Source organism: Calonectris borealis, chromosome 5 (genome assembly GCF_964195595.1).
Source record: "Calonectris borealis chromosome 5, bCalBor7.hap1.2, whole genome shotgun sequence".
NCBI classification, from domain to species: Eukaryota; Metazoa; Chordata; class Aves; order Procellariiformes; family Procellariidae; genus Calonectris; species Calonectris borealis.
Genome location: NC_134316.1, coordinates 19,527,004 through 19,587,951, shown reverse-complemented (window position 1 = coordinate 19,587,951; position 60,948 = coordinate 19,527,004). Strand labels below are relative to the sequence as shown.

General features: G+C 39.0%; 2 protein-coding genes across 10 annotated transcripts; one reads left to right on the top strand and one right to left on the bottom strand.

The window, feature by feature from the left end:
• The first annotated feature begins 658 nt into the window (after window positions 1-658).
• PSMC1 (proteasome 26S subunit, ATPase 1) lies at window positions 659-10,401 on the top strand. 5 transcript variants are annotated; one of them, XM_075151295.1, is made up of 11 exons: window positions 659-940; window positions 1,755-1,808; window positions 2,669-2,765; window positions 3,183-3,307; window positions 3,821-4,006; window positions 4,200-4,328; window positions 5,297-5,393; window positions 5,579-5,768; window positions 7,162-7,313; window positions 9,125-9,279; window positions 10,094-10,401. In XM_075151295.1, exons 1-11 carry the CDS (start codon window positions 938-940, stop codon window positions 10,226-10,228), a joined length of 1,323 nt encoding a protein of 440 aa, XP_075007396.1. In that variant the 5' UTR covers window positions 659-937; the 3' UTR covers window positions 10,229-10,401. The 5 variants fall into 5 exon arrangements, with proteins under 5 accessions (XP_075007396.1, XP_075007397.1, XP_075007400.1 ...); XM_075151299.1 differs by lacking the exon at window positions 659-940 and adding an exon at window positions 1,149-1,246; XM_075151297.1 differs by lacking the exon at window positions 659-940 and adding an exon at window positions 1,172-1,402.
• A 548-nt stretch (window positions 10,402-10,949) lies between these two features.
• NRDE2 (NRDE-2, necessary for RNA interference, domain containing) lies at window positions 10,950-51,105 on the bottom strand. 5 transcript variants are annotated; one of them, XM_075151291.1, is made up of 15 exons: window positions 47,656-47,877; window positions 45,196-45,253; window positions 40,598-40,706; window positions 38,352-38,579; window positions 36,093-36,242; window positions 34,132-34,594; window positions 33,528-33,930; window positions 29,767-29,900; window positions 28,111-28,231; window positions 25,961-26,136; window positions 24,883-25,269; window positions 22,900-23,828; window positions 20,462-20,600; window positions 14,881-14,952; window positions 10,950-14,209 (listed from the first exon to the last, which is right to left on the bottom strand). In XM_075151291.1, exons 1-15 carry the CDS (start codon window positions 47,860-47,862, stop codon window positions 14,084-14,086), a joined length of 3,702 nt encoding a protein of 1,233 aa, XP_075007392.1. In that variant the 5' UTR covers window positions 47,863-47,877; the 3' UTR covers window positions 10,950-14,083. The 5 variants fall into 5 exon arrangements, 4 of the variants coding, with proteins under 4 accessions (XP_075007392.1, XP_075007393.1, XP_075007395.1 ...); XM_075151292.1 differs by having other exon boundaries at window positions 38,352-38,576; XR_012673829.1 differs by lacking the exon at window positions 10,950-14,209 and adding an exon at window positions 19,621-19,931.
• Between the last annotated feature and the right edge of the window lie 9,843 nt (window positions 51,106-60,948).

Here is a 60,948-nt window from a genome sequence, read left to right as displayed (position 1 = left end):
GTGGTTAAGTAGTCGTGCTTAAGGGAGGTAACTTGAACTACCAGGATTAAGGCATACCTTCCCAGCATATTCAGAGGTTTTATATAATTTTTTATGGATATTAACATTGTGGCAGATATGTATTATGAGCTTTAATACATATTATGAGCTGCTTCTTCTGATGTGAACTAAAGTGTAAAAATACCTGAGAAGTATCTCATGGGGAAAGAACTCTGCTTTCTTCCAGGTTTCTACGGCGGAGAAAGCAGTTTCACAGTTTTGAAGCAAAAGCTGCTGTTAGCAGACCGTTGAAAATGTCTTCTCCACCTAGCCACTACTTTCACTGGTAAGGTTGCACAGGAAACAACCACCTATAACCCAGAGGTCCGATGAATTACGGGCGTTTCAAAGCAACATCAAAACCCCCGCGGCCGACGAGCACCTGCGGGGGACGGTGCCCGCCGAGGCGGCTGCGGCTCCCGCTCTATCCCGGCGGCCAGCTGCAGTGGCACGGAGCCCTCTGCTGCTCGGTGCCGGTGTGACAGCCCAAACGCCCGCCTCAACGCCCCCTGCGCCACCCGGGCGGCACACGCCGCGCCGCGCCCGGGCGGCTACGCGGCAGGAAATGGGCAGGGCCCGAGCCCGGGGTGGGCGGCCCGGCCCGGCCGGCAGGCGAGGGGGCAGCGGCCGGCCCGCAGCGGCTGGCTGGCCCCGCGCCCCCGCAGGGCGGGGAGGAAGGCGCGCAGGCCGGCTCAGGGGACGTGCGACCACCAACGGCCGCCGCGCGCAGCGGAGTCACATGACCCGCTGTCTCGCGCCGCTCAGCCGGGCGCTGTACGCCTTTGCCCCGCCCACGCCGCCTATCGGGTTTGGCCCTTGCCGTACCCCGTAGTGACGCCACCGCCGTCCCTCGGCGGGCACCGTCGGGGCGGTATTTCCGGTGCGGCGCCGAGGCAAGATGGTGAGGCAGCGGTCCGCTCCCCGGGCCCGGCCTAGGGCGCCGAGAGCAGCGCGGCCGAGCGGTGGCGGGGGGCGGCCGTGCCCGCGGCGCGGAGCGGAGCGGGGGGGCCCGGGCCTCCTCAGGCATCCCGCCGCCATCGCCCGGGGTTTTGCGGAGTCACCGCCGGCGCTGGGCCTCTAGGCCGCTTCCGGCGGGGCACCAGCGGGTGGAGCGCAGCGGGGGCAGCGCGGCCGGTTACGCTGAGGCCGGGCAGGGCTGTGAGGCGGGGCTCGCTCCCGCGGGAGGCTCGCCTCGTTGCTTGCTGCGGTGAGAGAAAAGGGGTTTTGTAGCCGTGGGTCTGCGGGGCCCCGCCTGCCGGGAGCGCGGGCATCGCCCCGGAGAGGTCAGGCTTCCTGCGGGGAGCGACAGCGGGTCTCTGCCGACAGCAATACTGGTTTGTTCCGCTTGCGGGAGAAGGGGCAGGTAAATTAGCTGATAGCAGAGTGAGGGAGCACTTTTTGTGGTACGCGTTACATAGTGGTGCTCGTTAATTTACAGTAGCAAGGAATGAGCTAAAACTATGATGTAGCAAGACAATGCAGTGCTGTATGAGTCAAAAACACACCAATAAACATGTCCTTCCCTGCTTCGTAAGTGCATACTGACTTATTCGCTGACTTTTGACAATTAATTGGAATGTATTACTACTTTGTTTAGATAGGAGAAATCTAATTATGGCATTTGTTTACATGAAACTGTCCATAGGTTTCAAGATTCATAGTAGTGTAGTTATATTTGGCTGTTGTTTTGTTTTTGTTTTTTAATTTTTACTTAGGGTCAAAGTCAGAGTGGTGGACACGGTCCTGGTGGAGGCAAGAAGGATGACAAGGTAACTAAAAACAAATGCTTTTACTTACAGGATGAACTACAGGTGTGCTACTACGGAGGCTGGCTGCAGTAGACTTTATTTTGCTTTTTTGTTTTGTTTTGTTCTTGTACTCGGAACTGCATAAAATTATGCTCTTGCTAGTTTTGATGAAATGTCTTATCTCTTCTGGGTGCATATTGGAGAAAACAAGTTGCTGTTTAAAAATAGAAAAGGGGGCTTAACTGTAAAGGAAAGCTGAAATTATTTGGCAGTAGTAATTTATTTTTAAAAAGAATAAAACTATAAATCTGTCTGGATTAGGAAAGACTAGTTGACTTCAAGCTGTCACTTAGGTAACTGGTTTTGGTTTGAAAATGACATCATACTGTCACCTGCATGAGGTCTGTACTTCATGTTGTGGAACCTTAGAGGCCTTTCCAGTTTCCTTTGGAGATGCAAATATAATGTACGTGTCAAGCCATGCCTAAGCTGCCAAACTGAATGCATGTTACCTGTTGGTTAAAATGCAACAGAAATGTTCAGAGTCAATATTTTCCTCATCCTTTCACATGAGTGTTGTTTGTGATTTACTTCAGGCTTCAGTCTTTTATGTTCTATATTCACTGAAAATTGGCAGAAATCTAAATTAAAAAAAGGGATGTAAAATAAGCAGCAGAAGAAATTTTTGAACTTTCTTGAAAAATAAGAATAATACTGCTTTTGGGTTTCTCGCTATATATCATAAAAGAGACAATTTTGCTAGGTAGCCATTCAGCTTAAATTGAGCCCTCTCTCAGTCTGTGCACCTAACATCTGTGTGTATTTTTTCATTGTTAATATCCTGATTTTTTTTTTTTAATGGAATTCTTTTTATGAATAAGGATAAGAAGAAGAAATATGAACCTCCAGTTCCAACCAGAGTGGGGAAAAAGAAGAAGAAAACAAAGGGACCAGATGCGGCCAGCAAACTCCCCCTGGGTAAGCATTCTGCCTGCCCCAGCAGTCCTGTGGACTGTCTGCTCTTCAAGAAGTGCAGAGCTGTCCTCTCCCCTAGATCTGGCTGTACGTAGGTTGCAAAGGATTAAACAGAAGGCCAAATGTAATATTATTTCTAATTAACGTAAAAACACAAAATAAGGTTATTGTTATGCAAGATGCAGCCCATGAATTCCCAGGTAAGAGAGAGAGAAATTGAGATGAGGAGAAATGCAGGGGAAACATTATCTTTAAAAATGTTTTTTACCTAGAATTACAGTGGGACAAGTGTAATAGTGACTGCTGCTCGTATAGAAGTTATTGTCAGAAAATAAAGCAGAATTTCTGATAAGGAATTAGCGAATAGTTGGTACCACGTCAAACTTGGTCTACAATATTGTGATTCTACTTTGATTACAGTGACTCCTCACACACAGTGCAGGCTCAAATTGTTGAAATTGGAGAGAATTAAAGATTACCTCTTAATGGAGGAAGAATTTATTAGGAATCAAGAACAGATGAAACCTTTGGAAGAAAAACAAGAGGTGAGGTTTGAGTGGACTGTTACTTCTGATATTACAATAAGTGCTCTAAGTAAACTACTTCATACAAAAGCAATGGAAATAAAGTGCCGTGAATGTGTAAGTCAATACAAACATATTATGTATATTACAATTCTTCATTAAATCTCAATTACTGTCCAGAAAACAGGATTTTTTCTAGTGGTTTAATGTTTTAGTCCAAGCATGGGTTACTACAGGTGAGGCCACAGTGTTTTTTTGTTTCTTAGTGGTCTGTCAAAGTGCAGCTCCCAGATATCCATCAATAGAGAAAGAAAGACTGTTTTAGCTATGTACATCCATATAGTAGTGTCTATAGGATAGGACTAAAATAATAGTGGATTTTGTTACTGGCCTATGCTTTTATGGCTTTTGGGGCAGCAAAACAATAACAAAGACTGGTTCTGTTATGTTTGGTGTGAACTGTTGAACCAGTGTTGTACAAGAATGTTTTTGCCTGTGTTCTTGAGTTGTTTCTTGGATTCTTCTTGGCAACAGGAAGAAAGGTCAAAGGTGGATGATCTGAGGGGAACACCGATGTCTGTGGGTACCTTGGAGGAGATCATTGATGACAACCATGCTATCGTGTCCACATCAGTAGGATCGGAACACTACGTCAGTATTCTGTCTTTTGTGGATAAGGATCTGCTAGAGCCGGGCTGCTCTGTTTTGCTAAATCATAAGGTGAGTTGTTTTTATAAAATGAAGCACAAGTTATTGTGCTGTTTTTAACTGGCCTCTTTTTCTGAAAATAATAGGGTCTGAGAACTAATGCTATTTATTTCACGCACCTAAATAGATGGGCATTGGGTTTAGGCTTGAACTTGTATTAATAATGCTGTTTGCTTTCTTTGACAACTCTTACTACTTGAATTAGGTTCATGCTGTGATAGGAGTCCTAATGGATGACACAGACCCGTTAGTTACTGTGATGAAAGTGGAGAAAGCTCCTCAAGAAACATATGCTGACATCGGTGGCCTTGACAACCAGATTCAAGAAATCAAGGTATTCAGTTGTACTAATTTACACTGTTAAGTAAGCTAGTAACGTAGCTGTTGTGCTGGGAGCTTGAAAGCGTAACAGCAGGACCAGCTGCTGTGCATGTAGTGTTCTTTTGTGTCTTGCTAGTGCATTTCTTCATTTGAATTTGCTAGGCAGACTCTTGGACCTAAATCTCTTAAGTGGGTAGCATACCCATTCACAAACTGTACGCACAGAAACCTTTGACAGTTGCTGTGGAATCTGTAGAGCCCTGAGCTCCTAAAATCTGTGCAATAACTTATTATTTTGCAACATGTGAAGTTATTGATTGTTGCAAGATGAGAGTTAAATTGTAAAAAGTGCAGAGGTTGGTTTGAGTGTCTGATGCTGTGCAATCTAAAGATTTGGCGGGTAGGGTTTTTTTGGCTTGTTTTGTTTTTGCTTGGCTTATTTGTTGTTTGGTTGGGGGGTTTTTGTGTGTGTGTTTGTTTGGTGGTTTGCTTTTTTTTTCCCCCCCTACCAGCAGAGCTCTATCTGAACCCTGGTAAAACTCAACCTTTTTGCTTAAGGTGGGCGTCCAAAATCACAAATGCTCTTAAAATACTGATCTTTAGTATCTGGTAACTCATGGTGGAAGGCGTTCTTTCATAAAGAGTCCCCCCACCCCAAGGCCTCTGTGAGTGTTTGGGAGCCAGGAACTCCCAGGTTCTAAACTGAGCATGGTGCATTTAGGTTGGAGGACGGGGAACACTCACTACTTCTCTTCCACATGTCAAGTGGAAATAATAGGAAGACCTATTCAGATAGAGTAGCTGTCTGCCCTAGAATTGGAGGCAGCAGAGACACGTATTTTTCAAGGTCTGTCTTGAAATTAGTTAAGTTCGTTTTGCTGTCATTACTTTTACTAATGCTGTTCTTGAGATCCTCATAGAACTTCTGTGGAGAGCGCTCTCTCTTTATAAAAACTCAGGTTTGTTTTTCTTGTGCTGCAGGAGTCTGTGGAGCTTCCTCTCACCCATCCTGAATATTATGAAGAGATGGGTATAAAGCCACCCAAAGGAGTCATTCTGTATGGCCCACCTGGCACAGGTATCTTACAGTACAGTAACAACTGTGCTGAGCTAACATAAGTAAAATAAATTCTGCCTGCTTAGTATTAAAGCGTTGCCAAGTCTGCCACAAATTTCATATGACTGTTTTGTTAAAAGCATTTCCTGCTCCCCCCCCCACCTCCCCCCAAACTAATCACAGTATTTCTTTCCAACTAAAAATAGGTAAAACTTTACTAGCCAAAGCAGTGGCCAACCAAACCTCAGCAACCTTCCTGAGAGTGGTTGGTTCAGAACTTATACAGAAATACTTGGGTGACGGTCCAAAGCTCGTGCGTGAGCTGTTCCGTGTGGCTGAAGAGCATGCTCCGTCGATTGTCTTCATTGATGAGATTGACGCCATTGGCACAAAGAGGTACAGTATTCTAGCTCCCGCTTCGCACACAAGTATTGCCAGGGACAATAAAAGGTTTACTAGAAACACTTCTTTTGCAACCATATTGATATTCAGTTTCTTAGCTCTGCTACCATTTTCATAATATTCTTTTTGATGTAAGCATTTTTAACAAGTAAAACTTCAAATAACTTCTTTGAAACTAAAATATATCACAACCTTTTCATATTAAATAGGTATGACTGGAGACTTAACCTCTGTTCTCTTCCTATCTGGTAGCATCTCTATGATGAGTGTCTTAAACAGAAAGAGATGCTGTGTATAAGTTCATATGGCATCCTCTAAGTGCAAATCCAAATATACACTAATTGGCTTTAGTGATTCAACAGTAAAGCAGCGTACTTAATACAGAATATATCCATTTATTGTTTGCCTCTCCAGATAGGTGGCTAAATACTTATGTTCTCAGAATATTATATGGTAAGTTACAGAGTGTGATGTTACGGGGAAGCATTGCTTGTGCCACACTAAACTATTGTTCAGCCGCCAAGTTGTATTACTCTGAAAGTTCTGTAGTTTGGTTGGAACTGTCCAATACAACTAGTCTTTAAAGCAGTCAGATATCTTTTAAATAAATAAAAAGGTGCTCATACATACTACTACACAGCTGCTAGCCTGAAGCTCCGGTGTAAGGCAGCTTCTGCCCCATATATTTCAGCATATGTAGAAAGGATTGGACTGATGGTGAAGTGCGTAACATTTATGAAGAATTCCGTGTGTTATGTTGCTTCAGACTGTTCCTAAACACAGGTGAGCTGTTTTGGATGTAGATTATCTAGTCTGATATTAGCAAAATGAAATAGCTAAGCTACAAAGCAGAGAAATACGGCCACTGGTACCTGTGTTTCAGGAAGAGCAGAGTTAAACCAGGATCCGTATTAGTAAGGCTAAAGGGCGTACAGTTGTAACTGCGTGCATAAGGGAAAACTCTGACATGGAAAAATGAGCGACAAGCTGTATTTTCTATGAAGTGGATGCATGTGCTTTTAAGAATTAGGGTTTTTTCCTTTTCTATGTTAATTTGTTAATTTTGTTAGGGAAAAAAAGAGATTTCCAAATACATAACAAACGTGGAAAAAGGACAGATTTCCTTCACATGACTGCTGTTACTTTCCCCAGCTACAAGAATAGTTCAGTGTCTCTTTACTTACCTATATGTCATGATATGATTCTGAAAACCTGCTTTTTGTTTTCTATGGGTGAGCATTAAATTAAAAAAAAAATGTGTTATGGGTGTTAAAAAAAAAAAAAAACAAAACCAATGTACTGTTTTGTTTATACGTTTGTGGCAGTTATGTGAAGTGTGTTCTTAAATTTGCATAGTGCTTCTTCTGACTATATTGTTTTCTTAAAGGTATGACTCAAATTCAGGTGGTGAGAGAGAGATCCAGCGTACGATGCTGGAGCTGCTGAACCAACTGGATGGGTTTGACTCTCGGGGGGATGTTAAAGTTATCATGGCTACAAACAGAATAGAAACGCTGGACCCAGCTTTAATCAGGCCAGGTAAGAGACTTCCCGCTGTGTATGCTGAAGTTGCTTTTCTTGTGAAAGGACTTGTCGTAACTTGTCAAACATGGGCTGGTAAAAAGAATGCAAGTTACTGAGACAAACCAGTCTCATCTCATCTATGTTGGTGTATCTGTTAAAATCGGAACCCATTCACAAGTTTCCAAATGGGAGAAAAACCTGTGGAAGAGAAGAAATGTGTTCATTCCTCTTACGTATACATAAACAATTTGAATATTCTTCCTTTGTATTAAGATTGCACAGCTATCTTAAGTAATTGTGAAGGCAAGCTGTAGTGCAGCAGCAGCATTTCGTTAACATCTTCAGCAGCTGGGGAAGGCAGGGCAGTACCATTTGTGCTTCATAGATGAGAACTCAAGCCTTAACAATGAGAGCCTGGATTTTGATGCAAGGAAACCAGTCTGCTTCCTTACTGACCTGGCATACTACTGTTGTTTGGGGGATGAGTGAGGCAGAACTAATATCTTATTTGGACATATGTATTACACGTTGAGCCAAGAACTTGAACAGGCACAAGTGGTTTTGTTAAACGGCCACTAAAAATGTACCGAAACATAGTATGTCTGTGGGGTCTGTTAAAAATCAGAAGGTATAAAGCAACACAGAGATCAAAGGAATAAGCTAAGCCTCCTGTTAGTGTCCTCAAGTAAATCCTAAGTATTGAAGAGGTTGTAAAGATATTCCTTCTAAAGTAGTAGAGGTAAGATAGAGAGCAAAGATAATTTAAGATGGAATTGTCAAAACTACTCTGAACAGTCACTAGCCTGCATGGACCCGAGGAGTTTAGGGAAAAAAAAACCTCCACAGTATGAAGTTGCTGAGGTGTGTTTATGTATTTTCAAAAAAGTCTGGTTTTGTCACTGCCTTAGCCTTACCTCCTCCAAATCAAAAACAGTGCTGTCAGAGTACAGAGGAGACAATACTGTACCAGTATGAAAAGACAAGCTAAGATGATCTAAAATTCGTTGGAAGGAAACTTCTTACACCTATCGAGTATTTAAATTATAACCATTGCTTGAACAACCAGGGCACTTCTAGCAGCTCAGTAGACTGATCTACCATTCGTATGTGGTGCCATCAACCCTTTTTAGAAAAGATTCTGCAAAACTAAAGAAAAACAGGAGTGATCTGGCGATGGAAAAAAATCTTTAAAAAGATTGCTTATTAAAGTTGGAACAATGACTACCAGAGCATCCAAAGTTCCTACTGACATAAAGGAAACATCTGGTGTAGGGACTTGCAACAGAACTATTTATGCAAAACCTTCCTTCTTCAGTTAGGGTGGGTTTTTTGGGGGGTGTTTTGTTTTTGTTTTTGGTTTTTTTTTTTAGGAGGTTGGTTATATAGAGAGGAATAGTTCTTCGAATTGCTACAGTAATTTATTTTGTGTGTGTGTATGTGGAAGAAAATTAAACTTCAGAGCTAAATGTAATCTCAGAATAGAATAAAATTTATTACAAGAACATAAGCACTTGATTAATACTTTTCTGTGCTATGACACATTGGGCTTTTTATATTTATGTGTGACTCAAGGAAGGTTTTTCATGTTTCCCAGGTGAGGTGTGTCCTACCTGCAATGACACAGGCTTTTTCAGCAGCATGGTGTCTTTCAGCTCCAGTAGCTTCCTGCTCATTGCAAATAGTCTGATCTCACTTTCTACTCTAAGACATGACTGGTTGTGGTGTGAAGAAACAGTTACTGTCAGTCTAACTTTGAAACGTTCTTCCTGCTCCATTTCCAACAGCTGCATGCAAAAAACCTAAGACTGAACTTTCCTTTTGCACAGGACGTATTGATAGGAAAATAGAGTTCCCTCTACCTGATGAAAAGACGAAGAAACGAATCTTTCAGATTCACACAAGTAGGATGACGTTGGCAGATGATGTGACTTTGGATGAGCTGATTATGGCAAAAGATGATCTCAGTGGTGCAGATATTAAGGTCGGTGTACATCACCATTCTTATACTTCAAAACACAAATCAAATCTCACTTTTACTGCATCCACAAACATTGTCTGTTGAAACTGTCCTCTAATTACCTGTGGTTACATCACTGAGGGACAGTTGGATGGCTTTAAAATAGCTTTTATGAGTGAGTGCCACGTACTGAGCTTTACAAATGGGAAATTTATCAAAATCGTAATTACGAGGTAGCTTGTATTGATAAGAGTACGTACCTGTGTTACATGACTATGAAATTTTAAAAGTGGCAAAATGGAAGTCAGAAGGGGAATGTGGAATCTTGCACAAACATGGAAGATACCTTAAACATCACTTAAGATAGTGCAGGATAAGAAGCATCTTTAGAGACACTGTTGCAAGCAGATAAAAATGCAACTGTAGATTAGGAAGCTTGAGACATACATAGTCTGCTTTTCTAAAGTAGATAGAGCCCTTGCTAGAGTTACCACACTAATGAGCTTAACCAAACATGACATTATTTCGCTCTATCACCTCATTGCAGAGGGATAACAGAGCTGGGTACATCTGTTCCTCGCAGGAGGGAAATACTGTTGCTACGAAGCTGCCCTTCTGTCATGGTATTACTCTGACTACAGAAGGACATACTCGTCTAGCTTTATCCAGATTGTTTTACATGCTTCAGTGCTACTGAACAGTATCAAACCTAACACCATTTATGTTCTTAATGCTCTTTGCGTCAGTCGGAGCAGCGTGAAGATGCTGCTGTCTTCTGAGGTGTGGCTTGAAGGGGTTGCACAGAAGCAGTAACTGATTCTTGCTTTCTCTGTTGCAGGCAATTTGTACAGAAGCTGGATTGATGGCTTTGAGGGAACGGCGAATGAAAGTAACAAATGAAGACTTCAAAAAGTCTAAAGAGAACGTTCTCTATAAGAAGCAGGAGGGAACCCCTGAAGGACTGTATCTTTAAGTCATCTGTCTCTTTGGGGACTATCAGGAACTCTTTGTCATCAACAGAGAGTCTTGTGTAAAACCACATAGTCTAGCTCATTTTCATTCTTGAAGAGGTTAAATCCTGGTGGGGTGTGGTTTTTCAGCCAGTGTAACACTTCATTTCCCAATAAAACATTTATTTGGACTGTTTTGGTGGCAGAGACCTGCTATTTACATGGAACCGTCTGTTGCTCGAGTCAGACTTGCTTTCAAGAAGTGGTGCTAGTGACACGAGCGCTTGTCTTGGTGATCCAAACCACACGGCTGACACACCGCAGGGTGCAGTGCGGAGCGCATCAGCAGGTTCCTCACCTGTCAGTTATGCATTAGGCGTGGCAGTCTTTTACAATTACTGTATAACTGCTGCTGTTCTTAAAGTCATTACTTTTCTCTCTCTCTCTTTTTAGGGGCTAACTAACTAGGACAAAAGTCACTTTCGAGTAACCTCAGTGTCCAAAGTAAGTCATATATACATAAAAATTAATGAAAAACATATACGACCTTAAGTAACATTCAGATACACTTCAACAGTACCCATCTCTATCTAGCTTTTGTGCTTGCAGGAAAGCAAGGTGGACACTCATTAGTATTCTTAGTTTAAAGATCTAAACATGTTTGGGTAAGGTACTTGTAACATTAAAGAGTTTATAAACTTGGTTTTCCCAAGAGAGTTACAGTTCGTTATATAACATGCTTTCTTTACTCTGAGTTAGAGAACGTCTTTGAAGGGAATGGGGACAGCAGGAGGTTCTGCAGCCCTGTGCTGCCCCAGGCAGGATGTATGTGCTGCGCAGGCGCAGGCCAGCCCCGGTGCTAGAGGTGCGGGGTTTGTCATGCTGCAGACATGCAGAGAGAAATTCAAACTACAAGTCACATGCTCGGTGTTCTGCAGCATAATCTTAAAATGAATTCCTCCTCTCTAAACAAATCCGTTGCCTGCAGCTCCACCCCCATAGGAGTTAGATTTATATCTTGCCAAGTTGCAGTGATGCATATACTGCTTATTAAGTATTCTGCATAGTGTACTTCTGTGAAGCGCTTGTTAAGTTCCAAGTAATTAATTTCCAAATGTTGTACATGTGATTTTTAAGGTTTATATAAAGTTCCAGACAGACCACAGCTAAGCAATGTGCAGTCTTTGTCCTGGAAACTTTCTGTGGGAGCAAATGCTGGCCAGTAACAGACACTGGAGATACTCACAAAGCAATCCCTTTGGTAACTGCCAGTGCTGTAACAACAATGGTAGCAGCAAGGCCAAGAGATTTCTGTTTTCTATGTAAAAATTATGTGGTTCATTGTTAAAAACAAACCCTACAGATGAATGGAGATCTGGATGCCAGGAACCCTGAAATAGAGTTGTTTTTCATCTGGAGTTAGAAAAGAACAAGTGAAGTTTTATTACCCATTCTTATAAACCTTATGACATCTGTCTCCTTGGAAAGGTCATAAAAAGCCAGTGATTTTTTAGCACTTTCTAATCATGGCAGTTGATCTCATCATCACTTGAGGGGCTGAAGAGCTCTATGACGTGTGGCGAGCAAGGCTTTTTTTATTTGGGACATGGCTGTTAATGCTGGCTAGAAGCAACAACCACAAAGAGGTCGGTGCAACTGACTGAAGGAAAGCTGCAACGTATTAAGCTAAACCAAGAACTGGGTTCTGGTACACTGTCTGCCACAACAGTAACTGAAAAAGAAACTTACTTGAAAATTAAATTCTTACCTTTTGCAGCAGAATGTTAAATTCTGCCACTTTCTCCAACACTTCTGAACTTGAGTCACGAAGACCAAGACGAAAGCAATAAAGATCAGGAGAAAGTGAACAGCGAGTATATTCCCCATGACAGAAAAAGCTACTGGGGTCTGAATTAACCGGCAGGACTTACTCCAGGAGCTCCAGTAAGCAAGCAGCCTCTGACCACCCCAAGTGAAGGGAGTGGCATGAGTGCTGCAAGGGGAGAAGCCGTACAAAGGAAAGGGCCCTGGGACGAGAAGTACGGAAGAGAAAAGTGACTGAAACAAGACTCATCACTGCCATCACTGGCGGTTTTCAAGATGCGATTGGACAGGGTGCTAGATAATATCACCTAGGCTCCCTGTCCCACAAAAGGTTGGACCAGATGATCTTTCGAGGTCCCTCCCAACCTGGGCTGCTCTGCGATTCTATGACTCTGAAGAGAAACACAAGCAGGAGCACAATCAAGCTTCCCCCCTCTCCCTGTCCCTGACAGGTCTTTAAAGGAAATGGCGTTCTGCTTTGATGGGAGAGCAAAACCAAACACACACACACACAATTTATGATGTTACTGGTTCAGTGCACAGAGTAACTCCTACCTCCAATTCAGGAGCTCTGTCATTTCTGAAAGAAGCAAGGATTTTAAAAATAAAACACGTATTTTTTACAAAGACTGATCAATTACTTTTATAGCAAAACCAGCATCACTTGCAACCACAGCAATATTATAAGGCTTTTAAGAAGTGCTGTAATGCCATTTAAAATTCTGCACATTCCCTGTAATATTTAAAATAATTTTAGAAAGGAATAAATGAAGTGCAGCCTAAACTAAAATGTATTACATCTTGTATTGTGGTGCTGCAGGCAAAACCGAGCCATGGGTTATAAGGCTTTGTCCAGCCGTAGTTCTCCATGTAATCAGATCTCACCAGCTGGATGACCCCGATTGTTTTAGTGCTGTTAGTGACAGTCTTCTCCTGAAAAACCTCTGGAACAGTTTTGGGCATTCAGTGGCTGCAGGTACCCTCTTTTCAGATGAAGATCCAGTTTCTGAGTACTTGGGTCTCAAGAGTAGGGATACTAAACAGTCTTTTACATATTTCAGCATATTCTGTCTTATAAAATAAATATATAACATAACTATATCTTTAACTTGTCACCATATTTCATACTACTTCTCTAGGAGCTTGCCAGAAGACTCTTGGAATAGAAGCTACTAATTAAACAGTCATGTTTTGACTAATCTGCCTTCTTTGGTGAGGATTAAATACAGACCAGAACTCTACTTTTCTTACCATGATTGCCTGTATTCGGGTCAAAAGCAAGTAATCAATTACAAAAACTTGTTTAAAAGTGAACTGCTTAGAGATGCGTTGTGGATACATTTTCATTTTTAACACACAGTTAAATTAAGAAATAAAAAATAATTCAAGTTCCTTTTGAATTTTCAAATATTCAGATATATTTTTCATAAATATTCATATTAAAATGGTCATCTGTCAAAACATACAAATACAAGTCCAAAATAGGTGCCTGCTCAAGCAAAGATTTAGCTTTTACTAACAGTATATGTACAGATGTAACGGCTGTTTGGCTTGGTAGCTATATACACAGACGCACGCATACCAAGCTGAAGGAAATTACTGAAGTCTGCCAACCGGAGGACAGTGGAGCATCCATTTGGCAGATGTTTATTTCCCGTGCTGCTCACCAAACCACAGCTGGCACGTGTACTGAACCTCTGCTGAATTCTAGGGAATGTGATTTCAAACAATAGAATAAGAAATGTGGGCAACGTTCAACAGGAGGCTATTTATAAGAGGGTATCCTTCTGTGGGAGCCAGCAATACTTCAGAGAAATGGATGCAGTTTTGTGAGCAAAATGCAGTACTTGATTCCAGAATACTTGCAGCTAGTGGAACTCCATTTTGATAGTAATTTATATAAAAGCTTAAAAAAAAAACCAAACACTTAAAAAAAAAAAAAAGTACATAGTACCCAAGTCCCAACAGAGTCTCCAGAGTTTGAAAAGAGACAGGTCTAACTGTTAGGTTTGGAACTAGCTTCTGTACTTTCTCCACTCATCTACAGCCGCCTTTTAAACCTCTAATAGTAGATCCAGCTCTTCCATAGGTACCCGCACTCTCAATTCTTTTTCAGTCATTAGATCAAGCGTCTCTTGCAGGTCATCAGGGAAGTACTCTACTGCATCCATATAGAGTACCTAGAAAGACAATGAGAACATTTTCTGTGCCATCTTTCTATCATAGCAAGAAACATAGCATAAAGTAGTATGTTGATACGCGAACAATTCTGTAGCAAGAACATAAGAAATATCGTACATTTCTTTAAAATAATACAAACAGAATTAGTACTTCTACAGTGATAGCAATGTAGATGTTTAATAAAGTCTTTTCCAACTCTTACTAAATAATTTTATTCAAAAACATAAAACATAGGGTCAAGAGGTGCTGCAGCATTTGCAGCATATACAGACATTACCTGAGGAGTTGCAGGTGCTCCTGAATAATTTCTTACACTATTAACTAAATACATTTTTATTTGCCTATATATTTCTGCTACTACCATGCTCATGATAAAACATGGTCTGAAAGACACGATCACTTCTAGATCACACAGAGAGGAATTTATTATCTCCTTGCCTCATGCAATGCAACACCTTCTGTTCTGAAATGCAAACAGCACTGACCACTATGTTTGTTTCCATTTCAGATGCATCTCTTCTTTGCAGAAAATCTTCTCCTTCAGAAATCTCTCCCTTCATTTGCATATAACTCATTACAACAACTACTAAAGTCTAACTTTTTTTTTTTTCAAATACAGAACTTCAAAAATTAGAGTATGATGACAGGTTTGTATTTCTTCTATGCTTACCTTTGCCCAAGGACAGTTTTGAAGGGCTTTATAAAACAATCCTTTACTTTTTTCTTTTTTTCCTAGTGAAGCCTGTGTGAGGAAAAAACGTTCATACTTCAATGCAGTAATAGCTGAAATAATAAAACAGTTATCTCTGAGACAAAGAAATTACTGCTGAAAAGCTCAGTGTTCTGCTGAGGAATCCTTATTACTATATATTGCAGTAGCTATGCAATTTGACAGGTTACACTGGTGACACTGGTTACACTCTTCAGTGTAATCAAAAAGATGTCTTTAAGGAGTTTCAGGGCTTTACTTGTAAGACAAGTAATAGAACAAAGACTAGCAGAAAGAGCCTCTGCTGAGTATTTCAGTTAAAGTCAATGCCTTTGCCCGTACTTGACAATAATACTGCAATGGGCAAGAGTGCAAATCATTAACCAAAACTTACACCTGGTACACTACACATATACTACACGAGCATCTTTGGTACAGTGAAGGTGGTAATACATTATTTTTGTGCACTGACGAAATCATGCACACACATTTTCTTACTCAGCAGAAGCTTGTTAAGGCTGAATCCCCTTACATACAAAAATGGGTATGTCAAATTAGCATCTATCTGGAAGGAGTTAAAACTTCTTCCTCAAAGTACCTGTTCAACCACGCGATACAAGTACAGAGCACACAGTTTCACGAAGTTTAAAAAGAGAAGGATAGCAGAGGTCAGAGTGCTGAACAGTCTCCTTAGCTTCAGTCATCCCAGTTACAGGTAGAAATAATTACGACTTCTTGTGAAGAAATCTTTTGAATTGGACTACTTTAAAAAACACTTAACAAAGAGGGGCTTTTATGGCAAATCAAAAAAAAAAAAATCAGTAACTCCAAAATACTGAAAATACATTAAATGTTTTGAGATCTTTGGAGAAGAGATCTTCAGTCACGAAAATACATACATTTTCTCTTGTTCTGACTACATCAGTACTGCTGCTAAAAATCAGCAGGTTCCCTTGTCAATTTTTAAAATCTCGAAATTCTTTTTCATATTATTGATACATTGGTTATAGAAACTTGTGCTATTCTGGTGTCATGATCTCCCTTTACTGAACAGCAACGCATTTCACTTACTGGAAACCCTGCTGTCAGAGCTGTGCGCTAAGATGCATAAGCATCTTCTGCAGCTCTGCAAAGAGCTTTCAGTAGCATTCTGCCTCTTAAGTTTTTCACAGAATCACAGAGGTTGGAAGGGACCTCTGGAGACCATCTGCTCCAACCCCTCTGCTCAAAGCAGGGTCAGCAAAAGCAGGCTGCTCAGAACCATGTCCAGTTGGGTTTTGAAGGTCTCCATGGATGGAGACTCCATAAGCTCTGGACAACCTATTCCAGTGTTTCATCACCCTCACAGTAGAAAACGTTTTTCTTATGTTTAAATGGAATTTTCTATATTTCAGTTTGGGGCCATTGCCTCTTGTCCTGTCGCGAGGCAGCACTGACAAGAGTCTGGCTCTGTCTTCACACCTTCACGTGAGATATTTATATACACTGACAGTATCTTCCAGGAGCCTTCACTTCTCCAGGCTGAACAATCGCAAGTCTCCCAGCTTCTCCCTGTACAACACATGTTCCAACCCCTTATTCATCTTCATGGCTCTTGGCTATTCAAAGGGACCTGGACAGGCCAACAGCAGAATATGGTGCATCAGCCACTCCTCTTGATTTTGTATCATCTGCAAACTTGCTGATGGTACACTCTCTCATCACCCAGATCATTAACAAAGATGTTAAAGGGCACTGGTCCCAGTATCAATCCCTGGGGTACAGCACCAGTGGCCGTCGTGCAGCACGAGCTCACACTGCTGGTTACAACCCTTTGAGCCTGGCAGTTCAGCCAGATTTCAGTCCACCTCACTGTCCACTTACCTAATCCATGCTTCATCAGCTTCTCTATGAGGATGTTATGGGAGGCAGTGGAAAAGGCTTGCTAAAGTTGAGATAAACATTCACTGCTGTCCCCTCATCCACTGAGCTAGTCATCTCATCGTAGAAGGCTACCAGATTGGTCAAGCATGATTTCATAAAAAATAAATAGGAATTTAAGAGAAATAATTTGTTTCAAAATCTATATAAAAGCTTTGTGTTTTTAAACAGTGAGAACCTTTTGCCCATATGCTGAAGACTGAATATCTAGACACGCCCTAAGAGAAAACAGAATGATCTACAGAACTTAGGGTAATCCTGGACAATCACAACTTCTTCTTCTATGACTATATCTGAAAATTTTAATGTTTCTGATTGATTTTGCTTCTCTGAACAATGTTATTCAAAGCTATTACTGTAAAAGTATTATTTTCCTTCATCTTATTAGCATCTAATAATTATTCCTTCTTGTTCTTGTGAAAAGGTATCCTCCATGAATGACTCGTTAGTGATAAAATACAGACTGGGTGATTTTACTTTAGCATTTGTGCATACTGGAGTCTCATTAGTAGTCTGTAAAGAATAACACTAATTCAATTGTACATTCCTATATACAAAGTTGTATAAAATATTTACAAGCATATATTTGTGTAGAAATGGTCACAGTAATAGTCCCACACAAGAGATCTTCTCAAACACAAAACAAGTGTCTCTCCTTCCCCTGCCTCCTCTGTATTTCACAGCCTGCTAACTGCGGTTCCCCTCTGACAACTTACGACAGCAGAGGACGTTAACAGAGGAGAAATACCGTGGAATGACAGTCTCCTTACACGAGTTCCAATTGTGTTTTCATCTTCCATATTGTACTTTGGATTGTACTTTGGAGAAGCAAGAAAAGAACCAAGATAACAAAACTGCCTATGTGAAGTTGATTTTATTTATATACTTCCATGGTGAACTACGGAAGAAACGAACATTATTGCTTTTTGGTATTATTCTGCAATGCCAGGTAGCATAACCTTTATATGCAGTTTTTAAGATTCAAAAATATTGTGAAAATTCAAGGCAATTTATAAAAGCTATAGCTATGTTTTCCCTACCATGCATTTATTTTGCATGTGGACTGCACCTTGCTTCCTCCAGTGTCAATCAATCAAAAAATGTTGGTCTGGTAAAGTTTTTATAGTATGGAGAAAATAGAGAGAAGAAAATATTTGAGGGGCCCACAAAAAATAGTATTTTTACCATATTCTTTATTCCATCATAAATCAAAACCATACAGATGTTCATGCGTTATTTTTTTCTAATTCAGATCTGGAAGTTGTTCTAGGGATGAAGTTAGGAAAGCTAAAGACCGACTGGAATTGAACCTGGCAAGAGATGTCGAAAATAACAAAAAGGGCTTCTGTAAGTACCTAGGTAACAAAACGAAGGGTAGGGAAAACGTGGGCCCACTGCTGAATGAGACAGGGGACCTGGCTACACAGGACATGGAAAGGGCTGATGTATGAAGGCCTTCTTTGCCCCAGTCTTTAGTAGCAAGACTGGCCTTCAGGAATCCCAGGTCCCAGAGACCAGAGGGAATATGTGGAGCAAGGAAGATGTACCCTTAGTGGAAAAGGATCAAGTCAAGGAATAATTAAGCAATCTGAAAATGCATAAGTCCATGGGCCCTGATGGGATGCACCCACAAGAGCCAAGGGAGCTGGCAGATGTCATTGTGAGGTCACTCTTGGCAATCTTTGATCGATCACAGCAATTGGGAGAAGTGCCAAAAGACTGAAGAAAGTCAAATGTCACTCCTATCTTCAAGAAGGAGGACCCAGGGAAGTACAAGGTCAGCCTCACCTTGATCCCTGGGCAGGTGATGGAGTAGCTACACCTGGAAACCATTTCCAGGCACAGGAACGAAAAAAAAATCATCAGAAGTAGGCAGCATGAATTCACTAAAAGTCATGCTTGACCAACTTAATAAACTGCTATGATAAAATGACTGGCCTGGTAGATGAGGGGAGAGGAGTGGACATTGTCTATCTGGACTTCAGTAAGGCCTTTGACGCTGTCTCCCATGAGATCCTCCTAGACAAGCGGTTGATGTAAGAAGTGGATGAGCAGACAGTGAGGTGGATTGAAAACCGGCTCAACATCTCGGCCCAGAGGGTGGTGATCAGTGGAACAAAGTGTAATTGGAGGCCAGTAACTAGCAGTGTACCCCTGGGGTCAGTATTGGGTCCAATCCCATTTAACATCTTTGTTAATGATCTGGCTGATGGGGCAGAGTACACCCTCAGCAAGCTTACGGATAACACAAAACTGAGAGGAGTGGCTGATACACCTGACTGTCGTGCTGCCATCCAGAGACCACAACAGGCTGGAAAAATGAGCTGACAGGAACCTCATAAAGTTCAACAAGGAGAAGTGCAAAGTCCTGCACCTGGGGAGGAACAACTCCATGCACTAATATATGCTGGGGGCCACCCCGCTGGAAAGCAGCCTGGCAGAAAAGGACCTGGGGCTCCTGGTGGACACTGAGTTGAACAGGAGCCAGCGATGTGCCCTTGCAGCAAAGACGAGCTGGTGGTATCCTGGGCTGCATTAGGCAAAGCATTGCCAGCAGGTTGAGGGAGGTGATCCTTCCCCTCTACCCAGCACTGGTGAGGCCACACCTGGCATCCTGTGCCCAGTTGCTGGCTTCCCAGTACAAGACAGACATGCACATACTGGAGAGAGTCCAACAAAGGGCCTCTAAGATGACTAAGGGACTAAGGCATCTCTCCTATGAGGAGAGGCTGAGAGAGCAAGGACAGCTCAGGGAGGGATCTTATCAATGTATATAAATACCTGAAGCGAGGATGTAAAGAAGAGGGAGCCAGGCTCCTTTCAGTGGTGCCCAGTGACAGGACCAGAGGCAACAGACAGCAACTGAAGCACATGAGGTTCCATCTGAACATCAGGAAACACTCTTCTTCTGTCAGGGTTACTGAGCACTAGCATGGGTTGCCCAGAGAGTTATGGAGTCTCCATCCTTGGAGATATTCAAAAGCTATCTAGACATTGTCATGGACAACTGGCTCTAGGTGGCCCTGCTTGAACAGTGGAGTTGGACAAGATGATCTCCAGAGGTCCCTTCCAACCTCAGCCATTGTGTGATTCTGTAAAGTTATACAAAATCAGGATCTAGATTTGACTGAAATACCAAAGTCCTCACAATTTCCTTGCAGAACCCTAAAGTAGGTCTAAAACATAAATAGAAGTCATCTTTGCTCATTTTACTTACATAAAAATAATAAAATCCTAAGTCCCTACAATTTGCTTCCTCTTTTCTTAAATTTTGCTCCCATGCCCACTTACCTTTATATTGTGAGTAAGACTGGGTGGAATCCATCTATTGACATCTTATGACATAATTTTTACCTATGTAAGATGGCAGCCACAATAACTTGCCTGCATCTATATTAAAACTACACTGCCAGAAGCTATTACTCCTTCTAATCCATGTGAATTACATTTTCCTTAATATTCCCAGCAATAAGAAGCATTACAATTCAAATATATCACCTTGGTATGGCAGCATTTAGTATTTCTTTTTTTATACAGTATTGTAGCTGTGTTCATGAGAAATTTTAAATAAGGTAAAAAAAAAAAAACCAACACAAACCAAAACTGATACTCTTCTTCTTACCAGAAAGTTCAAATACATCCTCCACAGCAGTGGACAATGGGTACCATTTTCACTCTGAACTGCGTGTTCAAATAGAGCTACAATCCGATTTGTTAACCCAGTTTCAGGAATAGTAGAATGTATTTCACCAACACCTGCCCTGAAACACAGAGGAAAAAAGAAACCACAATTCCTTAAACCTAAAGCTAAAGGACCACATCCAGGTAAGAGAGGATAAAGGTCAATGCACTGTCTCTGTTTACATAGCACTGTATATAGCCAGGTTTTTGCATTTCATGCTACAAACTCTGAAAGTTATAAACAGATTTTTAGCACTTGCTAATCTAATCAACACATTTCTAAATAGGAAAATCAGTTAAAAAAAGGTAAGTGAGGTATTTTTGTGAAAATTCTTTTAGCATGTTGAAAAATTAATCCTGTCCAACTGGAGGAGATAATTTCTCTTTGAGTACAATAATCCACTATCATATGATCTTAAAACACTTATCTTCATCTCCATTCAAGATCGTTTAACATTCCCAGCTTGGCATAGCAGCTCAAACCAAATTCAAGCCTAAGTCAGCAAGTCGTCTTCTGGTGCCCAGGCAAGCCTGTTCAAATTTATCCCTGTCACCTTTGTAAGACCATACGTTGGTCTTGGATCAAGGCCTAGATTACAGCTCTGGATCTCAACCATGATTACAATAATAATTTTCTCTTTCACCCAGAGATTCAAATCCCCTAAGTTCCAGGCCTCACACAAAAGCAGGTACTTATTTTTCACTGAAGCATTGGTTTCTATCTACAGCTGATACAGATTGGCTTATTTTTGATGCTTGAGCTTGAAGAAATAGCCTGGAGCACTCATGGCAACATCACTTCTGTCTGTGTGCATTCTCTTAGCCTGCCAGCTTGTTCCACTAAGCTTAACACTAGCTCCTAATTTCCCTCTTTTTTCAAGGGTCTTTGAGGTCATGTTTCCTCTCATATTAACCTTTGCCATGAGGGAAAACGATGTAATCTACTCTGCATGGAGTATCAGACATCTGCATGTCTGCATCCAGACATTTGAAGCACGGTACCTCACACTGACTTATATACCCTACTGTTTACCCTTCATGTTCATTTCTTTAAATGAATTTCATGCACTTAAACAAGCAGAAATACAAAACAGAATAGGAAATAGTCACACATAGTACAGACATTTTCTTAGTTTGTCACAACATCATAAAACATTAATTTTATGCATGACTGACAGGCCATTTATCTCTGTTGCAGAAGTTCAGCTCTGCTCTTGCAACATCCAACTTGTCCCCATACAAATATAACCTATAGGAAAGGCTATGCTAGCAGAGAACAATCTGGAAAGGAACTAAATGTCACAGAGAAAATCATCATTCTGGAATTTTAACATCAGTTTCCAGTAACAATAATGAAAACCTATCATAGTGTCAGTCTGTAATTAACAATAAATCAAATTACAATCCTCCTTTATATTTGGTGGCTGTAGAATTCCTATTACAATTTAGGATGACATACAGTGACAGCTCAGGAATGTCACTATCACGTATGAATGCCTATTGCCAGACTGTGGCAATCAAAGCAGTGGGCGCACTGTCATTTTAAAGTATCCTGATAATTCTGTAATTTCATCAAGTGTGAATATTGTAAGCTTATGGCTATGTAAAGCTTCCAGATAACATTTTCCTAGAAATCTCTGTTGCTATGTGCAGACACAAAGAACCAAGCTGCCAATGTTATTAGAGATACGTAGGTAGCAGTGCATAGGTAGCTCCAAGCAATGGGTAGGCAACAGTTAAAGACTAAGCTTTAAGAATGAACACATACCTCTGATCCCCACATCTCCTACCCCTTTTCCTCCTTTCCCAGGAACAAAAAATCTGAGCCCAGACCACACTGCAAATTCAGGAAATTTCTAGCCTCTTCTACCTAGCAACAGCTCCATATGAAAACTAAACTCTCCAGTACTCACTATGGAAACAGATCTGCCACAACTGTATTCTGTGATCCAGGAGTAAAGTAGGGCAGCGAGCTCAGTCAGAAACTGCAGCGTAGCTCCGTATTACGCTCCTTATTGCTGTAGTATTAAAATGCAGCAATTTCTAAACTCACAGTGTCTATCTTGGCCACCTAAGCAGGCTCTTAGTTATTTCAAAGTTACTTGAAGAAATGCGTACCATCATGATGTCAGTAGCAAGTAATCAAACACAAAGCAACACACAATCTGATCCAGTAGAAAGGACGTGAGACTATCGCCTAGGTCTTTAATTCGGTTCAGGATTCTGCCACTGACTCACTGTTCAGTCTTGAACAAATAACCTTTCCTAGCTACAGCTTCTTCATCTGCAAAATGAAAACTATGATAGCATTTTCTCTCCTCTGTTAAGTGATTAGACAGATCAAAAAAAGCATAATCATAAGGAGCTGCAAGATATTACCTCTGGACATTCTCAGTGAGTTTTTTTCTCATCTGCTCTGCTTGGATTGCAAACAGCCATGGCTCTAAAGAGTTAGTAGACCTTGTGACACCATCAAAAAATCTTCGTGCTTTGCTAGCACTGTGAGACTTCCTTTGGATGTGGATATATGACCTCCAAAGAGACTGGTTGCTAGGATACCGTTTCAGAGCCTCAGTTAGTGCCTCTCGCAGAGGACTCAAAGGATAAACACTAATTTTCATGTGGAATCTGAGTAAATTTGTATGCAGCACTGTGACAGCTTCAAGAGCAGTGGGAAAATTTTGAATGCCAAAATTCTCTCCAGTATTTTCACCTGTCTGTGGACCAGGAGCTTCAAGTTTTTCCGAAGTCTGTGCATATATTAATACTGCAGCATCAATCCCAACAGTCAAATACTGGAACAGTGCGTAACAACCAACCAAGTTAACCAGCTGATTAGCATCACTGACCTGATCCTGATCAGAAACTGGTGTTTTACTTAAATAATCTTGCAGTGCATGCTCATATGTTTTGCGAGCTTTTAAGACATTCACAGATAACACTTGTCCACTATACGGCACATACGGTCCACTTTCAGCCAATTTGGTCAATATATGAACAGCACGTGACGTAACAGCTCCGTCTGTACTTTCTAGTAGTTCCACTTCCAGCTGAGCATAAAGCAGAGTGAGGCTGCAGAGCTGGGGACTCTTCAATCCTCCTGTCCCTGCCATGCAAAGAGCTGTGTCAAATACCTTCCTGGCATCATCAATGTTACCAAGCAGCCATTCTAGGTAGGCATATAGTTTCCAGAGAGAAAGATGGTTTCGGTTGTCAGGTGCTTTAAGGAGATTCTTGGCCAACTTTTTACTCTTCCTCCCTTGTGCTTTCAGCTTCTTCTTGTTTTTTGCTTGGAGACACTGAACTACCTGCAGGGGAGGAGAAACAGAACAAATTTTGAGAGGGGTGGGAGAAGAAAGGAAAAAAAAAAAAAACCAAAACCTCACAGCATTTTTTAATTTCATTACTGTGTTTGTTTTCACATTGTTCTATATTTCACCACCAGCCAGATCTGTTGCTACTGAGTACTGTAAGTTGTCACAACTGCCTGTTGTCAGCTCCCTACAACATAGCCAAATTACACAGGCTTATCATTCTTACTCCTGCCACTGCCATTAAGTAATACCAAATTTCACTCTTTTAAAAGGCCAGCTGCTTAAATAAAGAGCTGCTAACCTGTAATGTTTGGGAAAAGGAAAATAAATGATCCTGTCTGGCCAGATGCAGCTTATGACTAGCACAATTAAACCTCCAAGTAGCTTTTCTCAGTGGGGAATGTGCTGACAGACGAATCTGGAGATTGGATGGGAAGATTACAGGAGATCTTCTGGTCAGGTAGTGTTTGGGTAAGAAACAGGGAACTTTTCCATAAGGAAACACAATACTAAACTTCCTGAAGCATTAGGAAGACAACCTGGACTCTCATCCTTCTGTGGGCATCTATTAGAGCAGTTTTACTTAAATAAATCCATATTCAAGTGATACAGTGTTATTTCCTTCAATAACACTACAAATGTAACTTGTACAGGAAGTAGTAAGTTTCTTGATAAGATGCTCTTATCATGGTATTGGGGATTATGCACTTAGTAGAATAGTTTGGTAAAAGTACTTGGCTGACTCACTTTGCCTTGTAAAAAATCACTTGCATCCATTCCTGTCTAGCATACAATGTATCATGTAATAACATTTATCCAAAACTGCAAAAAATACTTTGTTACATGTATGCCACTGTGTAACATGTACTGAAGAAAAGGGTTTGGGTTTTTTTTTACCCCCAGTGCAATCTTAACTGGCATTTCCTGATTTGAATACTTAGTCCTACAAGACTTAATTTTCATCAATATTTATTTTAATTCAATATAAACATTAATACACAAGAAAGCTACAGGTCACAAAAGTGATTACATGCAGATTCCTCATTACCTTAGATACTTCATACTGTAACCAACAAACGGACAGGTTAGATTTTTCCTTTCCTGAAAATAGCAGGAATAGAACATGAAAAACATTCTGTATGAACTCCTCTCCTTCTTTATAGTGGCCTATGTGATGTCTCCCTCGTAGCATTGTGTCCATATGACCAATACTGTTGAATCCAGAAAGTGGAAAATCAACAGAAGTCAGTGGCTTTTCATCAGAAAGCACACTGTCAAAGATGTTATTTTCATCCATGGCAATATAGAGGTTGGAAGGAAAGAGTTTACTTGTACATGGAACTCCCAGGAATTGCAAAAACGAGTACAGTAGTTGACATTGAAGATCTGGATTAGAAAGCTGGATTAAAGATGGTCCGAGATCATCAAATAATACCTAAAAAAATCCAAATTAAAACAAAATCCATTAATTTATGCAATCAAATAAAATTAGCAAACCTGTGATTTATGTAATTAAAGAACCTTTTCAAGTCAATACAGATTTATAATTACTATTAAATGGTAACAGAATGTCATTCAAATTAAAAACAGACAAGTTAAACAAGCAATGTGTTCTTCCAGTCAGACTGTAAATTTACTATCAAAAGATTTCTTTGCCATTGAGTATCAAAGATCTCCACAGAAAACTTACAAAATGAAGGTCTGAAAGATATTATTGCTTAGGCCATTTAACACATTTTTATTTGAAAATCAATGTCTGACTTGACCTATCTCCCAAGAAGAAAATAAAATCCAACTATCTGACTTGAAGGCAATAAAACCTTTGTTTAATGCATATATCTTCTTAAACACAGATTTCTGTGACATTTCCACATATAGATGAAAGAAATCACAGAACAGCAGAGACAGACTATTTGCCCACATCCCTTTCCAAAGTTTACCATGAGCTTCCTATGGATTTCAGAAGTCTCAGCACGAAACCTCAGGTAAATTTTGAATTCCAAACAAATAGAAGAATTTTTTCCAAATGAAGAAAAGGATTACTCTAAAATATCCATTGGCAATGAATTCAAATGAAAGGATAATTCGTCTTATCATCTCCCCTTGTTTTATTATATCACAGTGACCTGTCTTTCTGGATCTTCACAATCTTCTTCAGTTTCCTTTTTGGTTTTGTCTGGCCTCCAAGGTAACCAATGCCTTGCTTCACGAGAATATTCAATATCCAACCAAATATGCCACTTGGGGAGAGTTTTATCCTTTATTTCTTGATCCTCATCTATCTCTTCATCATCATCATCATCTAAAACCAAATCAAGACACACCCCCCCCCAAAATTATTAAAGAAAAATTAATCCACCAAATCCAAAGGCCAAACTTGACATACAACTTAACTACTTTAAAAATGTAAAAAAATACAGTGTTAATAAAACAGTCACAAGACGGAGCTGAAAATTTCCACATCACAATTCTGGGTTTTGACACCAACTCTGTAAGAGTGGGAAGTTTCCAAATTTTTTGAACCAGTGAATCAGTGTCAGCACTCAAACTTTCCCACAGAGGAGAAAAGAAAACACTGACATGCTGTGGACCACTTTTATCAACAGCAGTTTGCAAGCAACAGCCAAAAGTCAGTCATCTTTTTGTGCAACTTAGGTTCTTCACTTCATACCTGGGCATACAATCTCAAATGTGCTCTATGAATACTCATGTGCATAAAACATTTTGAGAAAACCACTGTAAGTAAAAAGTAGTACTATAATGTTAAACATTGCAAACCAAGCTTGGCAATGTTGCTTTAAAATACCTGGTATTTTCAAAATGTTAATTAATGTGCAATTGAAACAACCAATGTAGTTAAACACACACAAAAGGAAGTGCTTAACCACATCCCACTTTTATGATGATCTTTCTGGACTATTAGACACAATTAGCATATTTTTACTGTGACAGCAATATATTAATTCTGTGCTGAAACTGATGAGCACCTGCAGGCTAAGGGAAAGCTTGGTGAGATTTTTCAAATACTTTTTTCTTTCTTGTTGTTGAGGGAAAAAAAGTCCTCAAAATTTATGGTTACCTGCACTATTTTTTTTTGTACAAAAATCAGGCCATTTCTATGCCATCTCCAAATTCTTGATCCTGACGGTTGTCATTAACTAGGTGAAACACTTCCGCTCCCAGTTCTTAAATTTCAGGTAAAACAAACAAGTGGTGGCAAGATTTTTACTCTCTCTATATTTTTTGTGATCTATAGCGTCTCCTTTAATCAGCAACTCAATGAAAAATGACAGCATTTCCACAATCTAACCAAAGTTTGAAAAAAATTGACAGTTTTAGACACTCGACACTCGATTATAGATTGCACCTGAACTTTTGGGCTTGACACGCATGGAGAAAAGCATTGATATATGCTGGACCTGCCCAAGACTGGCAGTGGTCCTCTTCTCTATACTGAGTCTTCTCAATTTGTGGGCAAAATGTCTATAACCATCAGCAGTGGAACTGCTGACCTCAGTTAAGGGGCAAGGAAATTCCATCTTAATCCAGGGACAATTTTTTCGGTTCCTTTGTTTACTAAAAGCAGAGCCAACTCATCTTTGGTCAAACATGTTCAGCCCCCTGCTTCCTTTCAAGATGTATCTGTTTGAGAAATAGTCCTTGACATTAAGGGAAGCACTGTAGACCAGAAGACAAGATGGGACTAAGCAGCAGGGAGGCGTCTTCTGCATCCTGGCTCACCCAGAAGTACTCCAGCCAAGTGAAATGCAATTCCTTCGTTTTCTGCATCACAAACAGAAAGGAGAGGTTTTCCTCCTATTTCTGCTATATATTGCTATAAGAAACTGAAATCTGATTCTAGAAATAGAATCATTAAGCTAGGAATCCTTGAGGCAACTATCATCTAATACTATAATCCCACCTGGTCTACCAATATGATGAAAGGGTCTTAAGGAAAGTAGCTTCCTTCCACTTTAGATGGGTGTGGGTCTCAACCATGTACTCACACATTTAGCCTTTTCAGCACAGAGTGGAGGATATGCTATCCTCTCCCTTAATTCTCATCCCTAGGAAGGACAACAATATTCCATAAACAATACCATACATAGAACGCTCAACAGATGCTTTTCCCTGTGAAGTGTGATATACTTAATCTTGGTAAATATTTTTTAAAACTTGTATGCAAAAACATGAGAAGAAACAGCTTGTATCATTCCAATCAAAATGTTTAGAAGAACGTGTGGACATACAACTACACATACTGACATAGGCATACCAGGCTTAAGAGCAATCCAGCCACCCTTTTCTTGTTGGTGCATCCATGCTTTCCAGCCTCTTGCTCCTTTTTCTCCAATACGTGGTTCTCCACTATCCCAAAAGGGTTCAAAGAATTCCACCTGTTGTTTTGGGCAGGGGCAACCAAAACAAAACATATAGAAAAATAATTTTTGCTGTTGTACAGACACTACCTGCGTCAACTTAGGTTTTCCAGGTCCTGCAATCACTTATCTGGATGCAACTTCTGTATCTGAAGACTTTGTTAGATGCTGTTTAAGAAGCAGCAGGAACAACTGAGTACTTCAGCTATGCCCGTGGCACAGCAGGACTGTCATAAGCTCTTCCCATGAACACAAAGATTGTTTTAAAAAGCTATTAGGCTTTAAAGAAAGCAAAAGACTTTTGTGCCAAACGTCCTATACAGATCCTTCAAAGATAAGGATCTAAAGTCCCCAAGATGTGGCTTTCAGAAACCAAATCTCCCCTCCTCCTTATCTTCCATGGGATCATAAAGAATTTGGCTAATGAAATGATAACTCAGACAATCATACAACTATGGTCAAATCAAAATGTTACAGTTGCATGTAAATATGACTGGACTGAGGACAAGAGGAAAAGATCAGTAAGGAAAAGATTTCTCAGGTTTCAGGGTGGTCAACAACTTCAGGGCACTTTCCAGTGAATACGAAGTCCAGGGTTCTAGTCCTGACTTTGTAACTGCCTGTATGTAATCTGTCATCTTTAGATTCATCAATTCCTCCCCTGCTTAGCTCTAATAACCCTCTCTCTCCTGTTATATGCTTCTGCTGTGTACCAAACCTTGGTTTGGACATTGAGATGTGACTGTTAATACAAATATTAACAATAATATTTACTCTAGAGAGTAAAAAATGGGAGTCTCAGTAGTGGCTGCTGGGGAAGAAGGTGAGGTAATAGAAGGAAATTCAATTTCTGTCCTCTACAGTAGCCCACCTGCCTAACTGTGGCCCTCCTTACCACTCATTAAAAAGGAAGCAGCTCCGGACAATTCAGTGGGATGATGCTACATGAGCAACAGCCCCCTCTAAATATTAATTTACTGATTATTACTGGGGTGCATGGCCAACATTCTCCTCAGCAAATCAAGAGAAAAAGTGATTTAGTACTTTAACACAATAAGCTGAATACAATCTCATGGGTCAAATAAAAGGTACTTTACAGTGTGAAGGTGTTCCTAATGTAGCCATCAAAGAATTACTGAAAACAACAGATAACGGAGAACCCAAGAAATGTTTGCAAGAGCTGTCTAGAACAGAACGAGATTATAGGTCCTATCAGTTTTCTCCATCAACAGTAACAAAACAGCAGTAGTTTCAGGGAAAAAAACAGGGGAAATGCTAACTAGACACAGAAATTGGTCAGCTCACTTTTTTCCATGTTTAATTAGTAAAAAAGAAGACATGAAATGACTGGTTATCAACTTCTATTATATAGAGTAGAAGCAGCCATTTGGCGTGTAGTTCCAGAGAACGCACAAGCATTTTTCCAATGCAAGCATCACCTTGAAGAACTGCAAAGTAAGTTGTGATTCAATCCCCTTAAAAATTCATCAACATTTTTCTGTTACAGCATTCTTTGTAATGCACACGGACACCCATTTAAATGAAATTGTTACCTGTCCCCTTGTCGGCAGATCTTTTACACTGTCAGGTTTAAAGAAGGTGAAGTCAATCAGAGCCTGAAACAAAGACACTGCTTTCTCAGAATGGCCAGCCTGCCTCAGAAAGTGGCACTGCTGAATAAATATAGCTGTAAAGTAAAGAAGATGAAATTTTAATATTTCAAATAAATTTTGTTGCAAGTATTTTATTACAGCCCACAAATATACAAAAGACATACATGAAGTGCTGTAGAGCATAATTGTTTTGGAACAGTATCAAAATCCAAAACACAGGGAATAACTAGCATAAATGCATGTCAAAATTGTTGTAGTTTAATTAACTTTTAGACCTCCCACTTTAAATGTGCCAAAGAGATGACTTTTTATTCATGCCATACATGCACTATCCTTGTTGATGAATGAAAGTTATATGCAATGGTCCCAACTTCAGTTTATCCAACATCTGTCAGAGTTGTTCATAGCCCTCTTTGAAGATGCTGGGCATTATTACAATTCACGCAGTAAGTGATTACAACAAAAATCCTTTTTGCCTCATTTTTGCATGAGATAGTTATATTGGTAATATGTTGGTAATATACCATTTTCATTCCAACTGTCATTCCTATTTTCTTTTCCTTTACAGAAGAACTCAGTTAAGATAAGTCCAGTCTTTTGGTCAAAGTATTACTGCTTGAAAGTAGAGAAGAGTCCTATCCCCTGCTCTTCAAAAAATTATTTCTGTAATCACTGCCATATCCCTACTACACACTGAGCCTCAAGTCTCAGCTTAAAAAGTGAAGAAAAGCCCCAGTTCTTCTATTCATGTATTTGCAATGAGAGTCTTAAATGAAAGAGCTGGAGAAATAACAGGTATTATAAACACCTCTATTACTAGGCAGTTCAAGGACATTTCAGAGATATTCCATCACTCCAAAATACACTCAAGTCTTGACAAAACAATGGCTGTTCAAAAACCAAATTGCTTTAAATCATAATCTTAATTGGCTTGCAAAAAAACCCAAACCCCATAAATCAAGACTTAAATAATTCATTGATAGTTTTAAAAACAGTTCTTCAAAAACTATTGTTTCTTCACTAAATGCATCGGCTTTGGAAGATTTTAATTAATCAAAATATTTAACTGTCTAGATACACACATGTAACAACATAGGTTAGCATCACTTTCTTCTAATTATCATCTTATTTTTTAATACTAAGAAGTGGCAAATGATTTACTCCTTTTACCTGTATTCAGATTTACATCAGATGTGTGCACATAAAAATTTGAATTCAGCTAGAATATACAAACCAGGCATTTCATCAGATTTTCCTGCAAAGTCAATGATTGTTTCTGATAACAAAGACTCTTGAAATTTCTGAAGATATTTAAACAACAAAAAGTATCTTTAAGTATATAATAGAATCTTCTGAAGTATTTTAACCAATTTAGGCACTGTGTCCAACTGACACTGAAAAAGTTGTCCTTTCCTAGTTTCTCAGCTTCAAACAGATGAACTTTGATTAAAATAGTCTGAATGTAGAGAATATCTCATCAGGACTTGCTGCCAAACTGGAGCCAAAAATAAATTATAGCATAAGATTTTCTGCATGATAAAAAAGAAAAAGATACTTGAAGAAATGCAAAGATTAGCATTTTCTTTGTGGTAAAAGCTGAAAACAGCATGAATACTTAATTCAGTGCATGATGCTAAGACAATTCTGCAGCTGAACTGACCTAAAAGATAAGGATGTTTCTCCCCAACCAGTAGGTATAATTTGAAAAACAGGACTCCCTTTCCGCAGCAAAATTTGAGAATGCTTACCTTCATCTGGTTTATATTAACAGTTTCTAGTAAATTTAAAGTATTATGAATTGTTATCTCAAAATTTAAGTAAAAAATTATCTATAATTTTAAATTAACTTTTACCTGCTTTCTTACATTTCATGTTTTAAAACATCCACCTATTTCCAAGCAGATAGTACTGCGTACTGAATTGAACACTAGATGGCACAGTCCACCACTATTTAAAATTAGCTCTCACACTTTGTCATTAGCAAAGGTCAAAGGTTGAAGATACAAGCCTACCATACATACTGCTACTCACCTCATAATTAATTTGTGAAACTCTTTGTATATTTATCTTAACAAACAATTTGGTAATCTTCCTAATAAGTAAACTGACAGTTCAAATTCAGCCCAAGAATTAGATAGTTGAGTCACTAAAAAAAAAATCTCAGATCAAGAAATCTCCCCACTGGAAATTTCCCCACTCCTATCATTTGAATTCCAAAGGTGGGGGGGGAACCAAACCAAAAACCAAAACCCTCAACAGTGTTCATAAACAAATCACTATAGTCTTAATACAGAACAACAAGACATTAAGAGTGGAACAGAAATACAAAGTTGAGTTCATTTTCATTTTAACCTATCTATAGACATTGACAGCAAACAAGTATTTTGAAAAATGTCAATCAATCTAATATAGTTAAAGGAACTCCATTAAAAAACCCCCAGATTTCTCATAGCAGTTGACAAACAGTATTTAATGAGTCAAATATGTTCTGTGCAGGGAAACAAAATGAAAGAAAAACCTTCCTGTTTGAAAAAATAGATGCTGAATAAAACATTTGTCCTGAGAATCATTCATTGTGGTTAGTGTATAAAGTGACTGAAGTGTTGGAAATCAGAGACAGTAGAAGCAATTAGAAGGTATCAGGCAGTACAACATCCACCTGCCAGGAGACTATTTTTCCTTTACAGCACTTTTTCCAGTGCTTGATCCAAGATGAAGAGATCTGAACACCTGAAACTAATTTGTAACCCAGCATCTCAATCTATAAGTCCAGACTGGATATTGCATAACGGATAGCATCATTGCTCAAACAGCAGTTACATGACTTGGATAAAACTAGAGGTTCCTTGAACTATGCCGCACATGAAGAAATGTGGACTGCTTCATAATAGTCTCCTCTAGATTTAAAACAAATTTTAAAAGAAAACAAACCCACAAATATATTCATGGTGACACTAATATCTCCCCCTCCTCAGTGTATTCATAGATTAATAATCACAATGACCCCCTGAGGTAGGGAAGCAAAAATGAAATGGGATAGGTTAAGTCATTCAGCTCCAAATAAATTTAAAGCCCATGCCAGAATTGAGCATGAACTCGTTTCTTCCCTGGATCCAGTCCAGCATCCTAACCATCTGACTAATTTTCCCTCCAGGGATAATTATATAATAAGTTATAAGTGGTAGATATATGCATACAATAAATACAAAAGGCATGATCACATGGTATTACAGTTTAGAATTCTCCATCTATGAACTGGGATGCTCAAGAAAAATCAGATTTCCCATGTCCTTTCTGGATTAAAGTAATTAACTATAAAACTTTTGAACAGGAGATAATTGTTTCTTTCACAAGCCAACCTTTTTTTTTTTTTTCAAATAAACATTTTTCAAAGATAAAGGCACATCTCTCGGCTGTTGGCTGCAATTCTCCAGCCTTGACACTTGTACTGTAAACCACTCAGCCCATTAGACTTTACTGGATGTTCTATCACAAACTCTCCTGGGGAAGAAAAGCATCTGTTATATCCATATTTGGTTGGAATATCTGCTTTAATTCTCAGCTAAGAAATCAGGATGCCAGGCATTTTGAAGAGAATAAAAACTTCCTGTAATACACAGGAAAGTCTATTCTTATAGAGAATGTAGTCAACTCCTATTGAAGACCATTCTGACCATGACATGAAATAGAAAGAACCTTACCTAACATAGCTTCTTCTGTGCCAGGCAGTAGAGGATGTGACACCATACTGCCATCCTGTACAGCTGCCAGTGTAGTCAAACATTTTCCATAGAGACTATTGATTTTTGAAACAGAAAAGGTAGTAAACTGACTTTGACAGAACAGGAGATATTTCTTCCACAGCTCTGGATTATTGGGATGTAAGAAAATTAGCTTCTGCCATTCTTTGATCAAGGCTGGTGGTTCCCAGAACTCTGTGCAAAGCTTCAGCCTGGCAAGTTTCAGATCAACATTACTTGGATTGCTTTCAATTGCCCTCTCTAAAATAGCCAGTTTCTTTTCTAAGATTAACTTCAGTGATTTTCTTCTTACTTCCTGCTCTCCCTTACTGGCATAAGGGCTAGGTCCTCTCATTAATTCATCCTTAAAACAAAAAGAAAAATCATTACAACATTAGGAAGAATCATCACTAGAATCACAAGAAGAATGCTGACATTAGTGAAGATGAATTAACAACTCATTCTTCACCAATGGAAGATATACAGTCTAAATAAATGAAACTACAATATAATATTCATGTATTTATTACTTATAATAAGCAACCAGGTCTGTCAGAACACATACCTGAAAAGAAACAAATTCCATCCAAGCATTAATATCTCTTGGGTTTTCTCTGACTTTCTTGTTATGTTCTTCCACTTTTGTCATTAGAATGGAGTTAATTTTTATCCCAGGCTCTTGAATTGTTTGCTGCGTATTTACAGGCTCATGGTCTGCACTCTTGCACCCTTTTCCTTGTAGCCACACTGTAGTTGATGGATCATAAATCCCAAGAGGATTTACCTCCGCTGTGTCAGAAAGATCATCAGTTTCCATTTGGAAAACTGGTATAAAAGCAGTTGGGTCAGACGGAGAACTTTTATTGCAAACAGGAATCCCATCTATGTTCAGCATCTTCATATTGTTCTTTGTGAAGTAGCGCTCAGGTCGCCTCTGTAATTGCTTCCTTTTTGATGCAGAACTGTCCCAAGTTATACACTGTTTCTTTGCATCTATGCCAAGACATGACTCTCCTCTCCTTTTATATCTTAGAAGGAAAAAATACAATTAAACATCTTCTAAAACACACATTAGAAAAGATACCTCCTTTTTGAAAGACAGCATGGAAGAAGTACTTTAATTCAAATTGACCCAAATAATGTATGCATACACCTTCAAAAGTGTAAGACCTTGGCAACTTTCTCCTTATTTAAGACTTCAATTTATGTATTTTTCAGTGCCATCACAACTTTTATTATCATACTAAGCTTCCTCTGAGTTCAACAATATCTGTCATACTCAGCAGAAGAAAATTTTTTTTTTCCTCCTATCATTTTAAGCCATGTAGACAAACCTGGAGAAAGAAAAATAGACAGCATTATTTAAGATTATTTAGATTAGATTATTTTAAACTGAAAAATCAGACCCCAGTAGTTCAGTCCGATAATATCTTTCTGTATCCCTAAGCCTCTATCCATTTTATATGCCAAGAAGTAGGGGGGGGGAGGTGGAGAGGAAAGAGAGACCAGGTTCATAAAGCCCGCAATAATCCTATGGATTAAGAAAGGAAAATACCATCTTAAAATATTACCAAGAATGTAATTTCAGTGGCAGACATAGTGACGTGCAATGCTAAAATAACACTTTTCATCTCAAACAATAGCTGACAATCCAAAGGTGGCAGAAAATTGGAATGGATGGTAACCAGGCACTTTTACTGCAAAGGTATATACACTACAAAAATAAAATCCATAAATCCTCCCTCCTCCACAAATAATTACTTTTTATATATAGTAAACAATTTTCTTTGAGAACACCAAGAAAGTAAGTGTACATACATAATGCATGAGCCCAGCATAGGCTCCTTTAGAAGGGCTTCTCCGTTATTGCAGGGAAGTGTTCTGAAGGGTCATCACAGTACCAATAACCCACTAAGGATGTTGAATATGCAGTTTCATCTATTGTCATTTGAAATGTAGCAGTGCATGAGATAGATACCCTTTGGTACAATGTCTGGGTGATCTAACACAGAATCTGTTTGCTAAGAAAGTATCTGTACCTTTTTTTTTGCAAGGATATCAAACTACTCAAGTAAACAAACCTCTTGCCAAATCTAGTATGAAATAATCAGTACCTTCATTTCCCTTTCAGACACAGAAATAGAACAATAGAGATCAAAAGGAGCACTCGCCCGAAGATGATCTATAATGGAACCCTGGATTTCTGACCTCAAAACCATGCTTTTGCATCTGCTCCATGCTGCCACCTCCAGATGGCAGTTCTACAAGTTTACGTCTGCAGTCTACTACACAGAGAATGTTTTTAGAAAAAATGAAACTCATGCACTTTATTCCCATTATTTCATGGCATCTTTCACCTTTTAAAATATTTCTGCCCAATGCAAAGTCAAATTTTGAAATAAACCATTCAGTTATCTTATTTTCTCATCCTCAACATAAAAATTTCACAGCCAGACTCAAGTTATTGAATCTTGAGATAGTGACTCTGCGATAGTTTGAATACCAATAGAAGCCAACATATTGTACCTTGCTATGTCCCCTCGATACAGGGATTTGTAGGCCCAGTTTGCAGGGTCTGGTTTCTTGTCTATTCTGAAGGTTTCTGCTGTGAAAGCTTGGATATCATCAAGCCAAACAGAGCGACTGCTGGTAAGATTTGATGTTTTCTTATCTAGACTGAAGAAAAGGAGAAGTAGTATATTCTAAATATTGGTAGATATATTCAGCATTTACAAAACCCAGGAAACATCGCATTTCTGTAGTTCATAATAATTTAATTTACTCAAAGTCATGGTACATGATCCATTATTGCAAAGTCAGTCACAGGCTGGGAAAGAAACAACTAGAAATACACTAATAGGACCATCAAAACAAAACACAAACACTCCTTGGAATTCCAAAAATTGGAGTTAGGATTATGAAAAGTAATAACCAGATTTAACCAATTAATTGCTTGGTAAATTATAATCTAAAATCCATATATTATTACTTTTAAAATTTACTTTTGTCTTTCTTAATTGTAGCATCTTATTAAAAGAGGATAATCTGTAAGAGGATTATGTTGATTAGCTGTAATTATACGCATGCATTTTATAAAATTGTGTGCAAAGTGCTTTATGGATTACAGTTTCACAAATGAACTTAAGGGGAAATTGCCTCCAAACTGACCTTCCAGTCTGAATTCATGTTACGAATACATAACTCAGTAAACGAGTTTTATAGTCTTGAGTAGCTTTCTAAAATTTCACAAGACCTATTGCATTTAGAGCAATTTTGTGGTTCAGGTTGCAAAAACAGTCTCCTGAAAACTCAGTATTCTCCCAGTACCAAAAATTTATGGAAAGAAGTGAAAACAGACACCCTGAAAGAACTTCAAGCCTTTCATTTGGGCGAAAAACTGGCTGGTTGGCCAGTTGGCCATCGCAGCTCATGAACCAGGTTCAGCACATAAGTCCATTCCGTCCAGCCCAGACACCCTTCCAGCAAAAACAAGAGTGACTGGGCAGAGCAGAATGGTCTTAGCATCTCAGTGATTTTCATTGTGCTTCCTCACAGCCAAGTAAGCCTTCACCACCAATAACAGAGTCTTCATATGGAAGGTGGTGAGGGTAGGTAGAGGCAGCAGACAACTCCTCTGATACCACTGCTATTCTTCCATAGGGAAACAATGTTAAGAGCCTTTGGCATAGACACATGGCCCACAAGCCTATGCTCTCAGCTCCTGGTAAATCTGCCTTGGGAAAAGTAGAAAATTGGGGGAAAGTCAAGGACTGCCTGGACTACACCCCACTGTAGCAACAGTTCCTCAATGTCACCAAATCCTCAGTCTGTCCCCAGGAGCAGCTGCAGTGCTCTGAATTAGAGCCAGAGCTGCTGATGCTAAAGAAAAAACAGGAACTAGGGGATCAAAGAAAGGCAAAATGGCTCCTCAAACTAGCAAACATGATGAGAAACAGGGAAAGGTGACTTACACAGCCAGTCAGATTGGGCCACTTTGAATGAAACGATCAAAAACCAACAGACTGAGAAAAGCACAGCTAGGTATGCCAAACCTGAATACTCAAGTGTGTTCACAGAACCTTTTACTGCCTAAAGATCATGCTAGTCCCTAGATACCTATTTTCTTGTTCCATATAAAAATGACACCTCCACCAATTACACAGTACTTTAAAGCATCTGGAATTAACAAAAAAGATCTAGCAAAACAATTTCAATTGTTCCAATACTCATCTAGATGTACCATAAGCAAGAACTAAGAAGTACACAGCATAGAGCAATAAATGGCTGGACATAAAAGAAATTTTAAATCGTAAAACAAACTTTGTCTTAGTATGAAAAAAAAAAGGAAGTGTTAACTCTGTGAGGAAGAAGTTATATCACAAGGCAAACGCAGCTGTATGTTAAGACTTTCGCACTAATTAAGAATAACGTTTAATGCAATCCCTCTCCAAACTCTCCCAGTAAATCAAAGATCCATGAAAGGAAACAAGATGCTTACAAAAACTCAACATAAGCCTCTACATGTCTTTAAAAATACATTTCATTACCACCATACCATGCTTTGTTCTGCAGAACAGTGCTTCACAGAGTATTTTAGTCACAGTTTTTCAGATACGATTAAACAAATGTTTCTAATTCTCTTTTCATTGCTTTAAATGGAGGTTTAGTCATATACAGCTTAGAAAAAATTACCCACCAGTGGCAAGAATTTAATTCATAAAGTTGAAGAGACAAATACCAGAACGCAATTAATTTACATCTTGCATAGTATTAATAAATACATACTTCACTGCTGCTTCCTTTTCATGATTTCTGCCACTTCTTGTGGCTTTGTCCTTGATGTGCTTAGTGTCCAGGTCTGATTCGCTGCTACTAGAGTCCCCTTTGGTTTTCTTTTTTGTCTTCTTATAGTGGTGATGCTTTTTCTTTTTCTTTTTCCTTTTCTTACTTGACTGTTTCAGACTCTCATCTGTATCACTTTCCCCTGACAACTCTGATCTTGAAGTAGTCCTGCTTGGAAACAAGTATATATATCTCTATATACACCTATATATCCAAGTAGTAAAACTGTAAAGAAATATCACCATAAGAAAGTTTAGAATAATTTTACCCTTTACCTTTATTCTCCCTGTATTTTTGGAGAAGAGAGTTAGCAGCAACACATACAATGAAGGTGATACAAATTTGCATTAAATTACAACTATCTTTATTTTTTCAACTGCTGGAATTACTGACAACCAGTTTTAACTGTCATAGGCATTTTGATGTGTGATCTGTATAAATATCCATTTGTTATCATCGCCAAAAAGAAGGTGACTGAGCTGATAGAATTTCCTAACTTTGTTAAGACAACTTAGGTCAAGCTAAAAGCATAAGAAGTCTTTCAGGGTGACCTGTGAAAGTAAAAAGTTTGCACTTTTTTTCCACGTTTCTTTATGATTTACATAAGAAATATCAAAACTATACTTTTAAAATCACTTCCAGAATAGAAATTCAAATCTCACCTCTCAAAGAACAATTTTCAATGACTACTGAATTAACATTATCGTATAATATAATGTAATAACAAACACCACACGCGACAGACAACTGACTTACTGAGAGATCACACGAAGGATAGATAGTTTTGACAAAACACACGTATATGATTGTACATACTGCATACACTCCCATACTTAATGACCAACTGAAATAATGGAGGTCTTCTCTAATGCTTAATTAAAGCACAAGCTCTTTTCAAACAGGTTTTCTGGAATCTTCCAATAAAAGAAAGGAGTAACAAGTCTCAGTATTCCTAATATGTCAATAAAAGAAAATGCAGCGTTTCAGAAGCAAGGCACCTTAGAAAATAATCTTACACAATTTATTTAAGGGCACTAAGACAAAAGAACCTATGGGAGAACCATTAGCAGGCCTTTAAAACAAACACACACACACACACACTGCCCCAAACCAAAACCCCCCCAAAAACACCAACTATGTTGGAGTAATTAGTTTTTATTGAGCGGAGAATGTACCCTAGTAGTAAGCAAAAAGATCAAACTTTTCTCAGTACACTATTTTTTGACAAATTATTTTCCAAAGATTAATGAAATATGGTGGGTTTACTATGTCATTCTATCTGAATAGTAATTTGTAAATTCCTTAGTTTTATGACATTAAAGTCCTGAAAATATCTGAAGAAATATAAGCAGAATATATGACCGATAACCAGAACAGTGATTCCATTTCAATTGCACAATACATGTAAATTTAAGAATAAGTATACAAAAAGATGTATTCAGCTGTGATTGTTATTATAAAGACATTTTCTATCGTGACCACCAACAGTCATCATAAACACAGGAGCTTGTATCAAATTACAAGTGACGAAGTTTTTGAACTTGGCAACTGCAACTTGATTCCATTAATTATTAAGTATTATAGTATAGATATGCCAAGGATAGCAACTATTCTAGTGAAGGTATTAAAACTAGTTCTTCAGCCAATGTGGTTGCTTAAAGCTCATTTTTGTAAAAGAATATAATCACCCACTTCTGTGATCAGCATGTTCTACACAGCCACACAACTTGATACAGGTAGTATTTCATTAATTCACATCTTCAGCTAGTTTTTAAAAAGTAAAAAACTCAACTGTGAAATGGCTGATTGAACTGGTTTTCACAGAGAAATCACAAAGATGATGCTTAATCTTTACATTATTTCAAGGGTCACTTAGTACATTCAAAAGCTAATGAAGAATCATGATCACTCAGTTCCCTTTCCATTCTGAAATAACAATGATTTAAACGCAGCTGTGAGAAAAAGAAAATGGGAATGTAATTGCATAAGTATAATTTCTCATTATTTTAAGTTAAAGGACATGGAAGCATTATTCATACTTTTATATAGGACTCAGTTCAGGCCTTTTTAAATGGTGAACAGTGGAATGAAAAGTAGCTCTAAAAGCTCCTGATTTTGGTCTCACATAACAAAAGATAAGCAGGACATAAGAAAGAGGCGACTTTAAGAGATACTGAAGTATATTCTACCTTATTAGTGGTGATTTTTCAGGGATGAGATTTGCAACTTCTGTAGTGCGCTGATGCAGTAATAGTGCATCTTCCGTAGAGAAGCTTGGGTTACTAAGCCAGTCCAATTCTGCAGGTAAAGAAAAGTGAGATCAGTACAAATTAGTTTGCTGTGTTTTTTAAAGTTGGGAGTTAATCTAGTCAGCAGACAGCTAAATTCGCACCAAATGTCACTAAGTCATGTGTAATAAATGAGCATATCGGAAGGCAGTCCATGAAATTTCCATTTAGCAGAACACTAGGTTTTAATGAGGCAAAATACTTAGGAGCTGGAATCTTCCCCTGACATCAATCTAAGCCTTAAAAACCCCACTATATAATAATACTTTGAAGTTCATACTGAAAGCAGATAATATGTTTTATACACTGCTATATACTTGAAAAAAAACCAAATCTGTCCAATATTAATTTTTACCATGTAAAATTTCTAACTTTATATATTTATGTATTGTATAAATGTTATATATGCATAATTATATAAGATCTTATATATCCATATATTTTGTATTATCATTATAATTATTATGTACAATACATAATATAAATATTTACATATTTGACTTTAAAGAGTAAAATTTTAAAAATTACAGAAGGACATAATTACTTGAAAGATGTAGTTAATGAATGCAATACAACTTACGCAAACTTACAAAAATGTATTTTATTCACTGTATGGAAAATATTTTTAACTTGATTTTATTGACAGGGACACCCATTACTGATAAGAATACTCAAGTGTTTTATACAAGGTCAAAACTTGTCACTGGATTCTCAGTTCTCTATTGACCAAAGTCATTAGACTTTTAAATAGTGTGAAAAAAGGCTAATTGATGCTAATTTTGATATATTAGTCAGCATTAAGTATTCTGCATCTAGACCTCAGCCATTTCAGTCATCGGATAAGATCAGATACTGACAGGATATGGAGGGGCAATTTTTTACCATAATTTTACTGATATCAAAACTTTATAACAATTTTCATAGAGATTTCATTTCTAGAATTCTTTTTAAGTATGTGAAATTTTCTAACATATTAAACAACAAATGTTATTTCACAGAAGCACAGAATTTAACATCAGCCTCTCCAGTGCCAGACCACAGGAGATAACAACAAAAGGAACTAATTTGGTCTCCCTGCTTGCTCTCCATGCTCCTTACAACCATTTTTGTCTCGGTGTTCTTCCTGTCACACCCTTGCCTCTGTGCTTTTGACTACACTGACCTCTAATCCTTAAATAGCATGAATTCATTGTCTACCAAGCCATACATCTCTCTTCCTTCTAAAGTATTTCTTTCAGAAATAGCTCTTCATACCAAAATTCTTTCTTCTTTTTCATATCTCTGAATTGTTGTCCACAAAAGGATTTAAAATGGAGCAGGCTGCAAAAGTTTGTTAATCTACGTTAAATTCATCAAAAAGTACGTACTATCAAGCAGAACTCCAGTTCCCAAGAGACTGCCCCTGCTACCAAAGGCCCCGGTGGAGAGGGCCACCTTCCCTGGTTTGTCTTGAACCTCCACCTCTGTGCAGAGGAGAACCCACAATTCATGGCACTCTCAGGACCAAAACACACTTCCCACAAGCGCCTCAACCGATACACTGCAGAACGCTGCCACGCACCATTTCCCAGGTTACCAAAAAGTAGGATGTAGGCTGAAAAATAAAAATTCAGCTGTACCATATATATGCATATTATTGTAACCTTCTGCCTGGCAATCAGAATCACCAAACCTAAGGCAAATACACTACTCTACTTTGTTGCAAATCAACATGACATGGTTTTTTTTTTCCCCTTCCAGGAAAATACTTAAGATATATTAATGTAAAATTAGAATAAAAATCGAAACCTTAAAACTGCGATCCTTACTTGCCTATTTAAAATATGATAAAAATCTACTATTTAATTTAAATTAATCCACCCTGACACAACCACCTTCATTTTAAGTATGTGTCTATGAGTCTAAAACTGTAAATCTACCAAAAAGTATTCTTCCAAAACCTTTGGTGAGCTTAAAGGAGAAAGATTTATGCTGGATAATATGCAAGCAACATTTCACTCGCCTATCAAAATAATTGTTCCCCCTGCTGGGGAGTAAAGTGTTATGCAGCAATAAGTTAATTTCTTATTTCAATCCTCTAAGAGATGTATTAAGAACCAACCTAAAATCAGAATTACTTCTTAGGAGAATTGTATTTACTATTTCCCTGAAATACCAAAATGTTTCTCATGGATAATTCCGTAACCATTACATATTTAAAACACACAGGAGTTAAATAAATTCATATACCTGATAACTGCATAATCAAATTGGAGTTAATAATTCAATATATGTCACGCAGTATACCGAGTGCCACTTTATACCTGAGATTTTTGAGGTATATTTATTAAATGTGATATTGATTTTTAAAATTATTATCTTCCTTACATTCAATTATTTCTGCTCGTTTTTGTAATGAAGACAGGGTGTAAAGGAACACAGGAGCAAACTGCAACCCTACAATGTTTTTCCACTGGTCACACTCTAGTCTTTCTTAAACATAGACAGATTCAGAGAAAGTACAATTGTCCAGAGCACTCCAGATTTCAGTAAATGCAACTAATCTGTGCATAAAGCCTTTCATTTATTTACAGAATTAAAGGAGATACTTAACTCCCTTAAAAAAAAAAAAATCTTTGTTTTGATTTGCGTTGTATTACGCAGATCCACCTAACAAAACAGAAAAATTTACTAGTTGACAGAGTCTCTGGTGTAAAGGTGTATCACGTAACAGCACAAAACTGTAACTTACTAGCCAGGCAGATCTCCTTAAAATTATTTTATCTGTTCCAAAGATATACAAAACATATCTAATTTGTCTTTGGCCAGATCCCCAATAACATACTTCAGGCACGAAGATATTCTCTGTAGCCTTTGAGTTTCTCTTCTTTTTAACAAATTATTGTTTCCCTTTGTAATGTGTAATAAATCATTTACTAGTATTTTTTGGTAGAAATAAATTTATTGTAAGGTAATTCTGTATTTCTTTGAATGAAGAATTATGGTTTAAAAATCACTTGAAATATAGTAATAGTAATAGTCATGACACCCGGTGTTAACATGGGTTACGTTTTTTTTAAAAAGTAAGCTCAAAGGCAGAATGAAGTTAAACAATTTGCCTTCAAGCATACAGAGTTGTTGATGACAAAATTCAGAATTCATGACTTCAATATTCAGACCATTAGCAAAAAAGTCTAAGATGTTTAACTTTTAAGATCTTGATCTAAGGTCTTTTAAAATGCTGTACACATCAAAACAGGCTTTTCATTGACTTGAAGAGCATAATATCAGGTCTTCAAGATTAATGCAGATAATGCATTTTTTAACATTATTCATCATTATAAACACTTTAGATACAGACCAGCGCAAACTAGGAAAAAAAATGTTTGCATACAACAAGTATGTTGAATTTTATAACCTTGACTCTCATGGCACTATAGTGCCAAATAATGCCCAAATGGAGATACAGATCCTTAGCAGCACTAAGACCTTCACTCTTAAAAACTGAAAAATAGAAAGCAACTGATACATTTCTTTTTAAAATGGCATTATTGATCACATGGACAAGATGAACAGAGAAGAAAATAAACAAAGAAAGCGGTAAAGCTCCAGCTGTTTTAGAAGACACGATAAAACATGGGGTTGACCAACCACGTAGATTTCCCTGAGGCACAAAACATGCTTTAAACAAGAGGTTACACCTGAACTGCCAGAAGAGTGGAAAGCAGTTATCTTTATATTTCTCCATTTAAAAGGCTGTTCTAAGACCAGAACCACATACTTAAATAAAAAGAGTGTGTTGGCAAAATTTTCATTCCCCTCCTCCTGCCACCAAATTAATCCTGCAGCTCACAAAAGGATGAAGCCTGGATTTCTGAGCTGTGTCCTCCATCCTTTACACTCCCCACCGCTGCCACAGCTTCAGGAATTATCTGGGTTCCCTAGACCCTTTTACGGTACTTTGCCACAGCCTGTGCTGTGTCAGAGTGTGATCTCCGAAGATGTTTATTAGTTGGCTAATGTACATATGCTCATTGCCAAGCCCATCTATCCTGGTAACACTTCAATTCATGTTACAGCCTCTCTCTCAGCAGCAGCACTTTATCTAGATTTATCTTTTCTAAGCAAATGTAGATTTTCACAGACGTTCTCTATTTTTGCCATTTCTGTCTCCCACCACAACAAATTTGACTGAAAGGGTTAAAACTCCTGAGGAATGAGAGATATTGAGGAAGTAGGCTGGCAGACAGAGGCACAGCAAGCATGCGTGAGATCCATTTCCATAAGAAATTTGCCTTAAATATAGAAAAATAATGTCTATTATTGCCATTAACTATTAGAAACGAACTTCCAAGATGTCATTTTGACTTAACTTTACCTAAAAGTATATGTTATTCCCTTACAGATGTGAAGTCACTCACCAACTTGGTGCAATATGATTACAACAGTGAGCACAAGCAGAATAAGGTTTATTTTTTATATTTTAAATTATTGTTTTAGGGCCTCCAAGGAAAACTCACCTTGAGAAATGGAGTCATAAACATTAGTCCCCTGACTGTGCCTGTAGCTTGGTTCTACCTAAGCAGATGAGATCAAATTGCATTTTTAAAACATTGAAGAATCATACTGCAAGAACCAACCCCTGTAGCATAGTCATTATGCCTCTGTGGATACACCAGGGAAATGTTTAGAATTCTCAAACTACAGTATTTTCTGAACAATTTAATCAAACTGACCTAATACTCTGGAAAGAGCTGAACAATTTTTTCCATTACACAACACGCAAGTCCAAACCTCCTTGTAAATAATCTCCAGTGAATCAGTTAGCTGGATACAAACATTCCAAACATCAAAATGCATTCCAAACTTTAAAACTCTACCTTTTCATTTTTTTGCTATTTTTTCTTGTCAGATGTCTAAAAAGTTTATCATGTTCATAGACCAGATTTACATTCTTTAAAAACGTAAAGAATAAGAGATATAAAAGACTTCTTTTGTGATAATATGCATGTACTTGTTATTGCTCTACTCTACCATCCACATTCACGAGCACAACAGTAGAAGCAATCCAATGGCACTCTTTTTATACCTTCCCAAGCAAAAAAAAAAATTAAAAATTTACAGTGCATGTTTACAGAGACAACTTTTAAGAGTTATGCAAGGCCTTTTGTTGCCTCTCAGAATCCTGAAAATCTGCTTTCAGCAAAAATCACTGCATCATCTTACCTATAGAATAGTTCAGACTGTAAATAAGGCTGTGCTTACTACTGTGAGTGGGATTAATTATTACCACTGCTCTGTTCAGTACAGCTACTGATAAATTTGTAATTTATCTTCTACCAAAAACTAATTAAGCTTGACAACATAATTGTAAGAAACCATATACAAAATTATTGCACACTCTAGAGGTTGCTGCAACTCAGCAATCTAGCAGGATAGGAAGACTGTACAGCAATACTTCAGTTTCAAGCAGCACTTATATTTATAAATGGTTTAGGAAGGTTTGTAAGAGTATGAGACAGAGGTGGTCGGAGGAATGAAACATGGCCAGCATATTTACATTATTGCCTCAACTTCTACAATAAACTATGAAGCAGTCCTAAATGACTGCAAAAGACATCTCAGTTTTGCATATCATGTTAAATACAACATACCCTGTGAGCTCTGTATTATGATGGACTTTGGTTTTATATCAGCTCTGAGGAAACAGAGTCATCTATCAGAGAGATACCAAAGTTGCCCGTCAAGTTCTCAAGTTCTCACAAGCTGAACGTGTGAAATTTGATATATGCCACCATAAATGGGGTTTTGAGTTAATACTTAACTTTTATAACTTATACTGAAATTTTGTCGTTAAAAACAAAGTACAATATTGGCTAAAACATAAAACAAACAAATTTTGTTCCTTGAAGTTTTCTCAATAATTCTCATACAAAAAACTTCCAGTAGATCAAAATGTAACTCATAAACAGTGCTAATAACTGAAATCTAAATCCCAAAGTCAGTCTTAACACCTTTTTCTGTGTAATTTGATCTTCCAGAGAGGTGGTCTGCAGTGACACAGACTACGTGTAACAAACCTGAAGACTAAATTCTCAGTTTTAAAATATAAGCAAGGTCTTACTACTAGAGAATTTTACTGTACTTCTGCCTGGCTAGAACATCTGTACTGGCAGACCAAGTATCAACAGCTGCAATGCCATCAGGGGGTAATGCAGAACTGGTTAGAACAAGAAGCTAACCCCAGCCTGCATTGCAAAAAGCTTCAAAAACTCACCATGCTGACTGGACCAAATATACAAGAAATTTAGCCTAGGTAAACAATTCTCTTAGAGTTTCCCCGTGCTGTGGTGTCTAGAGGATGGGCAGTCTCAAGGGTGGTGGACGCTGGCAAGTAAAAAGCATAGTTCAAAACATCTCTCAGTAAAATTAATAAGTGTTGTGCATACTTCAGAGTTTGGCAATACACCAGATAGGGTTCTTTGCTCATTTAATAAAAGCGTAACTTGCTAGACAGCAACCATGACAGTCAAAATTATAACCTGAACCATAATCTCACTCATGACCTTCCAAAAAATATCCTTTACAACTAAAATCTGGCTTAATAAGCAAGGAAATGAGAAAACACTTTTTAAGTTATCCAAGGCTAGCGGGGAAAAAAAAAAAAAAAGAAACCCTCGTTTCCTGCATAAAGCAAACCTCCTCCACCACACGCACAAGGTTAACATACACGTATTTTTCAAAGATGAATATTTCTGCAGCCATGCCTCCAGCGTCTACCAGCAGATAGCTGGAAGCAAATCTGAACACGCCGGAGAACCCGCCAATGAGAAGCCAGCACCATTTTTATGGGAATGTGCCTGTTTCAGGTCCTCACCGAAGTTACCTCACGGAAAGTAACTTTATTCGTAAGCATGGTGACTTTATTCAGACCGGGCGACACGCCTTGCGCAGAGTACGCCTGTGCGCGCCATACGTACGCTGGTGCTCCGCACCTGCGGGAGGAGCCCGGGCTGAGGGGCACACCGCCCTCTGAAACAGCGCTTACAGAGCGCACTCAGCGGTGGGGCTGGCCGGACAGACGAGCCCCTCTGCCGCACTCCCGGACCTCCAGAGGCGTGGGACATAGACCGCCGCTGCCGGGATCTCGGCCCCCAGCGGCAGCACCGCCTACGCAGCAACTCCATGGCGGGGGCGGAGCGCGCCCGGTCCGCAACGCGGGCACGCACGGGCGGGCCGGGCTATCCCGTCGGAGGGCAGGCGGGGTGGCTGGCGGCCGGAGCAGGCCGACGGGGCGCGCGGAAGGCCCGGCACGGTGCAGAAGGCTCCGTGTGGAGGCGAATGGAAGCGGAAGGGCTTCCCGAGGTCCGGGCCGCGGAGGGCTGTCGGGGGAAAGAGGGTTCTTCCAGGACTTTACCTTTCCTGGAGCCCTCGCTGCTGCCGGTTGGGGGCTCCCCGGGCTCGGCGGCACCGGCAAAAGCTGGGAACAGGGCCATGTCTCAGCTTACCGCCACTACTACCTGCCCGAACTGCCCCGCGGAGCGGCGGGGCAAGATGGCGCCGTGGCGCCGAGCATACTGGGAGATGTAGTTTGTCGGCCCGACCTCCTAAAATGGCGGCGGTGCCCGGGAGCTGCTGAGGGAAGGGAGGCTCAGTGCTGGGGCTGCTGCGGGTGTCCTGCCTTCCCCAGGCGCCCGCGTATCATGCGCCTTCCGCCGCCGTCACTAAGGGGACTGGAGGAGGGAACTGCTGGGGGAAGAGGAGGGGATGGGGTTTCCGGAGCCAGCCTTTCTTTCCTCACCACCCTGTCTTCCCTCAAGGGGTTCACTAGGAGGGACACCCGAGCAACGTCTCCTCGAGACTGGAATGCTCAGCTGTGTAAAGGAGAACGTTGTAAGAAGCCACGCTTCCTTTCTGTTCGTATCCACTGTATGTGGAAAGCCCGTCTAGCCAGACTGCCTGTCTCAAACGCCGGTAGTGAGGGCTTAAGGGAGAAAAAACCTCCTGCAGTCAGTCAGTCCTTTATAAGCCTCCTGACCAGGGCGTCACCCATCGTGTTTAATAGCATCCATGAGCCTGCCGTCCATAAAGGAACTAGAAAAATAATTGTTTATGCTTTTACACTTTTGTGCCTTCTTGGACAGGATGTTCCACTTTTTAATTATGTATTGTCTGAAACAGTATTTCCTTTTTGTCTCAAGCCCAGTGCCTGATACTTGCATTGTGCGGAAAAATAAGCATCCCTATTCACTTTCTCTGCAAAATTTTATACGCTGTTAAGATACTTCACTTCAGTACTCTCCTTTCTGGACTGAAAAGTCTGCCTTTTTTCTGTCTATTAAAGCCACTCTATAATGTTCTCCTCGTTGAATTTCTTTAGTTTTTCTAACTCCTACACTAATACTACTGCACAACCAGAATTTAATGTAGTGATTAAGTTATAGGTGTACAATGGGTTTAGGGATTATATGGAATTATGATGACTGGTCTGTTTTCTGCTCCTTTCCCAATACCTTCTGATTATTCTGTTTGGCTTTTGGCCTCTCCTGAGCTACAGTGTCTCTTAAGAGCCCATTCCCGAGTGGCAAAAATAGGTAACTATTGTGTATATATGTTAGGATTAGCTTCCCTGTACACACTGCTTCGCAGTTACCCAGCTGATTTTTTCAGTCATTTTATAATTTATTTCTGAAATACTTCAGCAACCATTCTCAGTTAGCTTTCCAGTTGATTATCCTGAATACTTTTGCACCATCTGCAGATTTTGTCAAATATATGTTCACTGCTGTTTGCAGCCTTTTTGTAGATGTTGAACAGTCAGATCCTGAGGAATCCCGCTGGTGACTTCTTCCATTGGAAAATTATAAGACTGTTTCTTAATCCTTGTTTCCTACCTTTAATGTATTATTAATCTATAAAATGCTATTCATTTTTATCAACAGGAGAGAAGAATATAAGTACAGAGAGAAGAGGATTCAGAACAAAATAGTGCTCATGGACACTGATAGTGTGGAAGGCATCAAATGAATAGGGCCTGATTGCCAACTTGGAAAGAATGGGCTTTAAAATGTATGCTCACATACTGATGTGGAGCAATGTTTTTGTTCAAGTCTGTTAACATCTATCAAGTTTTGTAGTAAAACATTAGAATGTGGAAAATGCAGTTTGTAATATATAGAAATATATATCTGCCTAGAACTGACACAGCAGATAGGGAAAAAAAATCTAAAAGAAGCACATTTGTGACCAAATTCTGAAGAGACAATTTAAAAAAAAAAAATTATCTTGTCATATGCACTTTTTAGCCTTTTTCCAGAGAACAGAAAACCTATGTAATTATGCTACCTGAACAAGCATTTGTCTTTCTGTCTGCCTGGCATAATTCCTCCAGGTAGTTTTAGAACTCATGACCAATTTCAACCAAATTTAAGAGGAGGTTACAGTTATTACATTTCTGCAAATCATATGAAAACAGGTGGCAACGCAGAGCAGGATTTTCAGTGGGAGGAAAACTCCAATGTGCATGCAGTTTGTATTGGGAGTCTAACCTACTGGGAAAGTTGAGTCAGAACTCTCCTGCCCATGGAAATATTTGTTATAACCTTATTTGGATAGGTATTGAAATTTGTAGATGTGTTTATTCTGCATACCTCAGCACTGGGAAAACTACCTCCTATCTACAGAAAATTAATTATTTCCTTATTCTCTTATGAACCAGACTCAAAGCTCTTTCAAGATACTGATGCTCTAGATGCAGGATAAACTAAATGGATTTCATAACAAAAGCATTCAGTTCATTTGCTGAATGTCATTATTCACATTGTCTCTCAGCTGCTTATAGTGATGGTAGTTAACAACATCTCAACAAAAAGAATACAGAAAATGCGGTTTGTGAGAGTAAAGCAAATGACCAAAGAGAGAGTTTATAAGAATCCTAAATACAGATTTATGCCCTGCATCCCTGGAAATTAGCCCCAATTATGGACAAAGAGAGGGATAAATTAACAAAGAGTGTTCTTGTTGTTACCATACATATATTACTGTGACATCAAAAAAAAAACCCCACCGTATTTAACACCACTACATAAATGCAGCCAATATTTCCCATTATCACAAGTGAAAGTTAAACTTGTGTGAACATTGCTTTTAGATTATTGCATTTATTTGCACAAGTAGTTGCTATTTATCATTAGTAGAAATTGGCTGTATAGTAAAATCATCTGTGTTGACATTTCCTTGACTTACTGAGTGAGCAATGCCCATTCTGATGAAATGTAGTTTTCTGCAATATATTTAGCCCCACGTCTAACAAGTTTTATTTTGCAGCTTTTGTCTTAAAACTCTGCAAAATGCATTTTAATAATGTTATATGAATACTTTACTAAGCCTTTACAGGCAAAAAGCATTATTATAAATAAATTGTTTGCCTCAACTCAGTTGAGCCAAGCCTTTTCTTAGGATTTACTGAAGAACCTGACCAAAACACCTCTTGATGTCTACAATAAAGTACCTGAAACACTCAGCATTGTTTCTTCAGTTCTATCCTAATAAGAGCAAACCATCAAGCCTTTTACAATACAGACAAAAACACACCAGCTGTATACAACAAGAGTTCCTTGTTAATAAGAAGGAACGAACGAACTAACTAGAGGAACTAACAAGAACATTCTGGTCTGCTTTTTACATTGTATCTACCTATTTAACATCTTAAAGTCTGGTATAGTTAATATTTTTTATTAATAATCCATTTTAAGGATTTTTCTTCTTTGATAAGGATTTTTCTTCTTTGGAAAGCCTTATGGTGAGTAATGTACTGAACTGCCTAAGCAGATGTGAGAGTGATAGTTTTCAGTAGATTTGGGACTTGAGATCTTTTGTATGTTTTGACAAAAATCATAACATTATATTTAGGGACCAAAAAAAACCTCTCATCAGGTCCATAACATTTTCCTTATTACAATAAAATTGTAGTAGATATTTGTGAATCTGACTTTTGTGAAATGGGTGCCATATGAAGCAGTAATTCGGGGCCCCTCACCAGGCCCCTCACCACAGCAGACCAGTTTGGTTCTTGGCCTCACACACTCACATTTTGCTCTGTCATGCTCTCCACACCCTAACTTTACAGCCTGTGACATCATGCCTCTCATACCTTTCATATTTTCTGTTGCTTCTCCATACTTTCTACTTCCTCTATAGTCAATCCTGTAGTTAGTTCTTCCTTCCATTCTGATGATCGAGAAGCTCCTAGTAGGAGTAGGTTCATCTCTCTAGAAGATATCAAGAGACCATCCTCTTTACAAAGGAGGGTTTATTCTCCTATGCAAAAACTTACAGAACAAGCCTTAGCACTATAAACAGTGTAATTTAAAGCATACACAGTAGGTACCTTGAATAAAAGCATCAGAAATAAGGGCAACCATTTTGAGTAAGGGCTACATTGCACTCATTTAAAGAAATAAGCATCCCTAAAATATTGTAAAATTTTGTAAGACTGTAAAAGCAGAGGTCACATTAGGGAGGACACGAAATGAATTCTGACCATAGAGCTAGAGGGACAATTGGGTGTATTTACGTGCGCCGCCTTTGGCTCCCCTGAACGGCCCTTACGGGATGGATTAGCAGGCTTCCACCTCTGTGCTCTACCAGCCTTTTCAAACCTCGTTGACGTAGTGAGTGCTGCCAACATCGCGTGATGATGCACTTGTATCATAAGAACGCTTATGCAGCTTACTCTAATAAGAAAATACGTGGTTTTAATATGACACATTTAGCATATTCCAACAGTGAGAGGACTGGGCAAATGTAAAAGGAGAGTGCTATAGCTTTATCTCCCTGCAGTGAGACCTATGGACCACAAAGGGGTTTCCAATAACACAGGTTCCAGTTCTGATGGCATGCCAAGTTTCCAGCCTTCCTCTACATTTTCCCAGCCCCTTCTCGGGTTTCTTTCACTAAGAAATCCTTTTGTCTATGCCAACACTACTCAGATGCATTGAGATCTACTGAGTAATTTTACCACGGCTAATTTTTTATTGAGACCCGCTCGGCAGGCAGAAATGCGAGAGCTCTGGTTTCAGCTCTGCCAGCTGCGGCGCGCTGCCCCGGGCTGTAACCTCAGCACCCTCCCATGGCCGGCCTCGCCAGGAGAACAAAGCAGAAGAGATGATCTCCTGCAGGAGCATCACGTGTTTGGGACTTTAATGATGCCTGATAAGGTCCCCGTAAATATTTTATCTCCTCTTTCTACCCTGCTGTCAGGGTGCTGTGTGGGCTGGCATCTCTCAGGGGGCTAGGAGCTGCAGGGGCCAGGACAGGAACTCCCCAGCCAGAAGCAGGGCACCTGGGGCATCCCCAGCCCTGGAATTGGGCATCACCCTGGGGACAAGGACAGGCGGAGGCCGGGCTGGGACATGGGCCCACAGGTATGCCCGGCTCGACAGGGCCCATGGCTGGGCAGGGCAGGGCAGGGCTGTGGGGAGCTGGAGACTAGCCCTGCTGCGGCATCACTGGGGCAGGGGCTGATGGCCCCGGGGGGCTGACATGGGGTCCTGGGCCGTGGGCAGGGCGGGGGAGACCCTGGGGAAAGCTGGGCAGGGGCAGTCAAGCCTGTCAGTGTCCTCAGGCCATGACACCTTCACCCCACTCCATTCCCCTTCAAAGCTGCTGTTATACTTCCACCCCTTCACCCTTCCCACCTCTGCCATTCACTTGAAGAGGGAGAGGACTGGCCTCCCCTGTGTCTGGATGTGGCCTGGCAGCCACTGCTGCCATGCCGCCGGCTCTCCTCCCTGCCTGTGTTCTTCCCCAAGTAACCAGATTCATGCCGTGAGCATCAGGCGTGACGTGGCGGGGACATTTCACAGAGGAAACGATGTAGAGCTCTCCATCATCTCATGCTTTGCCGCTGTTCAAGAGAGGCAGCTCAAGAAGACGTCTTCTAAGAAAAAATTCTTCTTAAATGTCTAGATATTATTCTCCCAATCCTCAAAACAGACAGATCAAAACTGAACGTAGTTTGATACAAAGGTAAAATAATTTCACATCTGTATTTCAAAAGCACTTCTATTGTATTTTTAAAGGGAAATGAGCTGACTCATATTTAACAACAAATTCCAATTACTAACTTTCTCTTCAGTTTTTAATCATATATTGTACTACATGTACAGTAAGTATTCTAGGTGAGGATATTGTATAATACTGCTATTAAATTTGATGTATCATATTTTACCCTCAAAGTACCTCTGTTGCAGGTCAGTATGTATATACTTCCTCGAGTCTTTTATACAGAGATTTTGAAAATTACATTATTGCTCATTGAAAATATGCAATTCTACTACCTTCTTCTTCTTACAGTATAATAAATAACACCTGAATAAAATCTTAGCAGTTTAAATTATTAATAAAACAGGGATATAAAATTGCACAGAAGTGGTGCAAACATTTTTCCTTCAACAGATAAAATTAAATAGAAAATAAACATATATAAGTTGATCTTATTCAGAGATGCATTACTGCTAATATTTTTACAAAGGCTGTCAGGCCATCTTTCTAATGCTTTAATAAATCTGGTAATTTATTTACTGATCCAAGTTCTATCTGTAAAATTTTCAGTTACGATAAGCTTGCTGGGTTATTAAATGCTTGCTGAGTAGATCAGCTATTACAGGTGTGTTTGTGATGGACATATGCAATAAAGATAACTAGTTCAGTTCTGATAGACATTCTGGTTCTACAATTCAAAAACCTAAAGATTTTTGCACTTGATTACTCAAGCTGCATGGCAGTGCTGGCCTTGAACTTTGAACTAAAGCCATGGTCAGACTGACCCTGTATGCATGTGTGAAATATGTATACACTGTTCCATAACACAAAACAGAAACAGCAATCAAATTAATATGAAAAACCTTAGTTTCAAAGCCATGCTCTAGATAGGCCTATTAGGTTTTTAGACATAAACCTCAGACTTGTAAAGTATTTTAGCTTTTGCTGTCCATGCATGTATGCATATGTGAATATAAATCTGAATTTCTATATAGATTACAAAAAATGAGGGTCTTGATATTGTTCCCAGTACATTTACTGAGAATTTTGCTGTGAACAAAACTACACCCAGAAGAGGAAGGAGGTATTCTGGGGACATAAGCAGAGCATTCTCTTTGCTAGAAGTGCCCACTACCATTTTATACAAGCTTTCTCAGGACGAAGACTAGAGAATTTTGAGAAATTCTGAATGATCAGAACTTCCTATATATCCAAAACCATGCAATTTTATCCACATTCTTTTTGTAGAGAAACAGAAGCAAGGAGTTTGATTCCTGAAAAAAACCAAACCAAACCACACCAACCAACCAAAAAAACCACCCCAACCCCCCCTATTTTTATATCTTGTACCCTGGAGGCCAACCATCCTTTTCTTTAAAAGATCTTCCTGTAAGAAAAATGCATTTGACATACTACTTTTATTCTCAAATGAAAACAAGTAAGTGTTACATGCTATTCTGACAGAAAACATCCAACTTACTGCAGCATTTTGAGGTGGTTTTGTGGCTTCACCATGCAGCCACAGGTGAAGCTTCCAGTTACTGTAATGGGGTGGTTTTTTGGTGTCCTGGGATCATAGGATCCGATGTTTTAATTTGGGGGAGGGGTAGTATCCCTAATGAACCTTTCAAAATGCAGCCTATGAAACACAGTTAGCATGCTTAAATAGTATTTAAAAAATAAATAAGCTACACTGTCTAACAGACGGGATTTTCCATTTTCTATTGCAGTTAGCAATTTTTCTGCATTTTCCCTGGGTTTCATGATTTCTTATGTAAAATCCATGCTAATTTCTCATTAGACTTTTCCCCAAAATAAAGTTTATCTAGCCATTTATCCCTAGCCTCTAACGTTTTGTGAACATAGGTCTGGAAGGGATGGTCTGCGACACTGAGTTCAGCCTTCTCTGCAGAAAACCTTACCACATAAGTCTGTTCATATATTCCATTTTGAAATTTGTTGAGCTTTTCTACTCACAACTCCTGTTGCAAGACAGGTCCAGAACCTGGATTTTCCAATGCTTAGAAAGATCCTGACTTCCTCCTTAATTTCATTCATGCTCTGTTTATATCTATCTGTTTCTGTGCCAGCATTTTCCTATGGCTTAAAATAGCTCTTCACTTCACCAGGGTGCTAACCTGGATGTAATCTATACACAGACAGTAATCATATGCCACTCAGCCTTTCTTCCATTAAGCAATTTTAAAATTTTGTAAGATCGGTTGCTCAGTCCACTGAATTTTTTGCACTTTTCTCAGTTCATATTCTGAACTAGAATTGTACGCAGTATTCCAGATGCAGTGGTACTCTACAGAATGGCCTACTTCTCATTCTTTCAGCCCTGCATTTATCATTTAGTTGGCTGAATCATACTAGTGGCTCATAATGTCCATGATCAATAATTACACTCGGGCATTTTCCAATCTATTGCTTCCCCTGGATGAATCCCCCTATTATACCAGAAAATCTTGTTATTAATCCCTAAGGACATGACCTTGTATTTTGTATTAAATTTAACTTTACTTCTATTACTCCAGGCTGCTAGATTACCTGTTTTCTAGGAATGAAATTCTTGATACGGCTATTGTGAGCAAGGCCTCTCAATTTTTGCCATCAGCGAGTTTAATTAGCATGCTCTTATTTTCGTGCCATTGCCTTTATTAAATAAGATTGGGCCAAATGCTGGTATAAGGAGCCCCACTTGAAATCCCTCTCTGGTCTCATAGTGCCCTTTCCAGCACAGACCTATTGTCATCCCTCTTTTAGCCACTTCTTTATTTAACTTACATTTCTTGTGCTATTTCCCATTTCAACTAATAATCTCACAAGTACTACATTGTCAAGTGCTTTACTGAGATAAAAATCAATTGGATCTACCAGGTTTCCATCCATAAAAATTGTGCTGTCATTAAAGTACACTCCTGATCTACCTTTAGTAAACTTGGACTGCATTTTATCCCATCTTCCATGTATATCCATAGTGTTCATTATTTTCAAAATTTGTTTTAAAGCTTTGTGTGTTATTGTAGACTAACAGAATAATTGGAAATATATTAAATGTTTATAGAAAGTATAGCACCACCCCAATATAACAGATGGATTAAAATCTCTACCACAAGCCATAAAACTTCATGCCCTAGTTCTTTCATTAGTCAGTAATGCTTCCCCATTTGAGCAAGCTGAGCTCTCCTAGTTTATCTTCCATGCTATGATCATTTTCACTTTGTGTATATTCTCTTCTAACAGCAAACTTAACTTTGACTTTCCTTTCTACATCTTTGTCTGTTCTGAAAGCTGCAAAAATCACTCATTAGGCTGGGGAATGTAGCTAGATTATATATAACCTCAGTGCTTTGCGGCTTCCCCTTTTTTTTGTGCTAGTTGCAATGTGCTACCTATGTCGCTAAATAGTCTTTTGCCTTTTTTTTTTACTCTTTTGCAAGATCTAGCTCTGGGTTAGGTTTGGCACTTCTCTGAGTCCTGCACCTCCAAGTCTCCCAAGAGTCTCATAGCTTTCTTCATTCATTTCCCTTCTCCGTTCCATACAGACCTTTTCCTTGTTTTTACTCTGATTGCTGAGGTGGTTGCTCATCCCGCTTCCTTACTTGGAATGTAAATTCCAGATGGTTTTTGCATCTCTGAGTTAGATAAATTCCAGATCTTTGTCATGTTTAAGCCTCTGATTTATTCAGTCCATTCAAATACCTCAGTTACTATGTCTAATCTACTAACATTTGTTCTTATAGTATTAAAAAAGCCCTCCAAACTTTAATTGTTGAAACAGCTTTGTTTATTCTTCCATTTAATTTGGATTTTTTAACCAGGTGGGGATGGAGAGAGGACTGCTGTGTCTTTACTTTACGCGCAACCAGCTCTCTCCCCATCATTACTACCTACCTAAAATTAGTCTAAAATGGCATCAGTTTGTACCCAGTAAAAAAATGCTTTGGTTGTCACCTGCACAAACATCTCGGCTGTACTAGTATTAGTAGCTCATGTTTTCTACTGTACATCTGCATTTTTGAATCTCTCCTCCAGCCTCGTAAAAAATCTCCCTCATCCCCATGTTTCACCAACAACTGAGCTGTGATGCTTGCAGATTTTCCTTTCTCCAATCTCCATTTGTGCTGCAAAATTCCATTAATTCAGCTGCCATCAAGATTGCAAACCTTCCTCTAGTTTTCTAGAAAATTTCAATTTGTAAATAATATCACATAGGTATCCATTATTGGTATTGAAAAGTTTTATTACCAGACATGGTATAATGCTTGAGTTGTATGCAATGTCACCTCTCTGACAGAATGCTGATTGCTGTCACTAGACAACCGATACGACGAGCATTGAAACTAGTTGATATATACACAACAATAAAAAAAAAAATCTACAACGTAATGAACTGGAATCCTGCTGTCCTGAACTATTACACTGTTCTTTCAGCACGCTGAGGATTATTAGGCCTATAAAAATACAACCTATCATACCTAAATTATGGATGGCATCACTAAGTCACAATAATATATTAACTGGGACTAATCAACTATATATTTATTAAAATGAAATCCTCTGTTATTAGCAGTGAAAGTCCTTTTATACAAACTGAAATTATTCTACTGAACTGCTGTTACTTTTGACCTGAAGAGCAGCAATATGCTGCACAACCTTGAGAAGAGAATGCATAGGCAAGTACACTCGGTAAGCACTATAATGGCATTAGGAAATTTAATTTTCATGTAGAGAAGAACGGACATTAATTTTATTTTTATGGTCCTTCCTCAAAGGTACAACTGTTATATTTCATAGCTTATTTTATATACGTATAAAGGAGTGGAACAGTTTGAAATTTACAAATTTCCAAGAAAATTGAGTATGTCAGAAATCTGCTACTCAGTCTGTAGCACAAATATTTGCAACAATCTTCTTTCCCATGTAAGCAGGAGGCTGGACTGGAAGACCTTCTAAAGGCCCTTCCAAGCTGACCCGTGCTATGATCCTGTATAAATTCTTCCTCCCTCTAGAATTCTCTCTCTCACAACCATTATTCCACATCCAGACGTGCACAAAACCAGACGAAGACCCTTTGTCAAATAGCTCTCAGCCTAAATCTGTGTCCCATATATATATATTTCCTTTTGGGTACCCAAACTCAGAATGATCATCACCACACATGACCATTTGCTCACAAATGGCCAGTCACATATTGTTTTTTCTTTTTCCACTCACTCAGCATTGTAGAACAATCATTTATCTCACTGTCCATCCCAAATACTCTTTCCTCCCTTTTTAATTCCCCTCAGATTCTTCATCACTTTCTCTCAGATCATCAATTTTGTTCAAAGCTGTTGGGCTTTCATGAACCTTGAGCTCATTTTCACAACTGCAGCCATTATCTTTCTACCCATCTGGCTATACATACTTTTTTGGTTAGAGGACTTCTTACCTATTTTCATGGCTTCACTTTTGGCAGCAGATGAAATCTACCCTCAGAAATACAAGCTTGGACACATCACTGGGATGGAACCAAGGCATTACTGAGACAAAGGAACATCCACCACCACATCAGTCCAGGCTACACCTCAATAGCTTGCAAAAGAAGCGTTATGTGTGGTTCAGATGGGTGAGGGAATGTGATAAATATATGGAGTGTGAAAGATTATCTTCTCCTTTTTCACTCATATCTATCAGTCTGTCTGTGATTATACTCTGCTTCCCAAATACTGTGCACATGTCTGCAAAACAGCAAGATGGGAGGTAGCCGTAGTGGCCTTGAGAGATCAGATCTCTCTAATTATCTAATCATTCTTGAGAAGGCAAGCAGTGGAAACCAAAGCCCACAGCCAACAAAAAAAAGTGTTCCGGAGCTTGTAATGAATGAAGAAGCCAGAAGATTGACTTTTATAGCCAGTGTTGTTTGCTTAAAAAATGTTTTACGTTACGATTGAAATAATGTGGAATACTCTTCCTCAAATTCTTCCAAGTCAATGAGTCAATACATTGCACGACATTCTGCTGACCCCTCTCTAATAACACAGTCTCAGTTACCTTTTTGAGGTAATTGGAGTTGTTCTAGCATTTTTTTTTCCCACTATAGATTAAAACACTATAGGTCTTTCCTCTTCAATTTATTGTGCTGGCCTCACAAAGTGGTATAGTCAATCTAAAGCATTTCGGAGTACAAACAAAAAGCCCCATTTCTCATTCACAGGTCATATTAACAAACAAAATATAGAAACAATCTTTCTTCTATAAGATGTAATCCCACATATAGTGTGATCTGCTGTAGTTTTTCCTCAGCACATAGCTCACAGGCAGCACATTCCCTGCAAGACTCTCTGACATTGCTCAAGGCCTTAGCAAACTACTGCTGTAACTATGGTCCAGGTTGATATAGAATATAACAAGCATTTCCCCTAGAATATTAATTGTTCATGGAAAACCATACTTACATAACAAAGCTTAGGCACACAGTCCATATTATGTTGTCCATCAATCTTGCATTGTTGATTTTCCCATTTCCCAAAGAAGCATTTCCAACTTTCAACCACTGCCAGGTTGCGGATTGGATTCTTTTCCACTGTCCATTGTTAGGGGAATTAGGAATTTGCAGAGGAAAAAATATAACCTTATCTACTGGTCCAAACCACGCTAGCAATTAGCCAGAAGCTGGAGAGTTTCTGAGAGATTAAATATCAGACAAGGTAAGCCAATGTGTCTAGCTCAAAGCAAAAATAAGGCATGTCTGATCTGCAGCACAAGTCCAGAGACAGATCTGTATAGGACCACTGTAGATACCTCTCAACATGTTTTGTTGCTGAACTTCTGAATACAGAGAGTCCTTCCATTAGACTAAAAGGAGAGCAATGGCATTTACTACTCATCTAAACATATCTTAACATTTGCTTAGCCATCTGATAGATTATTGGTGAGGTATAGGTTCTGGTTGTATTTCTAACAAATGAAGCCACAGTTCCCCTTCCATTGAAATGAATGTGAGCTTCTCTGCATCTCCATTCAAACAGATGAATTCCTTACATGCACCTGACGGATGTTGTTTTCATAGGTTATCTTGTTTCTGACTATGGATTTGAAGAAAAATAGTTCATTTTGTTATCTGCGATCTTGTGAGGGGGCAGGTTAAAATACAAAAGGAAGGAAACATTAACCTTTATCCTACTAAAGGTTAAACACTTCTGGAAACCTATGAGGCTTGATCCTAGAACTTTATAGGACCA

Bases quoted from the DNA above. Each gene is read 5' to 3' on its own strand.
- PSMC1 (XM_075151295.1), top strand. The intron at 2,766-3,182 runs GTAAGCATTCTG...CTTTGATTACAG, and splicing joins GGCCAGCAAACTCCCCCTGG to TGACTCCTCACACACAGTGC. The intron at 3,308-3,820 runs GTGAGGTTTGAG...TCTTGGCAACAG, and splicing joins CTTTGGAAGAAAAACAAGAG to GAAGAAAGGTCAAAGGTGGA.
- NRDE2 (XM_075151291.1), bottom strand. From the start codon at position 47,862: ATGGAGTTGCTGCGTAGGCGGTGCTGCCGCTGGGGGCCGAGATCCCGG. The intron at 38,580-40,597 runs GTAGAATATACT...CTTGTTTCCAAG, and splicing joins GAAAAATCACCACTAATAAG to CAGGACTACTTCAAGATCAG. The intron at 26,137-28,110 runs GTATGCCTATGT...ATTTGGTTTTAG, and splicing joins CTGGATTGCTCTTAAGCCTG to ATGATGATGATGATGAAGAG.